Genomic DNA, 72,089 nt, shown 5'->3' on the forward strand with positions numbered 1-72,089 from the left:
TGAAGTAGTTTGCTGTCAGCAGTAGATAGTTAATGAAGTAGTTTGCTGTCAGCAGTAGATAGTTGATGAAGTAATTTTGTTGTTAGCAGAAGATAGTTGATGAAGTAGTTTGCTGTCAGCAGAAGATAGTTGATGAAGTAGTTTGCTGTCAGCAGTAGATAGTTGATGAAGTAGTTTGCTGTCAGCAGAGGATAGTTGATGAAGTAATTGCTGTCATCAGAAGATAGTTGATGAAGTAATTTGCTGTCAGCAGAAGATAGTTGATGAAGTAATTTGTTGTCAGCAGAAGATAGTTGAGGAAGTAGTTTGCTGTTAGCAGAAGATAGTTGATGAAGTAGTTTGCTGTCAGCAGTAGATAGTTGATGAAGTAGTTTGCTGTCAGCAGTAGATAGTTAATGAAGTAGTTTGCTGTCAGCAGTAGATAGTTGATGAAGTAATTTTGTTGTTAGCAGAAGATAGCTGATGAAGTATATTTTGCTGTCAGCAGAAGATAGTTGAAGTAGTTTGCTTGCTGTCAGCAGAAGATAGTTGATGAAGTAGTTTGCTGTCATCAGAAGATAGTTGATGAAGTAGTTTGCTGTCAGCAGAAGATAGTTGATGAAGTAATTTTGTTGTTAGCAGAAGATAGCTGATGAAGTATATTTTGCTGTCAGCAGAAGATAGTTGATGAAGTAGTTTGCTGTCAGCAGAAGATAGTTGATGAAGTAGTTTGCTGTCAGCAGAAGATAGTTAATGAAGTAGTTTGCTGTCAGCAGTAGATAGTTGATGAAGTAATTTGCTGTCAGCAGAAGATAGTTAATGAAGTAGTTTGCTGTCAGCAGAAGATAGTTAATGAAGTAATTTGCTGTCAGCAGAAGATAGTTGATGAAGTAGTTTGCTGTCAGCAGAAGATAGTTGATGAAGTAGTTTGCTGTCATCAGAAGATAGTTGATGAAGTAGTTTGCTGTCATCAGAAGATAGTTGATGAAGTAGTTTGCTGTCAGCAGAAGATAGTTATTGAAGTAGTTTGCTGTCAGCAGTAGATAGTTGATGAAGTAATTTGCTGACAGCAGAAGATAGTTGATGAAGTAGTTTGCTGTCAGCAGTAGATAGTTGATGAAGTAGTTTGCTGTCAACAGTAGATAGTTGAAGTAGTTTGCTGGCAACAGTAGATAATTGATGTAGTTTGCTGTCAGCAGAAGAGAGCTGATGAAGTACTTTGCTGTCAGCAGTAGATACTTAATAATGAAGTAATTTGCTGTCAGCAGAAGATAGTGGGATGAAGTAGTTTGCTGTTAGCAGTAGATAGTTGATGAAGTAGTTTGCTGTCAGCAGTAGATAGTTGATGAAGTAGTTTGCTGTCAGCAGTAGATAGTTGATGAAGTAATTTTGTTGTTAGCAGAAGATAGCTGATGAAGTATATTTTGCTGTCAGCAGAAGATAGTTGATGAAGTAGTTTGCTGTCAGCAGAAGATAGTTGATGAAGTAGTTTGCTGTCAGCAGTAGATAGTTGATGAAGTAGTTTGCTGTCAGCAGAAGATAGTTGATGAAGGAATTGCTGTCATCAGAAGATAGTTGATGAAGTAATTTGCTGTCAGCAGACGATAGTTGATGAAGTAGTTTGCTATTAGCAGAAGATAGTTGATGAAGTAGTTTGCTGTCAGCAGTAGATAGTTGATGAAGTAGTTTGCTGTCAGCAGTAGATAGTTAATGAAGTAGTTTGCTGTCAGCAGTAGATAGTTGATGAAGTAATTTTGTTGTTAGCAGAAGATAGTTGATGAAGTAGTTTGCTGTCAGCAGAAGATAGTTGATGAAGTAGTTTGCTGTCAGCAGTAGATAGTTGATGAAGTAGTTTGCTGTCAGCAGAAGATAGTTGATGAAGTAATTGCTGTCATCAGAAGATAGTTGATGAAGTAATTTGCTGTCAGCAGAAGATAGTTGATGAAGTAATTTGTTGTCAGCAGAAGATAGTTGAGGAAGTAGTTTGCTGTTAGCAGAATATAGTTGATGAAGTAGTTTGCTGTCAGCAGTAGATAGTTGATGAAGTAGTTTGCTGTCAGCAGTAGATAGTTAATGAAGTAGTTTGCTGTCAGCAGTAGATAGTTGATGAAGTAATTTTGTTGTTAGCAGAAGATAGCTGATGAAGTATATTTTGCTGTCAGCAGAAGATAGTTGAAGTAGTTTGCTGTCAGCAGAAGATAGTTGATGAAGTAGTTTGCTGTCATCAGAAGATAGTTGATGAAGTAGTTTGCTGTCAGCAGAAGATAGTTGATGAAGTAGTTTGCTGTCAGCAGAAGATAGTTAATGAAGTAGTTTGCTGTCAGCAGTAGATAGTTGATGAAGTAATTTGCTGACAGCAGAAGATAGTTAATGAAGTAGTTTCCCAGCAAACACAAAACGTTTTCGACATCATTCGCAAAAGGTTATAAAAGTTTGTCAGAAAACATTTAAATGTCGGGTTACATAAAGGGTATATAAAGAGTATAAAACGTTTTCATAACGTCTTCATAGTTGATGAAGTAGTTTGCTGTCAGCAGTAGATAGTTGATGAAGTAGTTTGCTGTCAGCAGTAGATAGTTAATGAAGTAGTTTGCTGTCAGCAGTAGATAGTTAATGAAGTAGTTTGCTGTCAGCAGAAGATAGTTAATGAAGTAATTTGCTGTCAGCAGAAGATAGTTGATGAAGTAGTTTGCTGTCAGCAGAAGATAGTTGATGAAGTAGTTTGCTGTCATCAGAAGATAGTTGATGAAGTAGTTTGCTGTCATCAGAAGATAGTTGATGAAGTAGTTTGCTGTCAGCAGAAGATAGTTAATGAAGTAGTTTGCTGTCAGCAGTAGATAGTTGATGAAGTAATTTGCTGACAGCAGAAGATAGTTGATGAAGTAGTTTGCTGTCAGCAGTAGATAGTTGATGAAGTAGTTTGCTGTCAACAGTAGATAGTTGAAGTAGTTTGCTGTCAACAGTAGATAGTTGATGTAGTTTGCTGTCAGCAGAAGATAGCTGATGAAGTACTTTGCTGTCAGCAGTAGATATAATAATGAAGTAATTTGCTGTCAGCAGAAGATAGTGGGATGAAGTAGTTTGCTGTTAGCAGTAGATAGTTGATGAAGTAGTTTGCTGTCAGCAGTAGATAGTTGGTGAAGTAGTTTGCTGTCAGCAGTAGATAGTTGATGAAGTAATTTTGTTGTTAGCAGAAGATAGCTGATGAAGTATATTTTGCTGTCAGCAGAAGATAGTTGATGAAGTAGTTTGCTGTCAGCAGAAGATAGTTGATGAAGTAGTTTGCTGTCAGCAGTAGATAGTTGATGAAGTAGTTTGCTGTCAGCAGAAGATAGTTGATGAAGTAATTGCTGTCATCAGAAGATAGTTGATGAAGTAATTTGCTGTCAGCAGACGATAGTTGATGAAGTAGTTTGCTATTAGCAGAAGATAGTTGATGAAGTAGTTTGCTGTCAGCAGTAGATAGTTGATGAAGTAGTGTGCTGTCAGCAGTAGATAGTTAATGAAGTAGTTTGCTGTCAGCAGTAGATAGTTGATGAAGTAATTTTGTTGTTAGCAGAAGATAGTTGATGAAGTAGTTTGCTGTCAGCAGAAGATAGTTGATGAAGTAGTTTGCTGTCATCAGAAGATAGTTGATGAAGTAGTTTGCTGTCATCAGAAGATAGTTGATGAAGTAGTTTGCTGTCAGCAGAAGATAGTTAATGAAGTAGTTTGCTGTCAGCAGTAGATAGTTGATGAAGTAATTTGCTGACAGCAGAAGATAGTTGATGAAGTAGTTTGCTGTCAGCAGTAGATAGTTGATGAAGTAGTTTGCTGTCAACAGTAGATAGTTGAAGTAGTTTGCTGTCAACAGTAGATAGTTGATGTAGTTTGCTGTCAGCAGAAGATAGCTGATGAAGTACTTTGCTGTCAGCAGTAGATACTTAATAATGAAGTAATTTGCTGTCAGCAGAAGATAGTGGGATGAAGTAGTTTGCTGTTAGCAGTAGATAGTTGATGAAGTAGTTTGCTGTCAGCAGTAGATAGTTGGTGAAGTAGTTTGCTGTCAGCAGTAGATAGTTGATGAAGTAATTTTGTTGTTAGCAGAAGATAGCTGATGAAGTATATTTTGCTGTCAGCAGAAGATAGTTGATGAAGTAGTTTGCTGTCAGCAGAAGATAGTTGATGAAGTAGTTTGCTGTCAGCAGTAGATAGTTGATGAAGTAGTTTGCTGTCAGCAGAAGATAGTTGATGAAGTAATTGCTGTCATCAGAAGATAGTTGATGAAGTAATTTGCTGTCAGCAGACGATAGTTGATGAAGTAGTTTGCTATTAGCAGAAGATAGTTGATGAAGTAGTTTGCTGTCAGCAGTAGATAGTTGATGAAGTAGTTTGCTGTCAGCAGTAGATAGTTAATGAAGTAGTTTGCTGTCAGCAGTAGATAGTTGATGAAGTAATTTTGTTGTTAGCAGAAGATAGTTGATGAAGTAGTTTGCTGTCAGCAGAAGATAGTTGATGAAGTAGTTTGCTGTCAGCAGTAGATAGTTGATGAAGTAGTTTGCTGTCAGCAGAAGATAGTTGATGAAGTAATTGCTGTCATCAGAAGATAGTTGATGAAGTAATTTGCTGTCAGCAGAAGATAGTTGATGAAGTAATTTGTTGTCAGCAGAAGATAGTTGAGGAAGTAGTTTGCTGTTAGCAGAAGATAGTTGATGAAGTAGTTTGCTGTCAGCAGTAGATAGTTGATGAAGTAGTTTGCTGTCAGCAGTAGATAGTTAATGAAGTAGTTTGCTGTCAGCAGTAGATAGTTGATGAAGTAATTTTGTTGTTAGCAGAAGATAGCTGATGAAGTATATTTTGCTGTCAGCAGAAGATAGTTGAAGTAGTTTGCTGTCAGCAGAAGATAGTTGATGAAGTAGTTTGCTGTCATCAGAAGATAGTTGATGAAGTAGTTTGCTGTCAGCAGAAGATAGTTGATGAAGTAGTTTGCTGTCAGCAGAAGATAGTTAATGAAGTAGTTTGCTGTCAGCAGTAGATAGTTGATGAAGTAATTTGCTGACAGCAGAAGATAGTTAATGAAGTAGTTTCCCAGGAAACACAAAACGTTTTCGACATCATTCGCAAAAGGTTATAAAAGTTTGTCAGAAAACATTTAAATGTCGGGTTACATAAAGGGTATATAAAGAGTATAAAACGTTTTCATAACCTTAAAAACATTTTTGATAATCTACTGCTCAGCAAACAAAAATGTTTTACAGAAAACGTTTAAATGTCGGGTTATATAAAGGGTATAAAAACGTTTTAATAACATTCCAAAAACATTCTTGAAAACTTGATACAAAACATTCTAAACAGAATGTTATATTGGGGAGTTGAAAAAATATTTTGCGAAAAATGTTTGCCCAAAATATTTTCAATAACGTTTTAAAAACGTTTTCATGACCTTTATATAACCCGACATTTAAATGTTATTAAAAGGTTTTGAAAAAACATTTTAAGAACATTTCTGTGTTTGCTGGGTTCAAATATTTTAACATAATGTTATTTAAGTATTGACACAATATTTGGCAAAAATGCTTGCAAAAATAGTTTACAATAACATTTTTGAAAACATTTAAAAATATTGTTGTAGTGTGTTTTCATACAAAACGTTTTAAAACGTTATCATGACCTTTATATAACCCGACATTTTAATGTTATTAAAACGTTTTTACCTAAACCAAAAGCCAAAATATAACTTATTTAAAATGTTTTTAAAACGTTTTTGTGTTTGCTGGGTTGCTGTCAGTAGTAGATAGTTAATGAAGTAGGTTGCTGTTAACAGTAGATAGTTGATGAAGTAGTTAACTACTATTTGCTGTCAGTAGAAGATAGTGGGATGAAGTAGTTTACTTTCAGCAGTAGATATAGATAGTCGGTGAAATCATTTTCACATCATTGCATTGGTGACGTTGTGCTAATTGCAAGTATAGGCCTATAGCACATTTCTTAATAAAGATTATTGAATGTATAAAATATCAGGTGCTGATTGTCAAGTACGTATATATTTTGGTCGTATCATTAATCTAAGGCTGGTCGGAGGGAAGCATGACCTAGAGCTGTGTTTGAACTCAAATATTGAGACAAATAAAGCGGACACACAAGAGGAATGGTATGGGTTTTATAAAGGAGATCCCAAGTCTTGATATAAAGGGCGGCATTTCTGCCATGTGCATATGGTTTTCCTGGGGAGATGAAAAGCAACAAAAGCTTTCGTTTTGGTATACTAATTATTGGTCTCAACTCAAGAACCGCAAGACCCATGGAAAATGTAAACTTATGATTATTTTCTTCCGTGACTCATTTCGGATAAGATGAATATATTAAAAGTCTATTCAGTGAAAGTGTAAAAAAAAACTTGTTTTTAAATTGCCTAAGAGTGAAGGATAAGTCATTAAAGTTGTCATAAGGTATTTTTGCTATGACAGTATTATTGACAAAGTTGAAGCCCCAACACACAGTACACGGTCATGTAAATATTCATTGACAACAAATATCTTGAAAATAACATTGAAAATCAGGGAATTAAGAACTTTTTTTATTTACATAATATTCTTTTTAGGCGTATTGATTGTTTGATTGAATGAATGAATGAATGAATGAATGAATGAATGAATGAATGAATGAATGAATGAATGAATGAATAGATCGATCAATGAATAGATCGATCAATGAATAGATCGATCAATCGACTACATCCCTTTAATATTGCTCCACCACCAAATTTGACACCAATGTACGCTTTCCGCTCTCCGGCTCACCATAAAAAACAAAATGTTTGTTACAGAAGTAGCGAAACTTGTTTTCTTTTCGTTTTGCTAGATATAACGATGATGATGATAATAATGATGACGATGATGATGATGATGATGATGATGATGATGATGATGATGATGATGATGATGATGATGATGATGATGATGATGATGATGATGATGATGATGATGACATCTTAATGTTAAGTGAATACAACCAAAGTTTACATGGAAAGGGTGTTATCTTGAACATGTCATATGTACAACGTCAAAAATAACATGGTCACGTAGATGGGTATTTTGGGAACACACTGTATCATATGTAGGCTCCTACTTTGATGTTTAAGTTAATAAACAGGAACCCTACAATATTCATTCACTACACTATTATAGTCCGTATACCTTCCTCGAGTCAGTAAATTAAAATTAAATTTTGAGATCTTCTCCAGAACTGTTATTTTTTGCAGGAATCTGTTATATTAGTTGGATTCCTTGCGTCATTTCCTTTCTGAAAATGTATACTTTTATATACTTCTCGTCATTACATATTGAGATACAAAAGAAGGATGTAATAGACCTATGTACGAGAAGAAGCATTTTGAAATTTCTTGACAATCTGTTGAAAGCAATAATAATAAGAAGAAAGATCCGATAGCATCTTAAGACCTAGACGGTGTCCCGTCTAGGTAACAATATCTAAATTACTGACTCGAGGAAGGTATACAGACTATAGGTATGCCATATTCCTAATTCTATCAATTTATAACACAGCAATGTTTGCGAGAATGTTTGAGGTTACCCGATGCCCCCTTTTCAAATAAATCTTCAAGTTCGACTGTGAATTGAAGACACGAACGGGCATCGAGGTTGAAATCAGTCCTCAATTTCTCTTCATTTTGGTAATTTTGTTGAAGTTGAGTATGCAACTTTTGTAGATGTCTCCCGTCACAGAAATCAAACGTTTGGCCCAGATTAACTAGTCCTACTTCCTGCAACCAATCACGGACATTTTCTGTGGACCATTCTTTGATGATACGCGGTCGGCTGATGTTAGTTGGTGATGAAATGCTACTGGTCATGCTGGTTGCTGCTGCTTTCTGCTGGGTTTGTTGAGGTGGTGGAGATGCGTGATCGACTTCTGTATGTTCTGCAATAATTGGGTCTGAAATTGATCAAAAATGGAGAAAAACGGTAAAACATAATAATGTTCTCATCAATATCTCATCAAGACGTTCTATATATACTCTCATAATTAAATCCTTTTCAGACACTATATCTCTGTATAATGGTCGTGAACTAATTATGTTTGATTGTAGTTTTACCCCCTCTTACACATGATGTGAGAGACAATCTCTCTCTCCTTTTCCTTTTTTAGGATCGCCAGGGGGTGTCGCACCCCCTGCACACACCCCAATGGCGACTGCCCTGCACATTGTTCACTATGCTCTAGTAGTTTTATAAGAGATACCATTTTCAACAAAATCCTGCGGACCATTGGTCTATAAAAATGACTTACCATGTTTATTATTGGACTCGTCACCACCACCACCACATAAGGTGGTCTCTCTTACAGCTTTGAGAAGTTTAGGCAAACTGTCATCCAGCTGACTATGTGAATGAAATTCATAGTACAGATCCATGCCTTGCATTAGACCAAGCCAGCCATCAGGTTTGTAACCTCTTTCCAGAAGCAATGGAATAACCTTCTTCTGTAGCTTGTAGGCGTAAGTTGCCTCTAGATGGGGAGAAAAGATACATTCAAAATTGAAGATAGCAGTCCATAAAACAGACATATCGTCAAAATTTTGCATACAGACGAAAACTATATTACGTATATAACCGTCCCTTTATAATAGGCATAGATCGGAGTGGGTGTGAATCCCCCAATATTTTGACAAAATCGCATAACCTCATATTTAAAAGGGCCAAATTTTGGGCTCTTCGAGCGAATTTGTTTCATTCTTGCACAATATTTCACTATTTTAGGTTAAATATGGCAAAACATTTCGCTCGCTTCGCGCGCATTTGTGCCATAAACTAATTCACCAAAAGGTGTTGTAACGAACACTCAGGCGATTCCCCAATGGGAACCGGCTGTATAAGATATTGTCATACACTGGGTTTGCTGACTCCTCCCACCATTCAAATGTAGTGATGAAGATAAGTTTTCAATGAAACATACGCGTACGTATGCTTACCTGACCTACAACTACGACTATCCTTGTATTTCTCTGTCATACAAAGAAGAAGTACATCTGACCTCTGTACAGCGTCTGCCATAGCCTCTAAGATATCTCCCTCTAAATTATGTCAAAAACAAAATGGACAATAATTAAAGTATACATTATTGTTGTTTAAAGGTATAGGTTCAAGTAAGTTCATGTCATTTCAATTTGCATTTCAAAATTAAGTTGTGGGTTATTTGTAATCTCCGCTGTCTTGATAATATTAGGGAGTTTTCGATATCCGCGACGAATGGTTCTGCGACGGTAAAACACCAAACGTTGTCGTCGTCGCTATGACGGTTGTTAGACTCTTCACGTGTTGTAGAATGAGGACGACGACGCATTAGAAAATCGACGACGACAACGTTTACTGTTTTACCGTCGCAGAACCATCCATCGTGGTAATCGAAAACTTCAATAATGAAGCAATGTTGCAGGAAATCTCAAGGCAATATCTCATATCATAGTGCAGTTACGTCCACGGCAAATTCACCGTGACCTTTCCGGCCATAAACCCACTTATTGAAGATTAAACCGATATATGCAGTACTAAACCATTATATAGTAATCTATTGTCCAATGCAAATTTATTACCACATGATAATATTAATCCAATGAGCGACCAAATTGTCCGCTACGGACGACTAATCCAATCGATAATGACGCTATTGACATGTACGAGCCAGAGTACGAGCGGAGCTCCACTGACCGAGTTTTTGGGCATTTTTCACTGGTTTGCAGCTGTTTGCTGTCATTTACTCATCAAGGCGGACCACCCTTATTATAAGGACTATGCTAATTATTTAAAGATTGACATGTAGAAAATAATCCATTCTTGATTGACAGAAAGTACTAAATTTGTACCTATTACGGTTTTATGACACCAATCTTCCAAATACGACCAAACCATGGTTGCCCGGTGAAGCAAAATGTGCATTGGAATAACACGGCGAGTTTGGATAGATGGTAGGATTTTGTATGTTCCCCCGGAATTAAAGCTTGTACCGGGTTGAAAATTCAGATATTTGGAAAAGAATAAGTAATTGAAACATAGAGCAAGTACTAAAATCATAGCTTTTACACTGTTTGATATATGACGCTAACTAGTTCATCCCCTATAGCTACAACACAGCGCTACCAGTAGGGTTCAATTGCCTATTGTGAGTGCCCCTGTGTTGTGTGCATACATGTTACATGTAGTTAACAATAACTGTATGATGTTCTTGTTACCATGTTGTAATTGCCAATAGAACGAACAACAACATTGCAGCAGTGGTGTCTTTATTCTATATCTGAAACTGTTTCTTCCATTTGCTAATGTGCTTTCGTAGATTTGAAACGTAACTTTATTTCGGGTGGAAGCGTATTTTAATACGCTTTAAAAAGCGTAAGCATGGGAGGAGTGTCACAAACGCAAAGATTAGCAAATCAACGCCTCTCGCAGCAGCAAACTCACCAGCTCTCATCCACGCTTCCACCAACAAGCAACTGTTACAACTAACAAATATATAAACAGACAAGATAAACTTACTCATATTGGTGATATCCATCCATACTCGGTACCCGTCAGCTACCAATCTATTCCTTATCTGAATAGCTCGTTCCTGTGAGTCCCATTGATAGCTTATCATAACTTGAGCAGAAGGTGACCTGTTGTTAGCTGGTGAAGTTATAGCCTCTTCATAAGTCGGCGGACAAATGTGGCTCTGAGTTCCTGGTGTGTTGGTGGAACTACCACCCTTAAGCTGCCAGATAGCTGATGCACAGGCACCTCGAAGGTCTTTATCTTGAGATAAAAGTAATTGCTCGAGAACTAAATGCAATGGAATGAAATGAGAACCGAGAATTACAGAATGTAGGATCTGCAGGTTTCTTATAATACATAGTTTTTGTGTATACCTTCCTAAGACCGAAAAAAGTTTCACCCGAATTACATCATGTACTGAATACTGTTTAAAGGGCATGTCTATTGCAAAACAAGTTTAACTCCATTCGAAGAGAATAATAATAACTACAATACAAGTTGACACTCGTTGCAATTTTTTTATTCGTATTTCTCCAGAAAAAGAGAAATTGTGTTGGTAAAATTCGGGCTCGTACGGGTCCTTCCCCCGTTCGAAGCAAAATTGATTTTCAAACCAGCGGGCTGAATGACGTAAGTAAATGAAGAGGGCACTATCGGGGAGAGTGGGGTAATCCCGAACACCTTTTCATTTAAGCCTATTACTATACACGTTAAAACAAAGTAAGATAGAATAAACCATACCAATATCAAGAGTGGGTAATACTTTAATTATAAGCACATTCTCATTAACCAAACCTTAATCAATTAGTTAGAAGATAATGATGACACAAAGAAAATGGCGTCGTTAGGGTTTACCCGCGATCTGGGGGTAATCCCGAACGGTACTGGAAAGCTCTCCTCGTTCCCCTATGTTCACGAGTAGTACATAACACATGAGCCTTGAGCTCTATTCATTTTCGCTCATGTATAAATGCGCGACCTTCAATTAACAACAAAAGGTTAGCTCCCGGCCCATTGAAATTGTTCATTTGCATAATAAATTCAATATTGATCACGCTCAAATTCTAAGGCTAGCTTCAGACTCCGTATTGTACGTACAATATTGTATGTACAATACTTTTCTTGACGTCAAAAATTATTGCACGTGCAATAAATATACGTGCCACGACTAGTTGAATCAGATTAAATAACGCGCTATAACCCTGACGGTTCATTGTTTGCTAAATCAAGCGAGGACACCAGAAAATCTATGCAAGATAAATTTCTACCGCTGCTGATGAAAAATCCTAGAGTGCGTTTGGAGGTTTTTTCTGCACTTTGCCAGTAGGCCTAATAAATTCATAAAAAAATAAAAATCAAATACAGATTTAGGGTGAATGTTTTTAATCACTGCTCATCTGATCCACTTTCCCAGGAAACTAAATACCGATACTCCTTAGTTTTTCCTGACTTTCCAGACATAATTATGAGTAAACATCAAATTTAATGTTTACAAAACAATAAAATATATATACGTACATTCGTTTGCATTTTGTACATAAATATTAATATTGATAATGTACAAACATTAAAAAAGGGGGCCTAAGAGCATGTCTATTTTTAATCATATACTAATTCCGCCATGCCCAAACATATTTTATATAATATGAAATCGTGTAATGGCACCCAAATTCCAATCAAAAATAAAAACAAATTTGTTATCAAATACACTAGGCCTATGTTGTATTACAGGAATTTAATAGATGGTGCATTTTAATAAATAAATAGATTAACACGGGTAATGGACGATAAATATTTGGCAATACCGGATTTACCACAGAGCCAGTGGATAAAGAAATTAATTACAATTAAAACAAATTAAATGAGAAAATGAAAGCAAGGACATTTTGGTGTTCATAGTTCCGGTTCAAAGTATTGTTTTAGAATGCGAAGGAGTCCTAAATGTTATCCTGGCCCTGGACACTGATTAATGTAAATTCGACCCATAGTTATTTTATCTACTTTTGCCACCATTCAACCTGTTCAATGTGATTTGTGCCTATTTTTAATACAATTCCGAAATCTGACGTATCAACGTTGTATCGGTCCACCCGTCCACAAACTATGATCCGAGACTATTTCATTTGACACGGTTGTATGGATTTCAAAAGATCGGTCCTATAATACGCCGTAGAAGTGACGTCATAATCGGATTAACTACCATAGCAATAGATGAATACAATTTTTGAATATACCGCGCTGCACTGCATCAGGTTGCACTCATCACCTGTCTTCAATCATATAATAGATTGAATACAATACCGCTCTTTTCAAATAGACTAATCTTACAGGTGCAATCTATGGTTCAATGCATCGGTACCGCATGAACGTTGTAGTGCGGGGCGATATAGCCAAAATTGTATTCATCTATTGCTATGGTAGTTAATCCGATTAACTGCGTCACTTCTACGGCGTATAGATATCGATTAGAGAATTGCAGCATGAGGCTTTGAGGATGCCGTAATCCTCTTGACAATCAACCAATCAGAGAGACATATTTCAGAAATATGTTCGTATAGATGAAACTCTTTCAACTCTGAAATATATATTTCAAGTAATCTCGTTTCACATTAACACGTTTATGGATGTATTGGGATGATCATAAGTAGGTCTATAACATACACCATCATAACATGCCTCAACGATATCAACATGTAAAAAGCTGTTGCAAATTCATAACACAACGTGTTATAATGTATAATGTTATATGCCAAAACACAATATATGCAAAAAACAATAAAAATATCGGTATCAATCAAATCAAAACCAGAATAAATACATAGGCCTACAAATAATACTTAAGAAACTGACTAATATGACTAAATGTCGGTATAAATGAATCGCTAAATCAATTAATCAATCAGTAATCAATCAATCAACCAATCAATCAACCAATAAATAAATAAATAAATAAATAAATAAATAAATAAATAAATAAATAAATAAATAAATAAATAAATAAATAAATAAATAAATAAACAAATAGGCCTAAATAAATCAATCTATAAATAAATAAATAAAAACTGAATGTGCCATTTATATTATTATTACAATTTTAATATTATTAATATCGTTAGTATTAATAGGCCTTTTAATATTAAGTACAGTTGAATACAAGAAGACATAAAAAGATGTTCATCATTCCGTGCACGAACACTCACTAAATTTACCACTCTTAGAAATTTGGCAACTCCGTATCAATTAAGCAACCAATGATTGTATCAAAATATATATTTTCCCGGTACATACTATTTATTGCACGTGTAATACTTTTTGACGTCACGAAAAGTATTGTACATACAATATTGTACGTACAATACGGAGTCTGAAGCGCGCTTTAGCTCAAAATATTTTTTTTATTTTTTAGTCCAAATATTTCTCATGATGTTGATATACATATGAATGGTATAATATCACAATTTACTATAGTCCTATAATAAAGAAGCGGCCTGATTTTATCCATTTTGTTTTAAAACTATAAAATATTTAATACTTGATTAAGAGTTTTTTCTGATAACAACAGCAGTATACGTGGTATACGTTCTGTGCATTGAGAGTATGTCCTCCTTTAAGAATCTAATTACTCCTTTTACAAACCTCCTTTAAATTCTACTTTATGCATAAATCCCAAACCTGCCAAAAGACCTACCTGAGATAGTATTTTGCACTATTTCCGATTTTCTGATAGATTCAATGAAAGATAGATTCCATAGAGCTTCCGCCGCAATCCGTTTCTCATTATCATCAAAATCATCTCGTAACATCCGAATTATGTACGGTATGACGTCATTCTTCTCGATCTCAACCTTATTGACGTCATTGATCGCCAACAGATTAATGGCGTCAATGAGTTCATAGACTGAAAAATCTGAATCTCCACAATGAACTCTATGACCGTCTGCGTCAACACCTTGCTTGAGTAAATGAAGTAGAAGTCTCAAGCCTTTCTCAGATGTTGCAAGAATCTCCCGCTCTTTTTCATCAACGATGTAAGCTAATATCATCAGACAATCTATTTGAACCAGACGGTTGTTGATTTTCAGACAGCTTTTCAGTACTTGTACGGCGTTGGTTTGGCGAAAAATGGAACGGTTTTGGCTTGATATTCGGATACAATTGTGTAACATCCCCAGCATCCTATCCAGGAATAGTAAATCAGACACATCTTCCTGTTGTTGGAGGTATTTCTCGATGCTCTCAAGACTTTCTACCAATAGGTGGATGCACCCGTTCTTTCCCATCTCGACGCAAAGATCGGGACTTTCATCAGTCATATTGATAAAGGTGACCATCATTGCTCTAGCATTACGGAGTCCTTGCGAGTCGATGTTTTGGGTGAGATATTTACTCAGGTCTTTCCACATTTTCACACACAGTTGACCAAATTTGTTATTTAACATGTATGCTCCTAAATCCAGTGGATCGGTGCAATATAATGCCGATTTGTTTAACACGTTAAGTGCATCAATGGCCTCATCTTCTGCAAAATTGTTGCAGGAATTGAGATACTGCAGTGCGTCGTCGATCTGTGGTTTCAGGTCTTCAAGTGAATTCGCCATCTTGTTTATTGTGCTTCAGAATCTGTAACAAAAATGATCAAGTATTATCGAGGGTTGAGAACCAGAAAGACGTGACTCACTTTTGGGTCATTGAAGTAAACCAGCTACCGCCAGAAATACGTAAGTCTGAGTTGAGTCTTGACAGGGTTGACAACTATAGAAAGACGTAGTTTTTGGTATAGGCCTACTGCCAAAAAGAGTCAACTCGCTGTACTGGCGGTAGCTGGATTACTTCAATGGGCAAAAAGTCAGGTATGTCTTCCTGTTTCTCAACAAAAGTAATTGTAAAATCTTTGTGGGGACAGCAAATAGATGGTAGGATGGGACATTTTATACGACGCGTGGGTGGGGTGTGTGGATGTATGTGCGGAGAGACGGCATTTTCTAAAACTTTAACCCTAACGCTACTAAGCCATGCAAAACCATACAGCACTCGACTGCAAGGCCATGCATCCCATGTGATCCGATGGCGTAATCATGCAGGCCTATATGGGGGGGCTACTATAGGCATGAAAACGTTGTTTCGGACTGATGCGAGCACCCCGAAACCGTTGGCCGGGCCACGGTCACACGTGTGATTGCTATACACGTTCTACTGCTTGCCCGAGCGGTCGGTTGGTCAATTCCCAGGCTGGGAAAACAACATTTCTCGTCATCTTCTTTCGTCCTCAGCTTCCTTCCAGTTAGGCAAAAAGGTAGGAAGTTGGGACAAGGAAGGAAACAGTAAAAACAAACAAAAAACAAACAAACAAACAAACAAACAAAAATAAACACGAACGGCTACAAAAAAACACTAACCACACTCACGCGCTCACTCTCGACTGGAAAATGAAAAAAAAATGCCAACAAATTCTTAAACATGTTAACATTTAGTATTTAGAAAAGTATTCCACTCTTTTTATATTGAAAATCGCGACCTATTCTATACGCCTATCTCGAACAAATGCTGATATTAAAATAAAATACTTGTATATGTTTTTGTTTTTAGCTTTCGCCACTTTAACTCCTCTATTATTAATTTTATAGGCCTAATATATAATTCTAGGTGTTGCCGGGTTAGACCCTCACCTACCTGACCTGTAACTCCGAAATCGCTGCGACTGTTTTCTTGATTCGGTAACTATAGGCCTATGAACCATCAGCTTTTGTAGTTTTTAATCACACATGGTCAAAAATTTTGATCGTGGAAAAATTACACGAACTGTAATGCAGTAGGCTAAGTAGACTACTCTCTCTGCAACTGTAGGCCCCTATTAATGTGTTAGTTTCCGTTTTCAGGATTAGCATATTGACATGATTGAGGTCATATCTATGACGACACATACGAGGGCTTAATTAAAAGTTCTCTATTAAAAGCGCTTCCGTGAAAATAAATTGGCATTTTATTAAACCATGCATTGTAAATCATGACATCAATCTTATTATGCAACAGACGAGAATATATTTTGGCAAGTCTTGGGGCAGGAGAGGGCAAGCGACAGGCACATATTTTGGGCACATATTTTATTGGGCTACACAGCATTGTAGGCTACACGCTTTCAGGGTGAATTCTTCCTTCTTTTTCAACCTTTATTATTACTATATTAGGGAACAACCCAAAAGTTCGATGAAGCCCTATAAACGAAAGTCCTTTCGTTAGGGAGGGAGGGGTCAAAAAGTCCGATTACGTTTGTAAAAAAGTAGTTAAAACATCGGTCAAAGTTGATCTTTTTTAGGATTTTTAAAATTTTACAATTATAATGTATATTAAAATATATAATTGTACAATTTTAGTATTTTCTGAAGTACGATATTGACATTTTACAGTGGTTGCTGTAAATAAAATAGAATTATTGTTTCTTAAACGTGATTAATATCCAAGACGCTATGACACCCCGATTAGTAATTTTCCTACCGGGGGTGACACTCTTCGTTAGACCTGGGTCAATATTCATATTGTGGGTCCTTTTCATATCTTGAAATTCCAAGAAGATATGACCCCAATGAAAAAGATAAAAAGTACAGAATATAATAAAAAAATAATTTCCCCACCGAATGCTACTCCTCATAAGACTCTGGTAAATATTCCTATTTTGGGTCTCTATCTCGAAATGCCAAGAGGTGTGACCCCCGGGTAACAGTGGTATACCACATGAGGTATCCGTGTTCTATAAGCTGCATATCCTATCAACGACTGCTATACCTTGTTTAGGACTTTCAAAAGAAGTACCTGCATGTGCAACCATGACTGTTTCAAACTAACCCACTTAGGGTCAAAGGTCATTAAGGGTAGACGAGGTATTGTTGGTCGAAGCAACCTAAAAATCGATTTTCATTAACTAGATCAATATATTATTGAAAAATAACACCTTGATGTTTTGCAAAAGTTCATTCTACAAATCGTATACTTTGCAAACTTGCTTAATTTATTGTTGTTAATGAGTTATGTACGTTTTACAAAAGTGTTGTTGTTTCAGCCCTCTTTACAACGTAACTCAAGAACCGCAGCACCTATAAAAGTATATCTGTGATATTTTAATTCTTCTACACACTCGCTATGAATTGAGCAACGCAGTTTTTGCCAAAGCTCACTACCTTGCCTTATCTCGACATCTGTAAGGGGTGTGGGGCTCAAACTCAGTGACAACATATCTCATGGCCAGGGGAACATTTTACAGGGGTCAGGTCAAAGGTCATGCAGAGGTCAAATTTTAGAAATGCATTTTCTGAACAGCTGAAGGGTAGGCCTACAGGGCTCAAACTCTGTGACAATAAACTTACTGAACATTTTGGAACGCTATTCACGGGTCAGGTCAAAGGTTATCTGGGTCAAATCATATAATTTAATTTTCTGGGCATCTATAAGGAGTATGGTACTCAAACTCGGTGTGGTGACAACAAACTTCATGACCCGGGGACATTTTGGAACATTTTGCAGGGGGCGGGTACCGCTTAAACACCAACATGCCCCAGCTAGGTTTGTGGTCTATGACCACCATTTGCCACTAGTGAAAATTTGATCGAAAAGCATAAAACCTGTGTTTTTTACCCGTAACACGCGCAAAGTGGATTTTATTTTTGAATGGAGGGCCTGGATGCGCGACCCCTGTGTACGATCATGGAAATAGACTATCTGTTATTTCCATGGTACGATGTGCCTTAATAAATAATCGGCGAAATTATATTAGTTTGAAAGCGAAAATATTTAATAGACACAATTCCCCCGGCACAATTCTAATTTTAACACCAGAATTATGTTTAAAAGATGTGGTTTTATCTGACATTACTGAAAAATGGAGTATCGAACGACTGCTTCCACCACGACTATGCATAACAATAAAAAGTGCAGCTGCAGGTCAGTAGCGTTTTGACAGAGAGTTGATATTCTTGAGAGGGCACTCTATTCACGTGGTTTCTTTTCCAACGCTAAAAGATCACGAATTTTGGTGGCTTGCAAATAAAAAGTGTCCGCACTATCGATTGATTACGTAACTGTTATGAATAATTTATTAGGTTTTTCAATGCAATCGCCTCGACCCATACATATTATCTGTATTTATCAAAGTACTTGGAATAGCAATCCGATGAGTTCACTGAACTACGCCCTAATACTGATGGCGTTTTAATGGCGCTAATCCTCTCCATACACAGATGAACAAATACAATAGATGAAGGTCAACACGTATGACCTCCTATGTGACATGTTATATGTGATGTACAAAAACCTGAATATCATAAAGATCAGTATTCGTTTGTGCATATGAACTGCACATTTACGTTGCTAGATATTACTCATTATATATAATGACAAATATTGGTATTATGACAATACGGTATATACATTGTATATAAAACGACTAATAGATCCTACTATCATGGCGTCAGGTCAATGTTCATCATACCCCGTATGTTTCTTAAAATTCATTCATATTTGAGACAAATTGCTGTGCCAATTTTATTGGTGCACAAGTAGATCCGTGTTTTTTTAATTTTCATTTCCTTTTAATGAAAGAATTAAGGTTTTCCACTGCACGGTGGCCACAAGGGTGATACTAATTTTAATGCTATATTTTCAAAACGAATACGTGCTCCCGGTTGGCTCTATAGCGATTTCACAGAAAAGGTATTTCTAGTGCAAATTATGCAGCGTCGGACTCTAGCTGAGAGCGTAGCCTAAGTCATTCCGGACTCCAAAAAGGGCTCTCCATACACAAATGAACAAACACAAAGGACGGTAGTCTCCTCCGTGACCGGCTTGATTTCGATGGAGCGGAACCAAATTGGCTGCGGAGGAGACGGGTCATTTTTCCATGCAAATTTTTCAGTGTCAGCCGCCTGGTTTTGAGTGAGTCCATGGTAATGCAAACTGGCCTTCAGATATTCTTTATTACCTAGCTGGGGGGTTTCCAACCCCCCAAGCTAGGTACTGTTTTGCTATCGGATCTTTCTGCTTCTTCTTCTTTCTGGCAATAACTTCAAAATGCTTCTCCTCCTACATATTAGGCCTACACCCTACAATTACGTAACTTGCACATATGTATCGGCTATATCCAGTGCCCATAGGTTGCAAACAGAATTGGGATCAAAGGTCATTAAAGGGGCATTTTTGGTATATAACCAAATACCTTCAAAATGGTTCTTCTGCCACATATTACATAGCACAATGACGTCACTTACACATGTGCATCGGCTTTACCCAGCGCCCATCACTTGCACACAGAATTGGGGTCAAAGGTCATTAAAGGGGGTAAAATCTTGCAATTGCATTATCTGGACATCTGTAAGGGGTATGGGGCTTAAACTCAGTGACAACAAATCTCATGACCAGGGTCCTGTTTCATAAAGCTCAACTTAGGATTCATCCTAAGTAACTCTTCCTAACTTATTTAGGAAGAGTTCCAATACAATTCATCCTAAGTCAGGACTTATGATTGATCCTAGGATAGGAAGAATCCTATTTTGATTCTTCCTAAATATAAAAACAGTATGCCATGTATTTGTGGAAGAAGCTAATTTGCATATTCATGAGTTTGCTCATCAGAGAAGAAACCAAGATGGCCGCTTTTTCAATGTGCACACAAAAGTGAAAATGGTGAGTAAATTGCTTCAAATCATGGCTTATATGTATGATTTGGGGATTTTTCTTCATTTTTCTGCTAGTAAATGACATTATTTTACCTATGTGCTTTTGTCTGGCCATAAAAATGTCAGAAAACGTGAAATTTTAAAGGAAGTAAATCGGCGTCTGTGAGCTTCTGTGGAGGCACACGAAACCCTATGCAAATGTATAGGGGTAAACTTGAGCTTTTAATGTCTTCACGGCAGACTCGTATTTATTGAATAGGCCTTTATTTTTGCCTAGACAGTTTACCATACACATCACGGTCAGGATTGTGAAGTTTTTAGTCAGTAAATTGCGATAGGGAATAGGGGGGAGTAATTTAAAATATTATTTATAGGCTAGGGCTAGGCATGCCAATGGCAATGCCATGCATAATTTTGTACTTGTATTTAAGTTGTAAGGGGTGGTGCAATAATTATGTGTACCCCCAGGGTGAATTATAGGGGGGCAAAGATTTTTGGCAGGCCAAAAGGGGGGGCAAGCATTTTTGGCAGGTCAAAGGGGGGGGGTCAAGCGATTTTTGGCAGATCGAAAGGGGGCAAGCAATTTTTGGCACAGATATTTTGGGCACCGTTTCTATATTACGCCCTAAAAGGCTTAGGAAAACGTTAGGAACACGTTCAAATATGCAAAATTTCCTGCTCGCTACGCTCGCACTATATGACAAGACAATTTAAGGTTTTAAATTCGGGTTCCCCAAAATCTTGCATGTGTAAGGGGGGGGGCAAAGATTTTTGGCACATCAAAGGGGGGGCAAAGGTTTTTGGCACGTCGAAAGGGGGGGGCAAAGATTTTTGGCACGGCCAGAGGGGGGGGGCAAGCGATTTTGGCAGACCATTTTGAGAATTCACCCCCTGGGGTACACATAATTATTGCACCACCCCTAAGTTGTAGGGAGTACCAAATTCCTTTTTCAATCATGCATGTACTGCCATGTCCCAACTATTGTTCCACCGATAGCGTTCACACGTACAATGAGAACTGTTATCAAGATTTTAGGGGGCTGGCATTTTCTTCAGAAGGGGGGGTCCCAAATATGTCGGTGACCGGAGTCAATTTTTTTATGACCCCCCTATCGCGGGCAAATTTTTTTACGACCCCCCCTATCGCGGGTCGAAAAATTTTATGACCCCCCCTTCCAACTACACAGACTCAAGAAAAATTATTCATTGCCGGAACTAAGGCGCGGAGCGCGTCAAAACTTAAAAGTGAAGAAAGTGTGTGGGCGCGGTAAAATTTTTATTGTAAGTGTAGAGAGGGCGCGTGGAGCGTGTAAAAATTTTGCATAGATTGTGCGCACATTTTGACTGCGAAGTTAAAGAATGCGCGCGCAGCGCGAGAAAATTTTTAAATCACCAGCCCTTAATAATTCTATAACCCCCCCTATTTTGGGTGTTAAAAAAATTATAACCTCCCTATTTTTGGTCTGAAAATTCTATGCCCCCCAGTATTTTTGGGACCCCCCCCCCCCCCCTTCCGAAGAAAATGCCAGCCCCCTTAGGCCTTGTAAAGTTTTGAGTAAAAGCAACAGAACATTGAAATCAATTAAAATTCTCACCTTCAATTTTATTGAGAGTTTTAGTTTAGGCTTTGTAAAGCCCCGGTGGGGTTACTCAACTTGCAATACTGACCGTACGATCATTACCAAAATTGAGGAAAAAGGGGTCATTTTTAGGGCTTGTCCATGGACAAAATTGTCTGTGAAATTGGAAAAATAGGGGTGTTTTAGCACACAAAGGTCAGCGAAATTGAAATAAAGGCCAAGGGGTTCTTATTATTTTCTCCCGATCCAGTGGATAGCTGGCCAGATAAATAAATCACAGGAATAAATTTGGTTTTTCTACTTCGAACTCAATCCCGTGATCAATTTTGTTCTCGGTTCTATTTCATGCGTAGCCTTAGCATAGATTTGGAGAAATTTTGCAATAATAATTGTTTGGTTTATTTCATGCTGTCAAAAACACCCAATGCCAACGGGTGTAAAGCTTTAAGTTTAAGAGGCCTAAAAATCTTGATAAAATTTTATATTTCAATGTTCCATAAATTAAAAGCTATGGCACATTGAAATCAAGGATTTTATCAAGATTTATAGGCCTCTTAAACTTGAATTTTTTTCAACAGTAGAATTTTAAACCCGTAAAGGTTTACAAGGGCTCAAGGCCTAAAATTTTGATAAAATTGAAATTGATAATCTTAATTGATTCCAATGTTCCGTAGCTTTTACGCAAAGCTTTACGAGCCCTAAAATTATCAGTAAAATCAAGAATTTTATTGAGATTTTAGGCCTCGTAAACCTTTATGAGGCCTAAAATCTTGATAAAATCGAAATTAAGAATTTTAATTGATTTCAATGTTCCGTAGCTTTTGCACAAAGCTTTACGAGGCCTAAAATCTTGCTAAATTCCTTGATTTCAATGTGCCGTAGCTTTTATGGAACAGTAAAATCAAGAATTTTATCGAGATTTTAGGCCTCGTAAAGCTTTACTAGGCCTAAAATCTTGAAAAATCCTCTTGGGCAACTGGCAGTCGAGTTTTGAAGCTGCCCCTAATAAAGTTTGATTTCTTTTTTAAAATTAACTGATCATAATGCTTAATTGTGTGTTTGATTTGCAGTTGATGCTGGTTATCAATGTGTTAAGTGGATTGGTTTGATTTCTATGAAGAGTCTGTGAAGACGCAGTGGTCAGTGGATCTGTCAATGGTAAGTAGAATAATGAATGCCAACAGCAAACCCATGCAGATAAAAGATAACAGAGAATTTAGAACTCTTTATTTACATGTAATGATGAAATCAACAATATGAAGAATGTTGGAGAATTGGGGTAAAATCACTTGTAAAAATTTACCTTGTATTTTTTTTCAGTATCAGGTCCATGATTTAAATCAAAATTATTTTTAAAATTTAAAGAAATTCAAAATTTAATTCCATTTAATTCACACTTTTTAATATGTTCTTACTATTTTTGTCTTATTTTACAGGGGCATGATTTAAAAATCAACCTTGCGGCTGCCATGGTTGCAGGAGAAACAACACAATTTGTGACTCAAGAGACTGATCATATTCTTGATGATTATTCAATCTACATGTCCCGGCTACATGACTGGTACAAAGTAAATTCTTTAAATGACACTATAAATATCAGTATAAAGATTGGATAAATTTATCTCTAAAATTGGAAGTAAATGGCAATACATATTACCTGACTATCTTTAAGATGGACTAGAACTTAAAGTTACAAATGTTATATAATTTACAATTGCAAAATGCACCTACAGGTAAGTGCAATAACACGGTTCATGTCCATGGTTACATGAAAAAATTGTTGTGGTATTCTCTCAAGTTTTTTTTTTTTTTTTTTTTTGGGGGAGATATTTTTGGCGAGCCAGGGGGGTAGAAATTTCTGGCAAGCCGAGGGGGGGGGGGGTTTGACATTCATGGGGGCTGTGCATGTGCAATAAAATTTCCGAACGGCTCTACAAAAATCACTTGCCCCCTCACGGCCTGCCAAAATCGCTTGCCCCTCTCAGCCTGCCCTTACGAAAATGCAGGCAAAAAAAAATGTGTGCCGAAGCGTGCTGCACGCTTAAATAAGTGTGCAAAAGTGTGCAGAAGTGTGCAGAAGCGAGCAAGAGCGTGTTCATGTGTGCGAACTAGCCATGTGCGTGCAGGCAATGCACGCAAGTATCAATTGCACACATAATAAACTGTGCGCTGCACGCAACTTGCACATTTTTCCCTGCACGCATTTTTTAAGTGTGCAGTGCACGCATTTGCACACCTAATATTCTCTGCACGCAAACTTGAAGCGTGCAGCGCACGCATTGACCACTTGCACGCATAATTGCAGGAAGCAGCAGTGCAGTATGGGATATCAGAGGTCACCAACTGCCAAGGATCAGAGAAGTGTTAGCTCCTCAGAAGCTCCCAATAACTTTGAAAATTTATAAGTTTGAAGTGTATTTTAGGGGTTTTCATCATTGTCTTGTTGATGTTGAGCATATCAAGAATAGTCTCTGCAAGAAAAATCGAATTGCGTAAGTTTCAAAAGTGTTTTTTGCGATTCTTTCCCCCAGGAAACCATAGTCTATGAGGTTAGTGTTGAATTCAGCAGACATGCATGAAGTGTATAAATACCTGTATATTATCATCAGATCCTGCACGCGTGCAGCTCCTGCAAGCGGCAAGCTCCTGCATGCGTGCAGCTCCTGCACGCGTGTAGCTCCTGCATGCTATATAAGCGTGCAGACTGTGCATGCATGCGCATGCGTGTTTTTGGAAAAAAACATGCATGCAGCTCCTGCAAGCGTGCAGCTTCTGCACACGTGCATGCAGCTCCTGCAAGCGTGCAGCTTCTGCACGTGTGCATGCAGCTCCTGCAAGCGTGCAGCTCCTGCATGCATGCAGCCCTGCATGCGTGCAGAGATGCACGGTGCATGCATGTGCATGCGTGTTTTTTCAAAAACACGCATGCGCACACTCATATGCACATGTGCGACATGTGTGCGCATTCATGCTGCACGCTTGCAAAAAAAGCGTGCCATTTTCGTAAGGGTGCCAAAAAATCTTTGCCCCCTCCCCCCTTGTTCAAACCTTCATTGGTCTAGATACATGTTGCAAGCGCAGCGAGCAGGAAAATTAGCATATTTAAGCATTTCCTTTTTTGGTGCCCCATGAATATGCCAAAAATCGCTTACTACCCCCCACTCGGCTTGTCAAAAAATTGCACGCACCCTCCCTTTCAGCTGGCCAAAAATGTGTTGCCCCTCCCATTTTACCCTCCCACCAAGGCTCATAATTATTGCACAGCCCTAAAAACAGTACGGAAACACTTAAATATGCAAATTTGTCCATTTTATACAGCAACACCATGATTTCTTAAGGATCTCATTTGGCAGGAAATTTTCACTCCTATCTTTTCTTTGAGTAAAAGAATGGCACTCAGTATTATTTTGAAAATTGAATAGCTTTTTGATGGAGGAATTGTTGTTTTTACTAGCCGTGTGAACGGTAAGGCAGGTTCAATATTTTGAGTTGTGGATGCTGAATCATGCTGGCGCATTTGCGGTAGGCCTATCCATTAAGGCAAAATATTGGACATTACAGTTGATGATAGTAAAAACAGAAATTTATATAGTTTATTCTCATTCTTAGTCAATTGAGAGGGGGTCCATTGGTCTTTGACACTGGTGTAGGAGGTCCCCGATCCAACACTAAGGCCACTAAGATTAGAATATGTGTATGTCTTCCTCCAATCCTCGTACAGAATTACTACATGAAGGTCCATGACTCCATGTCTATTAAACGGGGTCTGCGGCAATCATAACATTATGCCTTATATGTTAGAAAAATAATTATCAAGCATGAATCACATGGTTTTATTTGAAACAAACTCATAATTGACCATAAAACAAATAAAAACAGTCGGCTCTCAATACGCGATATTCAAAATTCCCGCACCAAAATTATCTAAGTGCAATGACGTAATGGTTACTAATTGTGCTCCATTGTCGTCCGCCTTCATTGTATTACTGAGACGTCATTGCACTCGACGTTTTTATGGTCACTATGAGTTTGTTTTAAATAAAACCATGTGATTCATGCTTGATAATTATTTTTCTTATATATAAGGCATAATGTTGTGATTGCCGGAGACCTCTTTTAAAGAGGAACCCCCGCCAGAGCAGTTATTCTGGGTTGAACCAAACCTGCCTGGTTATCAAATTAATCAGTGACAAGGTCATCTCTGAATTTGATAGGTGCTAATTGATGCAATTGCCAATAACATTAAAACATCAATTATCCCTTGTCAAATTCAGAGATAACCTTGTCACTGATTAATTTGATAACATGGCAGATTTGGTTCACCCCAGAACTGCTCTGGTGGGGCTTCTCTTAAAGGTTATCATAACAATCAAAATGTGAAGCAAGTTTGTAGTGAACGTTTATGCAATAAACAAAATGATTTCCAAAATGTACTTATGATTTAAAGTTGCATTATGTTTTGTGTGTTTTAGTGTTTTTGATAATTGGTATAAAAAACTACCGTAGTTAAGGTTATAGGCCAAATCACCCACCACTAATTGCAACAGAATCCATTTTGCATGCATTGCATCCATCTCCCAAAAGCTAACACAAAAGCATATCAAAAGTCCCCAAAAATTCAAGTAGTGGAACAGTGCCTAATTTGCATAAATCCAAAATGGCCGTTTATGCAGGGGGGGGGGGGGTGAAATTTCTAATTTGGTCAATTTTTGCTAAAAACCACAATGTAATCCTCTCGTCATAAGGATTCAGAAATAGTATAGTTTGACCTATCTCAGATCTACATTTCTTGAGTTACAGGGGAAAAGCTTAATATATGAGGTATTGTTGGTCGAAGCAGCCAAAAAAATTGATTTTCATTATCTGAATCAATATATTATTGAAAAAAACCACTTTGGTGTTTTGCAAAAGTTCATTCTACAAATCATATGCTTTGAAAACTTGCTTAATTTATTGTTGTTTAAATGAGTTATGTACGTTTTACAAAAGTGTTGTTGTTTCAGCTCTCCCAGCAAACGTTTTAAATAAGTTATATTTTGGCTTTTGGTTTAGGTAAAAACGTTTTAATAACATTTTGGATTTATGCAAATTAGGCACTGTTCCACTACTTGGACTTTTGATATTTTTCTTTAATAGGCCTATACTTTTCTGAAATGAATGGTGATTAAATGGTTTCTGTTGCAGTTAGTAGTGGGTTAAACCCTGAATTTCCTTAATTTGATTGGCCTATTAAAGAAGCCATCCCACTTTTGGGTTCAAGTTCCTCTATGTGAATTTTGTTCTGTCTCATCATCAAAGTGAAGTATGTCAGTTCCTCTGTTATGTGGAGTACTGACCAAGTACTAGATGCAGTAGATGAAGTTTTGAATGAGAAAACGGACATTTTGATGGTTAGCTATTATCAACCTTGACATACCTGTAAAGTTTCAGATTTGAATTCCTGAAAATAACGGAGTTAGACTAATTTTTTTACCAAATCTGTGGATTTTAAACACGTTACCATGGCAACAGAAGATAACGAAAACATATGTTTCAATTTACTCTACTGTTTATGGTTAGCTATTATCAACCTTGACATACCTGTAAAGTTTCAGATTTGAATTCCTAAAAATAACGGAGTTAGACTAATTTTTTACCAAATCTGTGGATTTGTAACATGTTACCATGGCAACAGAAGATAGCGAAAATTTTTGTTTCACTTTATTTTACTATATATGGTTATCCTTTATCAACCTTGACACACCTGCAAATTTTCAGGTTCGAATTCATAAAAATAACGGAGTTAGACTAATTTTTACCAAATCTGTGGATTTTAAACATGTTACCATGGCAACAGAAGATAGCGAAAATATATGTTTCCCTTTTTTGACAATATATGTATAGCTTTATGTTCCACTTTACTCTACTGTTTATGGTTAGCTAGTATCAACCTTGACATACCTGTAAAGTTTCAGATTTGAATTCCTGAAAATAACGGAGTTAGACTAATTTTTTAACAAATCTGTGGATTTGTAACATGTTACCATGGCAACAGAAGATAGCGAAAATATATGTTTCACTTTTTTTTGACTATATATGTATAGCTTTGATCAATCTTGACACCCCTGCAAAATTTGAGGCTTGAGTTCCTAAAAATAACGGAGTTAGACTCATTTTTTACCAAATCTGTGGATTTTAAACACGTTACCATGGCAACAGAAGATAACGAAAACATATGTTTCAATTTACTCTACTGTTTATGGTTAGCTATTATCAACCTTGACATACCTGTAAAGTTTCAGATTTGAATTCCTAAAAATAACGGAGTTAGACTAATTTTTTACCAAATCTGTGGATTTGTAACATGTTACCATGGCAACAGAAGATAGCGAAAATTTTTGTTCCACTTTATTTTACTATATATGGTTATCCTTTATCAACCTTGACACACCTGCAAAATTTCAGGTTCGAGTTCCTAAAAATAACGGAGTTAGACTCATTTTTTACCAAATCTGTGGATTTTAAACATGTTACCATGACAACAGAAGATAGTGAAAAATATAAGATTCACTTTATTTTACTATAGATGGTAAGTTTATATCAACCTTGACATATCTGCAAAGTTTCAGATCCAAGTTTCAAAAAATACCGGAGTTAGACTCATTTAAACCCTTTTCCCCCTTGATTTTCATCAAAATCACAAAAATCATGGTTTTTTGACGTTTTAGCTAAGATAGGGACTCTAGGAAGAATCCCTAAAGTTAGGACACCTCCTGACCCCTTCCTAAGTTAGGAAGAAACTTAGGAAGGATATTCTTCCTAAGTTGCTTTATAATATAGAAGATAGGATCAATCCTAAAGTTAGGAAGAGTTCAAGACTAGGAAGAATCAATTCATCCTAAGTCCCACTTAGGATGAATCCTAGTTTTATGAAATAGGACCACACAGGTCCTATTTCATAAAACTTAGGATTCATCCTAAGTGGGACTTAGGATGAATTGATTCTTCCTAAGGCCGGTATTCACAAAAGGAGACTAACTTTAGTCCTGGATTATCGCTAGTCCGGGACTAGTTAGTCCTGGTCTAAGGATGATCCACGGACCAGGACTAATTGGTATTCACAAAAGCTGGACTAACAAGTCCAGGCCTAACTCGCGATCTGAAAGTTAATCCGCGGACTAACTTTTCAGATTGCGCGTTAGGCCTGCACTAACGCGAGCTCTAAAGGTCAATCCACGGACTAATTGAACTGCACATGCGCAACAGCGTCGTCAGAGGCCGCACATCATCGATCGCGGTTTTTTTTAATGGTAGCTCGATAAGGATGTAACAAGAAATCAATCTTGAAACACCCTGTTTACTGTTATACATTAATACATATTTATTTATGTGTTTATATTTATTTATGTGTTTTCTTTCTTTATAGGCTATTTTCTTTTTAATTTAAAGTAGGCCAACGGGATTTTGAAAGAACGGCTGGCAAAACAAATAGTTACATTAAACAAGTAAAGGTAGGCCCTGCGTTTATACAGTAGGCCTAGTGCCTATTTAGTAGATGGATAGTAATAGTAGGCTTTATATAGCGTATATAAAAGTGAAGGGCGGAGGGGCAGTAACAGGGGAGTTATTGCCAGAAAGAGCGGATCCAGGTTTGACAAATTTTACCTGCTCGTGCTTCGCTCGTCCCAATTTTCACGGCAAATTCGACTATATTGGCAATTCTGAGATGAGCTCGAGGGATATGATCGATCGGAGTTGTACAATTTTGCAACAGTTTTATCAAAATCGCCTGGTCAAAGTGAAAACATTCACCTTTTTGAATATTTTGTGAACATTTCAGAGCAAAAACACCTTTTTAAATCGAATTCGCGAAACCCTCGCATGCTTTTTTGGACAGGAACACGTAGCTACAACTAGTCCCGAAACCCGGGCCCGAAACCGAGTTAAAATAAGCATTTCGAGCAATATTGCGTGCATGATAAATAATTGGATACATTATGCACATTTATTTTACTTGGATTTAGACGAAGAACACCTTTTTGCACCATTCTGCGAATTTGTTTTGAAAAATGAAACTTTTTTGTGCGTCCCAGAAATCATCCCATATTTTAACAAATTTCCGACGAGCATTAATATCGGCAGATAATCATACACGGGAGTACAGGGACCGTGGGAACTGGATTCCTGGTTATTGCCCGTAATATATAATACCATTGCATATATACATGATAAACAACGGCTTAGAACCAGAACTGCGTATGTCCAAAATAAATGTTTTGTTTTGCAATGATGAGTTCAAAAACTTTCTGATAAATAGAATTTCAGCAAAAAAAAGTTGTTTTGAAATATAGGGACAGAACACTTCTGTCAATTTTGTCATACGTCAAATAACGACTTCTGGTTAGTCCCCTCGATAATATTCATAAACGTGAAATATATTAAATTAATATTATGTTACCCAACTTACCAAAATTCAAATGACCATAAACACACACCCACACATAAGTTAATATGGTTTTCATTTTTTATTATTATTTTTCTCTCTGTTTTTAACATGTTTACCAGGAACATCAATATCTTAAATTTTACAGGAATGTCTCTAAGTATCGATTTTGCTGATGATAATATTAAATGTATCAATATAAGGTCACTGTGGGGCCAAAACTTAAAAAATAGCCCCATCATGTTGTTATGTATCTCAAATTGTTCCACTCATCACAGGGAATAAAAAAGTCAATGGTCATATTCTTCTTAGTTCGGGAGTTATAAGGTTAGATAGGTCAAATTACTCCCTTAGGGACCGTTCACAAACACTTGTAAGGGGGGGCTGATGCAAAAGGGGGCACATAAAAGTTTTGACCCTCCTAAGGGGGCCCTGAAAAAATGACCACACATTTTCCTGTAAAAATTGAGTTATATGCTTTTCTATGGGATTGACCCATAATTTTCATGTCAAAAAAGGAGGGCCCTGAAATTTTCGAGGTCTGTAAAGGGGAGGCCCCGAAAAATGTTCGCGATAAATTTTTTTTGCATCAGCCCCCCCCTTACAAGTGTTTGTGAACGGACCCTTACTATAGGAAATCTCAAACATTAATTCACAATTTTTGTACAAATTTTCATAGTCATGTCCCCGTTCAGAGTTTATGCAGTTATACATTTCTCAAACGAATTGTTTTCCTATACTATTTTGTTTGCCCAGAGGAGTATTTTGAGACAAGTTGTGATTAAATCGGTGCACTTTGAAAATTTGGCGACTGTGCATGTGATATTTGACCTTTGACCTATTTTACTCTAAAACTCCTGAACTAACCATTAGTTCAGAATGACAGTTGACTTTTTTTATTCCAAGCAATGAGAGGAACAAACAATTTGAGGGATGGATTGCAACATGATATAACAAATTTGAAATTTTGGCCCCATGACCCTTTGACCCCTCATGGGAAGCACAGGGCGCATAAAAATGGAGAACCAATTCTAGTCTTATCAGTTGAGGCATAAGGATGCAAAAAAACATTGGTTCAACAATCATAATGTAGCAAAACTAGATCCCAAATATTACCCAATAGCGCCCTGTACTACCATGGCGAAAACAGACAAAATGTTCACTGAGTAACTACACTGCATTTTGGGCAGCTAAAGAATAATAAACAAATGTCAACAAGAAAAGAGGTTACGGTTATCCGCTTTGGCTTAATAAATAACAAGATCAATAATAACAACTTCAAACTTTAATCTGCCACCATAGAAAGTTGCATTAAAATATACAAATTCAAATTGTATTAATAATTCAAACATTTTTCACGCACTTGAAATGAAGAGGCATGATTATGCGGATTTACTGGAATGGTCCAGAAAAATGTTCACTGCAACTTTGCAATTTATATCAAATTTAGTGGTTCTTTAACATTTTATGTATCATTTGTACATTGATTTCCTTTAAAAACATTCACAGAAGAGATCTTGCACAAACATCTTTAGTCATCCAACTGGTGGTGTCAAATGTTACTACTCATCATGCTTGAAGATACCTGTAACAGGAAAGAAAGAAATAGAGTAGTTAAAAACTCATAATATTGGGGCTCTTTCTTTTTCTCCTGTGGGTGGTCAGATTTTTTGGTTTTCATTTCGCATACCAAAATAATCTGATTACCATGTTTTATAATTATTATACTCAGTGACGGCACCAGGTATTTTTTTAGGGGGGTGGGGGCAAAGTGAATTTCAGGGGGAGCAAAATCAACAAATTTGCACAAAATTACATAAAAAGTGGAAATTTTTTTTTTTTTTTTGGGGCAAGAGTTCTGACTGAGATGGCAATTCCCACCATGCCCCTGTGGCGCCGTCACTGATTATACTAGTGGTTTTGATATAAACAGCTGTTTCACAATGGTGAAAATAATGTTAACAGTGCAGGATGGTTAACCATGGGGATGAGGCTATTACTATTTTGTTCAAACATCTAAACAGGACAAATTTCAGGCCCAACATTTCACTGACATTATGATAAATATATGAGTTTTCTTCTGGTACCAAATCTCTATTTTGATAGGATTAAGTGGGAGAGGAAATGAGGCTGTCAATCTGGCTATGTACACCCCTTTAAATAAAGTGAGTCATCACTTGGGATTTTGAGAATAAACCTGAAGTTGGAGTCATTTGGGATTTAAAACTTGAGTAAGTGACAAATCCCAAAATGATGAGTCGAGTCCGAGTTGAGTCGTTACAAGTCTCGGGGAATTACAATATGTTACAATGTGATTGTAGGTTTCAATTCATGTAAATTTCCAGTGTTCTCAAAAACTTACTATGAAATTGAAAGAATTCACATCTCATTAAAATATCAAAATGTTATGGATTTTATGGTTCTTACAAGTAACATTGATATTAAACATGTTAAAAGAAACTCACCATTTATAGATTTAGGCTAAGGCTGTCATTTCTTGCTTTCTGTTCAACCAATGTCTCACGGCACATCTGAAACAACTGAAAACAAAATAGCAACATTTTAGAAATAGATATCATCTAACATTTTGAACACAAAATTAACATTTTTCCTGTGATGAAAACCAAGTTTCAAACAGTTTGTCATGAAATTTAACTTGGAATCCAGACGTATGTTATTATAAATGTTAACCAAATAACCAGTATATCATCATGGTATTACCAAGCCCAATTTTAAATATTGGGCTAAGCCATTAGGGCAAAGTCCACACACCACCTGTTGAAGATTTAGAAATATCTTCCACAGGGGAGTATAATTTCAAATGGAATTAGCACATTAACCAACACTATTTGAAACTCACTCTCCTTTTGTGTGTTCATTCCATTTGAAAATTTGTAACATCTTCCACAGGGGCAATGTGGATTTTAAATGGAATAGCCCAATATTACTGTGGGTGGGGTGTGTATGTGTGCATGCTCACAGGTGATGTTGAAAAGGTGGCTATGCTGGTACCGGGGGTACTCAGTACAAATGACCATACTGGGACGTGCATAAACATGGGTAGCATTTTTTCGGCCTTCTGGTATATCAATGACCCCTTTTTCAAAGCCTATTTTGGTGTATGAATGGGTCCTTTTTCAACATTTTCTCAATTTTTTCGGAAAACAGCCCAATTTTTCTATAATCTAGCCAAGATTTTCGCAAAATTTTAAAAAACTAAGACAATTTTGGTTAAATTTGGCCGAAAATTTTGACTTTTGGTATATCAATGGGTCCAAATTTCTTGAAAAATTGGTATATTTATGGGTCCACTTCCAAAATCTCAGCGGCACATCCCTACCAAAACCAAACTTGAGTACCCCCCCCCCCCCGGTGCTGGTACAGGGGTGGAATTTCGTAAAGTGCCACAGGAGTCCAAGTGGATTCTCGCAAGAGAGTTTTATGAGAGTCCATGGATTCCGTAAATGGATTCTTGTTGTACAATCTTGCGGGAGTCCAAAAGGTATTATATGTAGGCCTACATAAATGCATTCAAACAAACAAACTAACAAATAAACTAACAAAGTTAAGTTTTTAATATATGTGTCATCATACTCTCACTTCCATATATGTCATTGCATCTTTGGCGACTTTTCCTTTATATTTTGCAGGCTTTGAGTTTTAAGGCGTGTTGAACTTAAACATAAGTTCGCTGATCCGATCATTTCCAGCGAGAGTCCACATGGACTCTCGCAATAGGATTTTACGGGAGTCTCTGCGAGAGTCGACTCTCAGACTCCCGCGAAATTCCACCCCTGTGGTATGGGGTGGGCATTTGGAGTGGGGTGTGTCTTAGTGTGCAGTGGACTGTGCATGAGTCTATGTTGGTTTCAAATCATGCAAATTTCCAGATTTCTCAAAATTTAAAGAATTGACATCCTTTTATCATGTTTCCATTGTTCTTACATTGTATTAAACATTTTAAAAAAACTCACCATTTGTAGATTTAGGTTACGGCTCAGGCCGTAATTTCCAGTTTTCAGTGCAACCAAACGAATGTAGCTTTCAGTACAACCAATGTCTCACACCTCTGAAACAACAGAAAACAAAATGGCAACATTTCAGAAATAGATACCATCTTCAAATATTTGAACATTTGTCCTATCATGAAAACCTACTTAGTAGCACTAGCAAGTTTTATACTGTTTTTTCATGAAATTGAACTTGTAATTAGACATTTTGTTATTGTAAAAGTTGAAATAAACCAAATTATTAGTAATTGGGCTAAGCCATTTAAATTCCACACTCCCCCTGTAAAAAAGATTTTGAAAAATTGAAACTCACACTCCCTCAGATGCTGAATCTTTATCAGATGGTGTATGGAATTCAATGAAGCTGCCTAATGCTTTCATTCTATTTAAAATTCATACTCTCCTTGTCAGTGGCGGTGCTACAGGGAGGGAGGTGGCAAGGGGGAATTCCCCCCAATATTTTTCTTGCCCCCCACTTTTGAGGCAAAACCACCAAAATCACGTAAATTCCCACTTTTTGCAGCAATTTTATGCAAAAATTTGCCAATTTTTTCCCCTGAAATTCACTTTGCCCCCCCATGCTCCCCTGAAAAAAAAATTCCTGGCGCTGCCACTGCTCCTTGTGGAAAATATTTGTAACATCCACAGGGGTCATGTGGATCTTAAATGAAAACACATTAAATTCACGAATTTTTAACCATGTCCCTGCTAAATGTATTTAGTATTTTAGTACACCCACTTTTATATACACCCCATCCCCTGCATACCAATGCCATGGGCATTATGTTACAAGTCCCCTGCATGAGGTATGCCCCCGGCCCAGCATGCCAGCCACTAGGTTACATATCATTCTTGTTGTGCTATCCCCGGGTGAAAGTGTTTGTGAACTCACATGTGTGTGCAAGTTATTTTGGGGGTACCACCAGTATGCATTTCTTGTGGGTATGCACTCGAAGTTATTGTGGGCATACACTTGCGTCGCAAAGTTATTGTGGGTGCACTTTCAGTGTCATACGCCTGGAGTGCTTGAGTATGTACAAGCGTGTGTGAGCGTAATTACACACGAACCTCATATTTGGCCATTTTAACCTCAAAAGTGCAAATTTGTGCGCGCTTCGTGCGAATTTATTCCACCAAATATGCTAGATTCACTATACTTAAAGAACTTTGAATATGCCACTACGAAATCCAGCGGAATCTTCAGTGGATAATGCTTTAAAGCCTGTGTGATCACTACTGTACCAGCACTGCTTTAATATGGCTTTATACCAGTTAAGCCCCGTCCTGACTCCACGTCGCAGCGCGATGCGATGCTGCGATGCTATAAAAACTGTAATCTGAGTCAGGTGTTTACGAGCGCAGCGGTGAAAATTCTTATCGCGCTGTGGAAATTTTGGTCCGCGATGGAGTTGAATAATGTTCAACTTTTTTGCATCGCGCTGCGATATCGCAGCCATGCACGCTTCTGATTGGCTGCTGGAAAATCAAGGTTGGTAGAATGACCTTAAAAGAAGATGCAGATCCCACATGCTTTTAAAACATCGCAACATCGCGCAATGAAAATAAAATGTACATTTTAATTTCATCGGGCGATGCTGCAATGTTTGAAAAGCATCGCATCGCGATGCGAAGTGAAGTCAGGATAGGGCTTTAAGTGTTGGATCGCGGCGATCAGAAGGACATCCCTAAAGACCGATTCAGACTCCACAACACATCGCAGCATGATGCTATGCTTTTAAAACATTGCGGCATCACACGATGAGATAAAATGTTCATTTTAATTGCATCGCACGATGCTGCGATGTTTTCATGTCATGCATGTGGGGTCTGCATCTCCTTTTATAGTCATTCTGCAGACCTTGATTTTCAAGCAGCCAATCACAAGCATGCATGCATGCAGCATGGCCACGATATCGCAGCGCAATGCGAAGAAAGTTCAACTTTCATTGCCGACAAAATTTCCACCGCACGAGGAGAATTTTCACCGTCGAGCATGCAAGCTTGTAAAGCCCTGGATGCTCAGATTTCATAGAAGTATCGCAGCATCACTCAGCGATGTCATCGCATCGCGCTGCGACACAGTCACAGAGTCTAAATCAGACTGTACCCTAGTTAACCTAACCATGTCCATGATGTCCTTCTGATCGCCATGATCCAGTGTTTACCTTTACACCATGACTTGTTTATACATGTATTATGTATGCTAGCATTTCATGATGTATGGCAAATACATCAGGACATACAGTGACATAGGCATACGTACATGCGTAAGCTTACGTGGCATGAAAATTCAAGGTTGAAAATAGCTCTGGTTACGGCATACCTGGCTACTAATTCACGTCTATGCTTCATTACTTTGCAGACCACAGTCTCCGTTACATCTTACACGAACGAAAATATACAAAATGCATTTTTAGATGGAAAAATTGGGCATTTTTACCCGAGTAATGTGGCGGTAGGTATGGCTACATGTCAAAATTCCAATTAATTACGGGCATTAATAAAGCACTTCCGGGAACTGTTGATGGGCGGGGCGTTACTAATTTACATGTTAATGATGTTTCGTCACAGATGATGTCCTTTAATGTTTTAATTCGTTTTTAAAATAAAAAAATGAACAAATAATCACAATACTCACCGGAAATTTCAGCCTTTCTTGTAGTTTCGCGGCTCGATTCCCGGTTTGGTGAACGAAACTCGGCCTATAAACTTATTTACGTAGGTTCCAAGGTGACCTTTCATAACATTTACAAAGCCGCAGTAAGTTTGAAAGTTCTGATCACTTTGTTTGCCCCTGACAGTATTTTTATTCAACAAAATGCTTAAAAAAGTGCCCAAAACTGCTATTTCACAGCCACCGGTCACCGCTTAGTCCACAAGTTAAACCTGCCCTCTCAGTGGACTAAATTTGGTGCCGTTTTTGCATCATTTTAGTCCAGGACTAAGCCTAGTCCACTTTTGTGAATACCAAATAACTTTAGTCCTGGACTAAACCTCCGATTTAGTCCAGGACTAAAGTTAGTCTCCTTTTGTGAATACCGGCCTTAGGAAGAATCAATTCATCCTAAGTCCCACTTAGGATGAATCCTAAGTTTTATGAAATAGGACCTGTGTGGTCCTATTTCATAAAACTAGATTCATCTAAGTGGGACTTAGGATGAATTGATTCTTCCTAAGTCTTGAACTCTTCTAACTTTAGGATTGATCCTATCTTCTATATTATAAAGCAACTTAGGAAGAATATCCTTCCTAAGTTTCTTCCTAACTTAGGAAGGGGTCAGGAGGTGTCCTAACTTTGGGGATTCTTCCTAGAGTCCCTATCTTAGCTAAAACGTCAAAAAACCATGATTTTTGTGATTTTGATGAAAATCAAGGGGGAAAAGGGTTTAAATGAGTTTAACTCCGGTATTTTTTTAAACTTGGATCTGAAACTTTGCAGATATGTCAAGGTTGATATAAACTTACCATCTATAGTAAAATAAAGTGAATCTTATATTTTCACTATCTTCTGTTGTCATGGTAACATGTTTAAAATCCACAGATTTGGTAAAAAATGAGTCTAACTCCGTTATTTTTAGGAACTCGAACCTGAAATTTTGCAGGTGTGTCAAGGTTGATAAAGGATAACCATATATAGTAAAATAAAGTGGAACAAAAATTTTCGCTATCTTCTGTTGCCATGGTAACATGTTACAAATCCACAGATTTGGTAAAAAAATTAGTCTAACTCCGTTATTTTTAGGAATTAAAATCTGAAACTTTACAGGTATGTCAAGGTTGATAATAGCTAACCATAAAAAGTAGAGTAAATTGAAACATATGTTTTTGTTATCTTCTGTTGCCATGGTAACATGTTTAAAATCCACAGATTTGGTAAAAAATGAGTCTAACTCCGTTATTTTTAGGAACTTGAACCTGAAATTTTGCAGGGGTGTCAAGATTGATCAAAGCTATACATATATAGTCAAAAAAAGTGAAACATATATTTTCGCTATCTTCTGTTGCCATGGTAACATGTTACAAATCCACAGATTTGGTAAAAAATTAGTCTAACTCCGTTATTTTTAGGAATTCAAATCTGAAACTTTACAGGTATGTCAAGGTTGATAATAGCTAACCATAAACAGTAGAGTAAATTGAAACATATGTTTTCGTTATCTTCTGTTGCCATGGTAACGTGTTTAAAATCCACAGATTTGGTAAAAATGAGTCTAACTCCGTTATTTTTAGGAACTCGAACCTGAAATTTTGCAGGGGTGTCAAGATTGATCAAAGCTATACATATATAGTCAAAAAAAAGTGAAACATATATTTTCGCTATCTTCTGTTGCCATGGTAACATGTTACAAATCCACAGATTTGGTAAAAATTAGTCTAACTCCGTTATTTTCAGGAATTCAAATCTGAAACTTTACAGGTATGTCAAGGTTGATACTAGCTAACCATCAAAATGTCCGTTTTCTCATTCAAAACTTCATCTACTGCATCAAGTACTTGGTCAGTACTCCACATAACAGAAGAACTGACATACTTCACTTTGATGATGAGACAGAACATAATTCACATAGAGGAACTTGAACCCAAAAGTGGGATGGCTTCTTTAATAGGCCAATCAAATTAAGGAAATTCAGGGTTTAACCCACTACTAACTGCAACAGAAACCATTTAATCACCATTCATTTCAGAAAAGTATAGGCCTATTAAAGAAAATATCAAAAGTCCAAGTAGTGGAACAGTGCCTAATTTGCATAAATCCAAAATGTTATTAAAACGTTTTTACCTAAACCAAAAGCCAAAATATAACTTATTTAAAACGTTTTAAAAACGTTTTTGCGTTTGCTGGGAGGGCTGAAACAACAACACTTTTGTAAAACGTACATAACTCATTTAAACAACAATACATTAAGCAAGTTTTCAAAGCATATGATTTGTAGAATGAACTTTTGCAAAACACCAAAGTTTTATTTTTCAATAATATATTGATTCAGATAATGAAAATCAATTTTTTTGGCTGCTTCGACCAACAATACCTCATATATTAAGCTTTTCCCCTGTAACTCAAGAAATGTAGATCTGAGATAGATCAAACTATACTATTTCTGAATCCTTATGACGAGAGGAATACATTGTGGTTTTTAGCAAAAATTGACCAAATTTGAAATTTCACCCCCCCCCTGCATAAACGGCCATTTTGGATTTATGCAAATTAGGCACTGTTCCACTACTTGAATTTTTTGGGACTTTTGATATGCTTTTGTGTTAGCTTTTGGGAGATGGATGCAATGCATGCAAAATGGATTCTGTTGCAATTAGTGGTGGGTGATTTGGCCTATAACCTTAAATTAACTACCGGTAGTTTTTATACCAATTATCAAAAACACTAAAACACACAAAACATAATGCAACTTTAAATCATAAGTACATTTTGGAAATCATTTTGTTTATTGCATAAACGTTCACTACAAACTTGCTTCACATTTTGATTGTTATGATAACCTTTAAGAGGAAGCCCCACCAGAGCAGTTCTGGGGTGAACCAAATCTGCCATGTTATCAAATTAATCAGTGACAAGGTTATCTCTGAATTTGACAAGGGATAATTGATGTTTTAATGTTATTGGCAATTGCATCAATTAGCACCTATCAAATTCAGAGATGACCTTGTCACTGATTAATTTGATAACCAGGCAGGTTTGGTTCACGCCGGACCTGCTCTGGTGGGGGTTCCCCTTTAAAAGAGGTCTCCGGCAATCACAACATTATGCCTTATATTTAAGAAAAATAATTATCAAGCATGAATCACATGGTTTTATTTAAAACAAACTCATAGTGACCATAAAAACGTCGAGTGCAATGACGTCTCAGTAATACAATGAAGGCGGACGACAATGGAGCACAATTAGTAACCATTACGTCATTGCACTTAGATAATTTTGGTGCGGGCATTTTGAATATCGCGTATTGAGAGCCGACTGTTTTTATTTGTTTTTATGGTCAATTATGAGTTTGTTTCAAATAAAACCATGTGATTCATGCTTGATAATTATTTTTCTAACATATTTATAAGGCATAATGTCATGATTTCCGCAGACCCCGTTTAATAGACATAGACCTTCATGTAGCAATTCTGTACGAGGATTGGAGGAAGACATACACATATTCTAATCTTAGTCGCCTTAGTGTTGGATCGGCGACCTCCTACACCAGTGTCAAAGACCAATGGACCCCCTCTCAATTGACTAAGAATGAGAATAAACTATATAAATTTCTGTTTTTACTAGCATCAACTGTAATGTCCAATATTTTGCCTTAATGGATAGGCCTACCGCAAATGCGCCAGCATGATTCAGCATCCACAACTCAAAATATTGAACCTGCCTTACCGTTCACACGGCTAGTAAAAACAACAATTCCTCCATCAAAAAGCTATTCAATTTTCAAAATAATACTGAGTGCCATTCTTTTACTCAAAGAAAAGATAGAAGTGAAAATTTCCTGCCAAATGAGATCCTTAAGAAATCATGGTGTTGCTGTATAAAATGGACAAATTTGCATATTTAAGTGTTTCCGTACTGTTTTTAGGGGCTGTGCAATAATTATGAGCCTTGGTGGGAGGGTAAAATGGGAGGGGGAAACACATTTTTGGCCAGCTGAAAGGGAGGGTGCGTGCAATTTTTGACAAGCCGAGTGGGGGGTAGTAAGCGATTTTTGGCATATTCATGGGGCACCAAAAAAGGAAATGCTTAAATATGCTAATTTTCCTGCTCGCTGCGCTCGCAACATGTATCTAGACCAATGAAGGTTTGAACAAGGGGGGAGGGGGCAAAGATTTTTTGGCAGGCTGAGAGGGGCAAGCGATTTTGGCAGGCCGTGAGGGGCAAGTGATTTTGTAGAGCCGTTCGGAAATTTTATTGCCCATGCACAGCCCCCATGAATGTTAAAATCCCCCCCCCCCCTCGGCTTGCCAGAAATTTCTACCCCCTGGCTCGCCAAAAATATCTCCCCCCCCCCCCAACAAAAAAATTACCCTCCCACCAGTGCTCATAATTATTGCACAGCCCCTAATTGCTCTGCCACTTGAGAGAATACCACAACAATTTTTCATGTAACCATGGACATGAACCGTGTTATTGCACTTACCTGTAGGTGCATTTTGCAATTGTAAATTATATAACATTTGTAACTTTAAGTTCTGATCCATCTTAAAGATAGTCAGGTAATATGTATTGCCATTTACTTCCAATTTTAGAGATAAATTTATCCAATCTTTATACTGATATTTATAGTGTCATTTAAAGAATTTACTTTGTACCAGTCATGTAGCCGGGACATGTAGATTGAATAATCATCAAGAATATGATAAGTCTCTTGAGTCACAAATTGTGTTGTTTCTCCTGCAACCATGGCAGCCGCAAGGTTGATTTTTAAATCATGCCCCTGTAAAATAAGACAAAAATAGTAAGAACATATTAAAAAGTGTGAATTAAATGGAATTGAATTTTGAATTTCTTTAAATTTTAAAAATAATTTTGATTTAAATCATGGACCTGATACTGAAAAAAAATACAAGGTAAATTTTTACAAGCGATTTTACCCCAATTCTCCAACATTCTTCATATTGTTGATTTCATCATTACATGTAAATAAAGAGTTCTAAATTCTCTGTTATCTTTTATCTGCATGGGTTTGCTGTTGGCATTCATTATTCTACTTACCATTGACAGATCCACTGACCACTGCGTCTTCACAGACTCTTCATAGAAATCAAACCAATCCACTTAACACATTGATAACCAGCATCAACTGCAAATCAAACACACAATTAAGCATTATGATCAGTTAATTTAAAAAAAGAAATCAAACTTTATTAGGGGCAGCTTCAAAACTCGACTGCCAGTTGCCCACTGGGTCATTGGGCTCAGCTTCTAATCGCCAGTGTTCACTCATGTGCTGATGTCCACACAAGCACATTTAAAATCAACGGCACATTGAAATCAAGGATTTTTCAAGATTTTAGGCCTAGTAAAGCTTTACGAGGCCTAAAATCTCGATAAAATTCTTGATTTTATCGAGATTTTAGGCCTCCTAAAGCTTTGCGTAAAAGCTACGGAACATTGGAATCAATTAAAATTCTCAATTTCAATTTTATTGATATTTTATGCCTAATAAAGCTTTACGGGGCCTAAAATCTCAATAAAATTCTTGATTTTACTGATTTTATCAAGATTTTAGGCCTCGTAAACCTTTGCGTAAAAGCTACGGAACATTGGAATCAATTAAAATTCTCAATTTCAATTTTATCAAGATTTTAGGCCTAATAAAGATTTACGAGGCCTAAAATCTCGATACAATTCTTGATTTTACTGTTCCGGAAAAGCTACGGCACATTGAAAATTTGAAATCAAGGATTTTATCGAGCTTTAAAACCTCCTAAAGCTTTGCATAAAAGCTACGCAACATTGGAATCAATTAAAACTCTCAATTTCAATTTTATCAAGATTTTAGACCTAATAAAGCTTTACGAGGCCTTAAATCTCGATAAAATTCTTGATTTTACTGTTCCATAAAAGCTACGGCACATTGAAATCAAGGAATTTAGCAAGATTTTAGGCCTCGTAAAGCTTTGTGCAAAAGCTACGGAACATTGAAATCAATTAAAATTCTTAATTTCAATTTTATCAAGATTTTAGGCCTCATAAAGGTTTACGAGGCCTAAAATCTCAATAAAATTCTTGATTTTACTGATGATTTTAGGGCTCGTAAAGCTTTGCGTAAAAGCTACGGAACATTGGAATCAATTAAGATTATCAATTTCAATTTTATCAAAATTTTAGGCCTTGAGCCCTTGTAAACCTTTACGGGTTTAAAATTCTACTGTTGAAAAAAATTTAAGTTTAAGAGGCCTAAAAATCTTGATAAAATCCTTGATTTCAATGTGCCATAGCTTTTAATTTATGGAACATTGAAATATAAAATTTTATCAAGATTTTAGGCCTCTTAAAGCTTTACACCCGTTGGCGTTGGGTGTTTTTGACAGCATGAAATAAACCAAACAATTATTATTGCAAAATTTCTCCAAATCTATGCTAAGGCTACGCATGAAATAGAACCGAGAACAATATTGATCACGGGATTGAGTACGAAGTAGGAAACCAAACTTATTCCTGTGATTTATTTATCTGGCCAGCTATCCACTGGATCGGGAGAAAATAATAAGAACCCCTTGGCCTTTATTTCAATTTCGCTGACCTTTGTGTGCTAAAACACCCCTATTTTTCCAATTTCACAGACAATTTTGTCCATGGACAAGCCCTAAAAATGACCCCTTTTTCCTCAATTTTGGTAATTAAATGATCGTACGGTCAGTATTGCGTTGAGTTGAGTAGCCTAAAGCCACGATTTCTCCGTGTTACGAAATTAAAATTCCGTGTTACAAATTGGACGATTTCCGTGATTTTCCGTTTTCCAATAATTATAAAGCACTGAAAATTGAAAACAAACATGTTTTATAAGTGTATTTTGTATTACCCTTTACTGTAGTAGGCCTAGAATTAATGCTAAAATGGGTTGTTTAATGGTTGATTACTGCCAAATAATCACTTTTCTTTGTTTTATTTTGCAAATCAACACAACAGTTAGACATTTTACACAGTTTTTACAATTTTGTGGCATTTTCAAATTTCCGTGGGCAAACCCCGATTTCCGTGAATTTTTCCGTTTTTCCGTATCACGGAGAAATCGTGGCTTTAGAGTAGCCCCACCGGGCACCGGGGCTTTACAAAGCCTAAACTAAAACTCTCAATAAAATTGAAGGTGAGAATTTTAATTGATTTCAATGTTCTGTTGCTTTTACTCAAAACTTTACAAGGCCTAAGGGGGCTGGCATTTTCTTCGGAAGGGGGGTCCCAAAAATACTGGGGGGTCATAGAATTTTCAGACCAAAAATAGGGGGTTATAATTTTTTAACACCCAAAATAGGGGGGGGGGGTTATAGAATTATTAAGGGCTGGTGATTTAAAATTTTCGCGCACTGCGCGCGCATTCTTTAACTTTGCAGTCGAAATGTGCGTACAATCTATGCAAAATTTGTACACGCTCCGCGCGCCTTCTTTACACTTACAATTAAAATTTTACCGCGCTCCACACACTTTCTTCACTTTTAAGTTTTGACGCGCTCCGCGCCTTAGTTCCGGCAATGAATAATTTTTCTTGAGTCTGTGTAGTTGGAAGGGGGGGGGGGGGGTCATAAAATTTTTCGACCCGCGATGGGGGGGGGCGTAAAAAAATTTGCCCGCGATAGGGGGTCATAAAAATTGACTCCGGTCACCGACATATTTAGGACCCCCCTTCCGAAGAAAATGCCAGCCCCCTAAAATCTCGATAACAGTTCTCATTGTACGTGTGAACGCTATCGGTGGAACAATAGTCGGGACATGGCAGTACATGCATGATTGAAAAAGGAATTTGGTACTCCCTACAACTTAGGGGTGGTGCAATAATTTATGTGTACCCCCAGGGGGGTGAATTGTCAAAATGGTCTTCCAAAAATTGCTTGCCCCCCCTCTGGCCGTGCCAAAAAATCTTTGCCCCCCCCTTTCGACGTGCCAAAAACCTTTGCCCCCCCTTTGATGTGCCAAAAATCTTTAGCCCCCCTGTACACATGCATGATTTGGGGGAACCCGAATTTAAAACCTTAAATTGTCTTATCATATAGTGCGAGCGTAGCGAGCAGGAAATTTTGCATATTTGAACGTGTTCCTAACGTTTTCCTAAGCCTTTTAGGGCGTAATATAGAAACAGTGCCCAAAATATCTGTGCCAAAAATTGCTTGCCCCCCCTTTCGACCTGCCAAAATCGCTTGACCCCCCTTTTGACCTGCCAAAAATGCTTGCCCCCCCCTTTTGGCCTGCCAAAAATCTTTGCCCCCTATAATTCACCCCCTGAAATACACATAATTATTGCACCACCCTTACAAGTACAAAATTATGCATGGCATTGGCATGCCTAGCCCTAGCCTATAAATAATAATTTAAATTACTCCCCCTATTCCCTATCGCAATTTACTGACTAAAAACTTCACAATTCCTGACCGTGATGTGTATGGTAAACTGTCTAGGCAAAAATAAAGGCCTATTCAATAAATACGAGTCTGCCGTGAAGACATTAAAAAGCTCAAGTTTACCCCTATACATTTGCATAGGGTTTCGTGTGCCTCCACAGAAGCTCACAGACGCCGATTTACTTCCTTTAAAATTTCACGTTTTCTGACATTTTTATGGCCAGACAAAAGCACATAGGTAAAATAATGTCATTTACTAGCAGAACAATGAAGAAAAATCCCCAAATCATACATATAAGCCATGATTTGAGGCAATTTACTCACCATTTTCACTTTTGTGTGCACATTGAAAAAGCGGCCATCTTGGTTTCTTCTCTGATGAGCAAACTCATGAATATGCAAATTAGCTTCTTCCACAAATACATGGCATACTGTTTTTATATTTAGGAAGAATCAAAATAGGATTCTTCCTATCCTAGGATCAATCATAAGTCCTGACTTAGGATGAATTGTATTGGAACTCTTCCTAAATAAGTTAGGAAGAGTTACTTAGGATGAATCCTAAGTATAGCTTTATGAAATAGGACCCAGGGGAACATTTTGCAGGCATCAAGTCAAAGGTCATGCAGAGGTCAAATTTTAGAAATGCATTTTCTGGACATCTGTAAGGGGTATGAGGTTCAAACTCGCTTACAACAAACTTAATGACCAAGGGAACATTTTGGAAAATTTTGCCGGGGTCAGGTCATAGGTTATCTGGGGTCAAACCTTTAATTTTATTTTCTGGACATCTGTAAGAAGTATGGAGCTCAAACTCATTGACAACAAATCTCATGACCAGGGAACATTTTGCAGGGTCAGGTCAAAGGTCATGCAGAGGTCAAATTTTAGAAATGCATTTTCTGGACATCTGTAAGGGGTACGGGGCTTAATGCCAAGGGGAACATTTTGGAACACTTTGCAGGGGTCAGGTCAAAGGTCACCTGGGCCAAATCTTAGAATTTCATTATCTGGACATCTGTAAGGAGTACGGGACTCAAACTCGGTGACAACAAACCTCATAACCAGGGGAACATTTTAGGAACATTTTGCAGGGGTCAGACACCTCCACAACACCAACACGCCCAGCTAGGTTTGTGGTCTATGACCACCATTTGCCACTAGTTACCAACTTCTATTATTATGCGGCATTAAATGTCGGCTCAGCTCTTTTTAAATTTCAATCCTTCTGATCCGATTTCCATTCAATGTGCTCTGTCAAGACTCTCAAACTGCATTAGCGAGATAAAACTGTGGATGACTAACAACATGTTGATGCTGAACGATAACAAAACGGAGTTTTTTATCGCTGTTTCACCACACAATAGGCGCAAGTTACCATCAAATATTCATCTTCAAATTGATAACAATGTTATCATTCCCTCTGACACTGTTCGTAATCTGGGTGTCCTCTTTGATGGTCAGCTTTCCATGTCAACCCACATTACAAGCTTGTGTAGTAATGTCACTTACCATCTTCGTAACATAACACGTATACGCCGGTTCTTAGACAGAGACACATGCCACCACATCGTTAGGTCGTTAATTCTTTCTCGTCTCGACTATGCAAATGCAGTTCTACTTGGAGCAAATGCAACTGACATCGCGAGACTTCAGAGACTGCAAAATTGGGCGGCAAAACTAATTTTCTGTGCAAAGAAGCGTGATCATGCAACACCGTTCATCAAAGAGCTCCACTGGCTTACCATCAAGAACAGAATAACATTCAAAATCCTTGTCATTGTTTTCAAGTGCCTAAATGGCTTTGCTCCATCATACCTTGCCTGCAACTTGTCTCTGTACTCACCTGCACGAACTGGCTTACGATCTTCAACTGACACTACCAGACTCACTGAACAAACTTACACACCTCGCACTCTTCAATCTGCTGCCGACAGATCATTCGCATATGTTGCTCCTCGGTTGTGGAACACTTTACCACCTGCTCTGCGCTCTGTGGCATCACTTCAAATGTTTAAGAAAGGACTTAAAACACACCTTTTCACACAATGATTTTCTTTTGTTCCATATTATTTGCTTGCTTTTATTTTTGTTTTGTTATTTATTTTATAGTGTATCATCACACACGCTGTGATATCTATGAAACAGCGTGTCATAAATAATTTGTATGATAAAGTGTAACTTCATAATGTAATGTAACACAATTTAACTCAATTTTAGTAACGGTTGGGCAAGAGGAAATCAATAATACGTAAAAATGATATAGGCTATATGTAGGCCTATATATAATTATTATAAAACTAGGTCTAGATTTTTTTTCTTATGCATACTGTCCATTTAAACAGGCACAGTAGGCCTACGAAAAAATATATAAAAGGGGTGATATCAAACGGCCATTTATTTGTCTTATTAACTAGTATTATATAACTTATTTATTATAAAGTAGTTTCTTATTTTACTGATTATTAATATAATGAAATTATTTCAATAGTATTTTAAGGTAAAATTCTGTAATTTGAAATATATATCACATGAAGTCAATTTAATTTTTTTAATAAAATGTCTATTTTCACATCTGACTTACTTCGCGTGCAACTGACTTTATAACTTAATCATGTAATGATAAAACGAGAATGATAAGTAGATCGAACCAAGTTGTCCCAGCAAACATAAAAACGTTTTAAACACTTGGGTTTTGATTTAAGTAAATTAAATGTCGGGATATATAAAGGTTATGAAAACGTTTTAATACGTTTTGTAAAAACACACTACAATAATATTTCTAAATTGTTTTCAAAGTGTTTTTGTAAAAAATTTGTTTTGCAAATAGTTTTTTGCAAAATATTTTGTCAACACTAAAATAACATTATGTTAGAATGTTTGCAGTATAACGTTTTTGAGTGTTTTGAAAACGTTTTATACCCTTTATAACCCTTTAAATAACCCGGCATTTAAATGTCGAAAATGTTTTGTGTTTGCTGGGTACATGCCCAAAATGAGATGGTATTTGAGTAATATTAATATCATTCTAAACATGATAAATAACGGGATCCGCTAATATTTAAGTTAATACTTAAAGGCATATTCAGTGATAGCCTGCAAAAAATTAACATTGTTTATAAATTGCATAGGAGTGATACGTCAAGGTTATTAATTATTTTAAACTGTTGTGATTTGGTAGTTCACATGATCTTACGAATGGTAGTGAGCTTTGGCAAAAACTGCATTGCTCAATTCATAGCGAGCGTGTAGAAGAATTAAAATATCACAGATATACTTTTATAGGTGCTGCGGTTCTTGAGTTACGTTGTAAAGAGGGCTGAAACAACACTTTTGTAAAACGTACATAACTCATTAACCACAATAAATTAAGCAAGTTTGCAAAGTATACGATTTGTAGAACTACTTTTTGCAAAACATCAAGGTGTTAATTTGCAATAATATATTGATCTAGATAATAAAAAAAATTCGATTTTTGGGTTGCTTCGACCAACAATACCTCGTCTACCCTTAAGTTGTCATAGGTAGGCCTACAAGTATTTTTGCTATGCAAAACAACGAGAAAAAACGGCAGCATTGACAAAGTTCAAATTCAATTCAATTTGAAATTACAGATTTATGTAAAATATCTCATTTTGTTTCTTGGCGCATGGCTTAACCACTTTTGGTTTTCGATTTATAAAGAACTTTTGAATCAAGAGGGTTAATAAAACCGAAGAAAATCACCCCACTGTCATGTTGCAGGTGTTTGCGATATCACCTGCATACGCGGACAATATAGCGCGTATGAGCTGCGACAAGTTTTTTGCGAGTGACGCGCTATGATATCGGACTCATAGACATATACCACATGTGGTTCTTCAGCAGATGCTGGCTTTGATCCAACCACACCACAGAATTAAAACCAGAGAACCAGGACTCGACCGCCATCTTGATACAGGCATGGAGCAAAAATTGGGGGTATTCGGTTTCCCTCGGAATGCGCTTGAGGCATTCGTTGTCTCGGCAAGCGCGACATGGATGATAGGCGCATTTGAGAGACGCACTTGATGCGACCTGCACGCGAGTACCAAGACGCTTCAGATGAGACGCAGAGTTGTTTTCGTTCGTCTCCGCGCACCGTCGGCAAGGACCCGAATACCCCCAATTTTCTCCCCATAGCTGACGGCGCGACTGTACGTGGCGGTATAGGGAGTCCCGCTTCTCCTTCTCTAATTCTGTGAACCACACCCACATGTGGTTCTCCAGTAGATGATGGCTTTGATCCAACCACACCCACATGTGGTTCTTCAGATGCTGGCTTTGATCCAACCACACCCACATGTGGTTCTTCAGCAGATGCTGGCTTTGATCCAACACCCACATGTGGTTCTTCAGCAGATGATGGCTTTGATCCAACCACACCCACATGTGGTTCTTCAGCAGATGATGGCTTTGATCCAACCACACCCACATGTGGTTCTCGTTTGTCTGTGATCGGACTGGTATTTTGAACCAAAAAATATGCCATTTCTGCTCAAATTGCGAAAAAAGTAACTCCGTGACCCCTATTTTTTATTAGCTTTAATGAAATATCCCATCAGTGCGCATATTATATCAAAAAATAAGCAAAATTGTTCGGGTAGATTTTTTGTTATAATCGAAAACATGTCTAAAATTGCCATTTTCCCATAGACACCTGTACTAATTTTTCCCAAAAACAGCATTTTTAAAATGGTTATTTCTCGAAAACTAACTCCGTGACCCCTCTTTTTTATTTTAGATATTCGAAGTATATCGATGAAATTTAATTGGTACGAAGTTTAAGAAAAATCGTTCGGCGGGATCTTGTATGGATTATACCCCTTAAGCTGATTATCCCAATTATTGACTCCCACGTCAGCATTTGAAGTAAACATCACCGGGAAACATAAACCTTCATGGCTGAAAAGTTTCATCCTTAAGGGAACAACCCAAAAGTTCGATGAAGCCCTATAATAAACGAAAGTCCTTTCGTAGGAGGCATAGGAGGGAAGGGGTCAAAAAGTCCGATTACGTTTGTAAAAAAGTAGTTATAACATCGGTCAAAGTTGATCTTTTTTAAGGATTTAATATATAAATTTTAGTATTTTCTGAAGTACGATATTGACATTTTACAGTGGTTGCTTCGAAATAATTTCAAATCAATATACTAGAGTGCAGTACTCGCAACCTGCAATTTGTAAGTTCATTTTTAATCAGCTGTACCGCACCTTGATTCTTTTTTATTTGAAAATCCAGCAAGTCGTAATTTTTTTCGTGCCCAGAAAGGTATGAAGAAAAATATTTTAAAATAAAATAGAATATTGGTTTCTTCCATAAACGTGATCAATATCATTGCATTATTGCACTCCTCCACATGCCCATCCACCATAGCGACGGTCCTATATCCTATGAATCCGGGTTGGAATGTTCGATATTTGAAAACTTACGTTAGAAGGGAGGGGGGAGGGGGTTAGCCTTCTAACGAAAGGACTTTCGTTTATAGGGCTTCATCGAACTTTTGGGTTGTTCCCTTAGAGAGTATAATTTACGATATTACGCGCTTAAAGGCGGCGATAAAAATAGCCTGAAAACGTTTAAATAATTATGTATTTCATCCAGTCACTGCATTCGCACAATTTTAAGGTTTTACTTTTGATTGGGGGGGGGGGGCAGGAGATGTTTTGACACATCGAAGGGGGTGGTGTATTTTTGACACGTTTAAAAAGGGAGGACGAGTGATATGTTTTGTTTTTTTTTAGAAATCCGGTGTCACATGATTTTTTGAGAAATCCGGTGTCACATGATTATTATACAGTCCCTTATCATGTTTAAATGGACATTTATGTATACAAGTGGGCAAGTATCGTGGTTTGATTTGACCCAGGATATTTAATTAAACGGTTAAATACATATAATTATATTGCTCGTAGATATACAAAATTATTAATTATTATATAAAAATATATGCACCAAAATACAGGGATGCAAGTTTTCCTGCTTTTACATGAATTCCTGCTTTCATGAAGTCCAAATTCCCACACTTTTCTTTATTACCATCCCGTTTTGGAGGATTTTGACCCAGATTCACGCACTTTTCAGGCTTTTTCCTTTAGGTCAGCTTGTATCCCTGAAAATATAAAACACATTAATAGTAAAACAGAGCAACACTGTTAGAACATTGTGTAAAAACCAGTTGGGTAAGGTTTTTTACCCAACATTAGGTAAACTTTACCCAACATCGGGTTATTTTCAGTAAAATTTAACCTAATATTGAGTAAAAACCTTACTCAACCAGCGTTCTAACAGTGTAAAGAGGGGTTTGTGGCATCGGTATAAGCCTCCAAAGATGCGCGAAACGATGATGGGGTGGGCGCAGCTCCTCGTGAAGCGCGGGCTTTTGAAATGCATGAGTGAGTCCGAGTTGCGTCTCGGGAGTCCGAGATAGTAGAGAGATTGCGGAGAGCCGTTCACTGGAAACGCCATACGGGTTACGGATTTCTGCATTTTACGGTAGAACGTCATAGTCCCGTTCACATCCAAACTAGCCTCCTACACAGCCAGTTTGTGTCGGTCCTAACGCTCGTCGTTCCTGGTATGTTCGTGATAGCCGCATAGAGTCTGAACCAAGACTACGTGTAAACGCAATTGCAATCATGATGGCGCTATGCTGAGACAAAAATAATCTCAAGGTAATAGGAAGCACCCATTGATTCACCTTGGGTGCATCGAACCAGAGAAGATTATCTTATTTCATCGAACTACTTTCCTCGGTATTGATATGCAAATACGACTGGCTGTATCTATAATCATGCTATAATGCTCTAAGCATTCAGTCCAGATTAGCGATATTTGAGTTTTGCGGGCTATTGGAAAATGAGTATAGGCCTATATTCACACGTGTATGCTATTTGTCTAAATAATCTAAACAGAGTTTGGTGTTGGAAGTCTTGGTGTATATTATTCGAATAACAAGAAACAAACTCCATTATCATATAAATAATACCCTGTTTACTTTCTAAAGCAAAATGAAAATAGATAATCTAATATGCCTAGTTCGATTACTACCCAGCAAACACAAATATATTACAGAAAACGTTAAATGTCGGGTTAAAGGTTATGTGAGGGTCAAGGGCATTAAAAGTTTTAATAACATTCAAAAACCCTTTGTTCTAAACTTGCTGATAAACGTTCTAACACAATAGACACTTAAATATGTTTGCCAAATGATATTTTACTATAGCATTTCGAATTTTGGCTTAAAATGTTGTTGAATTATTTTTTCAGTACGTATAACACGAGTTTTCATGATTTTTATATAAACATACATCGATATGTTATCAAAACGTTTTAACTAAAACCAAAAACACATGCATTATCATGTTTTAAAAACATTTTGGAGTTTGTTGAATAGTATCCATAAGAAAAAAATTTGACAGCTGTTTAATGCACAACGAAAAAGCAAGGCGAAAAATAGCGTTGCACGAACTTCTGTTCCCCGTCCCAAATAGACAATTATACCGCATTTATGCCGTAACACGACACAATCTTGCCTAAAACGTCTCTTCGCAAGCTGATTTTTGGACGGCATTTTCCACACACAAATGAATAGGCAATCTGCCCGTTCGAATTCGCGTCGAAAAAAAATCGAAATTTGTTCACTTCTTCTTGTCTATACGAGATCAAATTTTAACCCCAAAATGGATTTTATTACATGTCGGACTCTACTTGTTCTATTAGGATACTTTGATTCGTTTCATAACATAATAAACATAACATTTTTCTGCATTTTATAATGCGTTTTTTTTCATTTTGGAACGTCATTTTTTGCTACCAACCGCAACGTAATCGCCTTACGGTAATTCCACGATTGACCAATTCACAATAGATTTCACCCTCTAGAGGGCATAATAACCGATTTTCGACTAATGTAGCTTGCTGTTCGCGTTCCCGTGTCACGTTTCACGTAAATTTCGCAATCTCGGGGCCCCGACATGACATAGGCGTAGATCGGGGGTCCATACAATCATCCCCCAATGTTGACGCCTGTATGTGGGTTTCTGACCAAATTAACCTCATATTTGGCTATTAGCCACAAAATTGCAATTTTTTCGCGCTACACGCGAATTTATTCCACTTTTGCACCATATTTCACGCGCATTTGTAACATAAACTTATTATGTCGCAAAAAGGTCCTGGATTGACTATACTTCAAGAAATTTTTTTCAAACCCATACCCCCCAATGTCAAAAAGAAATCTACGCCACTGGACTCCCGACTTAGTAACTCGGGGCCCCGAGTTAATCTCGAGGCCCCCAGTTACTAAGTCGGGAGTTATTATCTCGGACTCCCGACTTTGTAACTCGCCGGAGGCCTATACCGATGCCACCCCCCTCATGATTTAAAATCTTCCGAGTTACTATCTCGGACTCCCCGACTCAGGGCCTCGAGTTAGTAACTCGGGAGAGATAGTAACTCGGTAATAGTAACTCAGGAGTCCGATATAGTAACTTGCGGCCCCTGTGATAGTAACTCGGGGCAGACTTATATATACTAAGTCGCGAATCCGAGATAGGAACTCGGGGCCGGAGTCTGACTAAGTCTGGGTCCAGAGTTACTATTACGGGCCCCGACTTACTAAGTCCTCAATTATACTAGTATCATGATTTGATTTAATCAAATATATTGAATTCTTTGTACATGTACATCGCTCGTAAAAATATTATTATAAAAAAATATACATAAATATGATACATCAAAAACACCAACAAAGAGTTAAATATAAATGGTTACTCTATAAAAATGGACACCAAAACGAAAGACATGCAGTCATGCGTGGAACAAAACGAAAGCAATCATGGAAAAGGTTTGGAATATACTTTTGTTTTGTTTAGGGCCCTATTAAGGGATGTGGCTATAGGAACAAAGACCAAACAAACATATTCTTGTTTACGCCGTAATATTGTAGTATTTCAACCATTTTACAACTTCAGCTGTGTAACTTGCAAAAATTCCCGCTAAAAAGTGGTTCTTTGAATTGTTTTAAATACATTAAAAATCGCATTGGACTTTTCGTACTGATTATACTATAATGATTACCTGCCTATAATGTTCTGATCACACTATAGACTGGGATTATATGTGACCCCATTGCCAGGCAATTTGTTCCTATTGTTCCTTGTCTGGAAAAATTCAGGGACCGTGCTTTTAAATAACCCGCCAGAACACAATAAGGCCATTGACCTGTGTAGTGGTCATACGTTGTTCATTCGACCATAAAAGATTTCTAGTCCCTCAGCAACTCATTAAAAATGCGTTGCATCAGGTCAGGGATTCTATTATAATAATTCTAATCCTTTCTTTGAGGTGAATAGATAAAGAGAGTTCTTGAAAAACAGGTGTGATGTTGTAGATAATATATTATCATCAAAGTTGCTGGCATATAGGACATTTCGTGGAAGTGGCGCTTATTATATATTTCTTGTAAACACAATCTAATGTGGTACTCGCTACATGGAGAAGGTCGGTCTGCAAATGTCCAGTGCATGAAACTATATAGTAGAGATATTATAGCTTCATGTTCAGTGTAAATCAATTAAAATACTATAGCTGGATATCAAAAATCGTGATGCATTCCTTCTTGTTATGGACGATATTAATTTTGATATTATTGTGACAAAATCCATTCCTTCTCAATTGATTAGGCTCCAGTCTTAGGCTTTCTTTTCTAAAAATAAATCATAGGGCCTAAAGGCAATTAAATATGGGCTAAACCCATATTCGGTATGCGGAAAGTTTTCATAGTCATCTATTACCTATACCAGGGGTCCGCTAATAGCGTGGCTTCCCGAGTGGCGCGAGGCGCCGTTTAGATTTAAAATAAATAAATAAATAAATAAATAAATAAATAAATAAATAAATAAATAAATTCCCATGTTCTCCGTGTAAAGACAGGCTAAAATAGTGCAAACTATTGCACCAAATGGCGTCATTTGCACCTCAACGATAACTTCACAGGGGGGCACCCTTCTGACTCCCCCGGCCGTGCTAAAGCACCGCGAAAGCTGCTTCGCAGCCATTGAGTGGCGCTTTTATCTTTATTTCATGTGGCGCTTCGGGGGCGCTTCAACAAACCTATTTGAGGAAGCCTGACCTATACCAGTTTTCACCCCGATGTGGCAGTGACGTCAACGCGTTGAAGCAGCTGTTTCGCTCGCGCATCTATGCGGCGTCTTTAAGCGCGTGCGAGTGTACACCAGCGCTTTGATCGAACGCTAGGGAGTGTAATGAAATTCATACAGTGCTGATGTCACTGCCATATCAGTAGCCTGAATCCTTCTGGCCTCTAATGACGGCGTCTTTTATTTACCCACAATCCGTCACGTTGCCTTATTCACCAACAGCACAACCCGATGACCGTGCGTAGTTGTTGAAAAACTGAAGGATCCAGTCTACCACATCAGGGTGAAAATGGTATAGCTTATCGCAAACCAGCCAAATTTGTATATGTTTGAATAGCTATAGAATACCCGTGAATATAGTGTCAGAAACTCTCACACATCTTGGGATAACCTTGTCATTAATGTGAGACCGAAAGCAACGCCATTTTGGGGATATATTTGAACATTGCGAGGGAAAACATTGCGGTAAAAGTAAGTTAATCATGAAAATCGTTTAATTCTAATAATATCAACCAGTAACGGATACTTAGCCAAGACTATGTGAGAAGTTTGGGGTATGTAAAGCATTTTCTTGTTATAAAAAACAAGGAAAAAGCAGTCCAAAATTAAACAACTCGATATTTTAAAAAGTACATTTGGAGAAGGCCTACGCTGGTTCTTTTAATTCTAGTTCAAAATCTGTTCATCACCTGCAGTCCGATTTGGTATCTATGGTTTCATAAAAGTATTGGGAACTCTTTTGGATGGTATTTTGGTTTAAAAAAACGATACTGTTAAAAATATCGGTATTTATGCCAGCCACATTTCTATTATGTAAAATGCATTGAAAATTGTCGGCTAAAAAGTGCATAAATTAAAATCGCGAACAGTAATAGCAACAACAACTATCTACATTCCAAGCGGAAACGCTTTTCAAAAACATACCACCTTTTTCGGGCAATCGCTGAAACCGAAATATGAAATTCTAGGCCATCTGTAAAAAAGTGCGTGAGCAGAAATGACCATGAACTTGGGTCACCGAAATAAGTGTTTATATTGGTGTCAGGCCTTTCATAGTGATACAACAATTAGCCCCCAATAATGGCTTTCATTTGAACCGTTATTTGTTAAACTGCGATTTTTACTTTTTGAGAAATCAATGAATGTATCAAAAAACTTTTCGAAAGTCGATTTAAAATGGCCTAACCCGTTAAGTATTATGTTGCTTTTTTCTTGGGAAGACACTCCGCTATAATAGTGACCTATTTGTCCTGAGTATACTGGTATACGAGGATAATTTTAAGGCTATATTGAAGAATAAAGGAGTATTAGGTAATTACCGCTAAGAGGGATCTTAATAATAATAGTGACATGCATGTCGTGATAAAATAGATATCTTTATTAGACAAAATGGGATATGATGACAGAATAACTTTCTGGCATATATATCTCATCACACATGCGAATATCCCTTCGGAAAGTAAATGCACAAGTGTTTACTTTGTAAACATTTGGTGTGTTTACTGTTTAATCAATTTTGGTAAGTAAACATGTTGAATGTTTATAATCTAAATACTCTCATATGTTTATTCTCTGTGTTTATGTGTTTACTTTGTGTTTACTTTTGTGTTTAGGTGTCCTATACCTTTACTGTATATATGAAAAATTAAAAACCTGGCAGTGTTTAAGAAGTGTTACAAAAACCCTAAACACTTGGATTTACAGTGTGGTCATTTTTATCTGTCTTTCACGCATCTGTTTCAGTGCATCAGCGGACATTCGTCTCAGCTTCATCGTCTTCTTCAGAATACTAAGACAATGCTGTATAAAATTCAAATAAGGAATGAGTTTACGATGTGAGTGCGATCGGGATTGGATCCGAGGGATTGGATGACCTGAAACGATCGAAATCAATGACGTGCCTGACGGAGGGGTGGTGTTTGTGGGACAAGGGAGGCGATTGCCTCCCCCTTCCTGACAACTTAAAGTGTAATGTGCCCCCAAAATATTCCAAATTCATTGAAAGTTATATATTTTGTCATCAGACATTAGTTTTCACTTCTTTTGATATTTTTCTCCGTTTGTTTGTACATAGAATATTCTAGAAAGTCACATTTTTAAATGGTGGTCGGCTTTTCATCGCAGCTACATATACACTTTAAATACGTAGCATTAAGTCTACCTAGTTTACTTCGGTGGTTGTCCGAGCCCAAGTATAAAGGGTTAGACTTCAGGAGGTGATAATATAGTTGAAAAAATGAAGTGTTGGATCCTGTGAATAATAAGCAGCGTACATCATGGTCATATTAGGAGGGGAGGGGTGGGAGGGGTCTAATAATATTAACAGTCACTGTCGCTAATATTTGGGGTACCGGGTGTGTGGTACAAGTGAGTAATGGTTTGTTTCAGAGGATGTTTAAAGACATTCCCACAACCCAATGGGGTTTCTGACCTTGTATGCCTGGCTTTTGTACACATGTGGTACAGTTGATCATGCCTTGCATTGGAATTGTGTGCAAATATCTGGTGTTTTCATCCTATTATTTAACATTCATAACATCGAGACTTAGGAATAAAATTAATGCAGTGGGACAATATGAATGTTTCCTGTAAGAAAATCAAATATCAGTCCTAAGTCTCAACTATTAGCTTGTTGGCTGCAGTTTTAAAATTACCATTTTGTGTGTGTGGCAATGGGGACTTTGCCTTTAAAATTAGGTTATATTGATCAAATTTCCCAATCATAGTGCATTGTAGGAATGCCTTTAAGCCTCCTCTGGGTTTGTTTTTAAATAAAAAACATTTTGATAGCATGTTACCTCAAGATACTATTGCCAAATATGCAGTATCCTTACAATTTCGGTATGTCAGTTAAACAATTTTGGTCATCATTTTATTGACTATATCATTGCATTGTACTTTCATTCGTATACATTTTACTTCTGTTTTAGTTTGTACTGAAAATGTCCACCTATAAGTTGATCAGCTCGTAATCGGTGGGAATTGTTAGGCTTTTATCACTACGCTGAAAAGTAGACCCACATTAAAAGTATTATAGTTGACACGTCTGGTATCTATTGTGCTTGTTAAAAAATAAACAACGTATTGGACTTAAATGAATTATTTGAGACGTTTCTGGCAAAATGTCATAAGACAATTCTCGAAATAAAATATATAGATATTAATTTGCGATGGTAGCCTCCCCCCCCCCCCAGTGGCGTAGATTTCTTTTTGACATTGGGGGATGGGGTTGGAAAAATTTCTTGAATTAGGCCTATAGTAAATCCAGCACTTTTTGGCATTTTGCTAAATTTGCAATTTTAGGGCTAAAATGTCCAAATATAAGGTTAATTTGGTCAGAAACCCACATACAGATCTCAACATTGGGGGGGTGATTGTATAGACAACCCCTGGCAAAAAATTGGGGGATTTTACCCTCCCCCATCCCCCGGATCTACGACTATGCCCCCCCGCCCCGATTACGAGCTGATCAAAGTGTAAAATAACACAATTTGAATATTTCAGTGAATTACCTGCCACTTTTGCTTTGCATCTCGCTTGGTCTTAGGCCGAGTCTTAGCAAGCCGTTTGGTAACTAGTAAGGCACGGGTAACAAATTCTTTACCACTGGCGCTTTCCCTTTTCATTGATGATGATGATGATGATGATGATGATGATGATGATGATAACAATTAAATAATAATAATAATAATAATAATAATAATAATAATAATAATAATAATAATAATAATAATAATAATAATAATAACAGTAATAATAATAAAAATAATACTACTGCGAATAATAATAAAGATAATGATTGTGGTGATTTATATGTTGATGACAATTAATGATGATGATGAAAAATAAATTGTAGATAATTGTTATAGCGCCTTATGCCGTAAACAGCCTCAAAGCGCTTTACATTTATTCTGCCGTCATTAGAATATGTCGGAACTACGTTTGCAGCCTACAAATGGCGCAGGGTTATACCCTAACAGCTTCCCATTGCTCCTGGGTGGAGTGATGAGACAAGCGAGGCAAAGCGCCCTGCCCAAGGGTGCAACACGGTGGTGCGACGGGGACTCGAACCAACTTACGTCGAGCAAGCTCTCAGATTATGAGTCCAAGACCGTAACCACTGAGCCATCGTGTCCTCATGTTTGACTGACATGGTATAAAGTATACTATAGTACATTTATGACGAAACAATATACTTTTTTGTTATTTATATTTTTAATTACGATATTTCAAAATTAACAAGAATGAAAAGATAGAAGAGTCAAGATGTAATATCAGATAAAAATGCAGCATAAAAACGACAAAAACTCGTTCGTTATACAGTGCCATTAACAAAAGACAATATTATAAACTATATAAATACACAAATGGTTCCAGATTTATGCGAGTCAAAATAATAATTACTCACCTCGGTATCAGACCTTTGATGACGGCTTCTGACTGTTTCATCGTGATTTCTGTTGAATATGCTTTGTACTGTTTTTCAGCTCCTTTTTACTGATATATTTCTCCATGTTTAATACAAGCAGTGCCCACTAAAGATTAAAATAATAATAGCAAAGAAGCATATGGTTAACTGTGTACGAATACTTTCTCCAAGTGTACGCTTGGGAAAAATGCCAAATGCGTTAAGTTAATTAATGGAAAAAAAATATTGATTACCAGTGCATTAATGAAATGTTCTAATGAATATGCTAATTATATAGAGACCACCAGGCAATAATAACCATTTAGATTGCTTAGAACATAATATTGTCAACTGTTAAAGGAGTATTTTGTGATTCTAGCATCCTCTTTTTTATGACATTTTTCAGTAGATATCAAGCTTATTCCCAAAATTTCAGTTGATTCCGATTTTGCAAACAAAAATTGTGCAAAATCCCCGGGAAAAATCGGTACAATATTGAAAATTTTAGTGTTGGATATCGTTACTAGAAATTGTGAATATGATATCTACAAATTTGAAAATAAAACGCGAAAATTTGAGGGACGTTTACAATTCTGTGCGTATGAACACACGAGGTCAAAACGCGGTTAGCAGTTGGATGCAAACAGGCGAAAAACTGGCATTTTTATTCAGCGCTAATTTTCTCAAAAGTAGACCTAAAATGTTGAGTCATTTTCAGATATGTTATGCAAGATTCTGTTCTGATTAAGTTGATATCAAATATATATTTCAAAGTTGGAGGTAACTGGACTTATGACTAGAAACGTGAGCCCTATTTTGTACGCAAGGTCTATGCAAAGCTATTTTGTGGTCTGAACCCTTCAGTGACGAAGAAGGAGCTCAACCCGGTTGGGATAGAGACTACGCATGTCAATGCCGGGAAGTAACAGTAACGATGTTTTTGTTTTCTAAGATGCTAGAGTGACTAAAGTCAAGAACTTTTAGAGGCACCGAGGCACTATAAAAGACAACCACATGAGCCACTCAGTTTTTCACATCAATTAGGAACAGCAAGAGTGAAGGGGGTACAGTAACTAAAAGCATCAGACACATGAAATGAGATGCTTATACACTCTGCTCTTGAAAGACGGTGCGCCGTTATCAGTTACGTCTCCGACTACTCCATCTGGTAGGCTATTCCAAACGTTAACTGCAGTGTGGATGAAGGTCCTACCAGTAGAAATGGTTCCAGAAACTGGTACTGTGAGAGCTAGAGCATGACAAGGCATGGACAAGCTTGAGCGGGTAGCTCTTCTGACTACAAATGGTTTTGGTAGCAGTTCTTTCAGATCTGGTGGGCACAAGCATCATGCAGTTATTGTTAACTACATGTATGCACACAACACAGGGGCACTCACAATAGGCAATTGAACCCCATTGGTAGCGCTGTATCGTAGCTATTGGGGACGAACTAGTTAGTATCATATATCAAAAAGTATAAAAGCTATGATTTTAGTACTTTCTCTCTGTTTCAATTACTTATTCTTTTCCAAATATCTGAATCTTCAACCCGGTACAAGCTTTAATAACGGGGGAACATACATTTTTATTAAAAAGAAATCCTATCAAGATTGGCGTCATAAAACCGTCATAGGTACAAATTTAGTACTTTCTGTCAATCAATTATGGCTTATTCTCTACATGTCAATCTTTAAATAATTGGCATAGTCCTTATAATAACGGTACTCCGCCTTGATGAGTAAATGACAGCAAACAGCTGCAAACCAGTGAAAAATATCCCAAAACTCGATCAGTGGGGCTGTGTTCGTACATGTCAATAGAGTCATTATCGATTGGATTACTCGTCCGTAGCGGACAATTCGGGCGCTCATTGGATCAATATTATCAGGTGGTAATAAATTTGCATTGGACAATAGATTACTATATAATGGTTTAGTACTGCATATATCGGTTTAATCTTCAATAAGCGGGTTTATGGCTGGAAGGGTCACGGTGAATTCGCCGTGGACGTAAGTGCACTATGGCTGGTGTGCATTTTGCAGAGGACTGTTGCTGCAGCAACAGAGCAACTTGACGTCTTTGATGGAGACAAAATGCTCTGGATGAGACGTTGGAGATGTGCTTTGTCCAGGTCAGCTTGCTGTCAACTGTGACTCTCAGGATCTTCAGCTGCTCCTTCTCAGCCAGTTTGGTGGTACCAAACAGAAGATTTAGCTTGGTTGGATTCCTCTATCTTGATATCGTCATTGCCTTAAATATTGGCTCGAAGGTCACCTTCCATCTGTCTGCCCAGATCCTCATTTTCTCCAGGTCTCTGTTTAGGCTAACAGTAACGGCCTCAGGGTTGTCTCTAGATTTACTCTCGCAAAACAAGGTAGAATCATCTGCGTAGAGGTATAGCTGGTTTTCACACTCATCACCCAGGTCATCAATGAAGACAGAGAATTAAAAGTGGGCCCAATATTGACACCTGGGGAACTGATGCATTGATGGAGGAAATACTTGATGACTGGCCAGAGAGGACAACTTTGATGGAACGATCTGTCAGGTATTCGTCTGGGTCTATAGATCACAAAAATGTATTATATTTGCCAAGTTATGAGGTTCAACAGATCAAAGGTCAATTTGCATGCTATACTTGGCTTGACTTGCTGACTTAAATGCATAGGACGTGTCCCTTTGCCCTCTGCCGAGTAAGCCTCCTCCATTCAGTTATGTCTGTTGCTTTTGTCTTTGCTTCTTGTGGTGCCATTCCCAGGTCCCTCTGAATTTGGTTACTCCATCTGGTTGGTGAACGACCTGTTGGTCCTTTCTTGCTGAAGTCGTTATGTAGGCTTGGTGGGGAAGCCGATGTTGAGGCATCCTGAGGATATGCCCAACCCATTTCAAACGTCTCTGGCAAATAACATCGTTGATGGGTTTAGTGATGTTGAGACTCTGTCTGATGGAATTGTTGCGGATTTTGTCAAGTAGGGAAACTCCAAGCATTGCCCCAAGGCATCACATTTCAAAAACATCCAGTCTGTGTCGATCTGATTCACGTAACGCCCAGGATTCTGAACCATAGGTGGCAATAGGGAGGATGAGCGACTGGTAGATCCTTACTTTCAGCGATCTGGTGATGTCATGGTTAGACCAGATGGTATTTTTCAATCTACCAAATACCCAGGCTGCCAACTTCGTGCGACGTTTAATATCCTCTTCTACTGAGGGCATGCTATACATGGGTGAAACATTTAAGTTGCTCCGATTTTCGTAAAAATGAGTGCAAACTGTTCCTCAAATTCAAGGGATTCAGGAAAAGAATAGTTTTTACTATCGGCGATGTCAAGTTCAGAAGATGATAAATAAATACAAATTCTATTGAATCCTATGGAATCCTACATATCTTTTGACTCTTTGCTGTATAACTAGCTACCTAGACATCGCAGATAGTGTAAACTATTCTTTTTCTGAAACCTCTAAGCTAGGCAAATAATTTGTCTCAACTTTTACACCACAAGTAAATCGACCTGTGACCTTTTGTGCCCCCATAACTTCTTAACGATAGGTTGTACACGCAGAAACATTACATTTCTGGGATCCGTGGGGTCAAACGCATAATTTGAGAGGTTTGAAAGTGTTATTGGAATAAAACAAATTTTTGCCCCCTATACGATCCTATGAGGTCATTCGGGGGTCTTTTTGAGGGTCACGGCCTCAAAATATTGCTTGACAGACTACAGATTCGAGTTCAGCATGCCCAAATAAATAAAAAATAATCTGGTTGCCAACTTCGTCGGACAAGTAGAAACCTGTCAAGCTTTCGTCGGACAAGTATAAAACTGTCAAGCTCTGACCTGCTATAACCCACGGTAATTTGATGTGATCATTTATTATTTTTTCTAACAAAACATATAATGTTAAATTCTAGACTTGGACGATACCTATTTTTTCCTTTAACTTGGATATTTGTGTGCAAATTGAGGGCGCTATTTAAGTATAATTTCGCACAATAATATGAGTTATTCCTTTCATTTCATAATAATTTTTAAAGAAAATTTCCTTGCTATCTGTTACTCATTTTTCTGATGTTTTAATGCCATTATACAAGTGTTCACCCGTTGTAAAGATGCAAACAAGATTTAAGATGAATAGCGCCATCAGCATGATCAGTGTTCAAGTTTGGTTAAAATTGAATACAGTTGTACATGCCATCAAACAACCGTGAACCGGCTCTTTTAACATTTGTTACATGGAAGAAGAACAAACTCAAAATTATATTACTATACCTGTCGTTTCCATTGCATCCGTGACTTCTGCTCGATGGTTTCATACGTTCTTGCCATCATTGCAATAAGCATGTTCAGTAACAGCACAGGTATCAGTACTATGAATATCACATACGCGATGTAACCGAGGAATGGAATGCGAGAGTACTTGAAAGGGACAACCTGTCAATGTAAAGTAATATGCCTACTACTAATATTTAGTTATTCGTGATTGAATTTACAGGTAGAGAGCAAGTGAATTCCTCGTCATATAATTACTGTACGTTTCACCTGCCAAAAGGATTATTACAAACGTTCATAGTTTCACGATTGGAACTATTTACAATAATACTCAATAATACAAGCAAATATTCCTACAACCTTCAAATCCGCAACTCTTCAAAACAGCAAACAACAGAAATCCGACTAAGTCCCCCAAAGCGCACATCACTTCAACCTGGTCGCTTGGCTCCATTTGGGAGCAATGTCCAGTATCTATTCAGATCAATTTATCACTATCTACGTATGTTCAGAGTCAGATTACATGATCGCAGCTAGGGGCGTATACTCTGATCAGCTCTTAATAGGCGGGACTCATAACATCGTGGATTGATACAGAATTGTGTACACACTGCTAGGCGCAGCACGTACGCGAAGTGCGTTTTGCGTGAATGACGCGTGCTTTTGTGAATTTACGCGTGCGTAATTTGGAACGTTATTGACTCGCGCAGTAACAAAAACCGAATAATTCCCGCCTTTCTTGGTCAGGGGGAGCAAAATTTAAAAAAAAATCGGTGGTAAAGACGAGAAAAAATTCCCATTTGCATCCTGTTGACCCGGTATTATCGGCGGGATATATACCAGGCATGAGAATCTTCAGTTTTTAAACTGAATTCAGTTTTTTTTGTAGTCAAAATTTCCGCAACTTTATTTAAATTCAGCCTGTTTTTGGTACTTTTTGCCCAATTTCACGCGCATTTTCAGTTTTTTCAGTTTTTTTTAGGAAAGTGTAGTCTCATGCCTGATATACACATACCGTTTTTAGAGAGACTGAACATAGAAAGATAGTTCATGATGCAGTCATGTCTACAGTAGAATTCATCTCGACCTTTGCAGGACTTAAACCCCATTAAAAGCTATTAAACCAAGATAACACTCATTGAAACAGCTCAACTGATTAAATCGGATCTTTTCTGGTTGTGCACATGTGTCTGTTTTCATGTGCGATATCGCAATAAAGCTGGTATTATAGCTTCAGTTGGGTAACCGATTATAAAGGAAACGAAAGGAAACAATGGTATGTGTACCTTTGTTCACGAAATGAGACAATGGCCTGCCTTTTGTAAACCAGCATTCTTGAAAATGAGCAACATAATGATTGTTGACTTAACACGGTTTGGAAATTATTTCTTCATATTTTTGGTGTTATCTGTCGTTTACATATCCTTCCTAAAACACAAAAGTGCGACCCTCTCCAAACACCTAAATTAGCTAAAAATTTAGGACATGTTACAAAACTATATTGTCTAGAATTTTAGAAGAGTACTTTTAATATTGGCCGGTTATTTTTCACACAGCGACGTTAACTAGGCAATGTACTATTACCTATAACATGAACTAAAACACCAAAGTACGAATATTTCCAAACATCTAAATTAGCTAAAAATTTAGGACATGTTAAAAAACTATATTTTCTAGAACTTTAGAAGAGTACTTTTAATATTGGCCGGTTATTTTTCACACAGCGACGTTAACTAGTCATATCCCCATACTTTTAACGTAGGGCTATTTGTAGAGGTCACGCGTCAATGGGAAAGAGCACTGTGTATTGTGTATAGGAAAACGGACAGTAACTGCAGTATGTCCTGAAGTCCTTGCCTTACGACTCTGGCAGTGTGAGGTGAAGCCCTATCTTGAATGAACATAACACCTGGGATGGATACACTCTGAAACTGCGCATAGCAAATTTTGAAACATTGCAAGTTATAGCATGTTTGCATGGGATACTCCTTGCTCATGGAAACTGTCTTCTAAATCTCCCTGCACTTCTCCATAGCTTCGTTTCAACCAGTAATTCTTTACTATGTATGCACGCTGAAGTGTGGAGTACTTTGGACCCATTCCAATAACTTTTACCAGGTCTAACTTAACCTACATTGTCTACAGTCTATAGCAATTCTGCCACACCATCTACTTAGTAATCTCAATGATTCTTATAGTACAATTTATATTACCGCACTGGAATGTGTTGATACACAAACTGCTTTCACCCAACCTAAATTATTCAAGTTAATAATATTACTCTCAACCAATAAATATTGATTAGAACATTTATATAATATATTGTGAATGTAGAAATAGGCATTTCCATGGTTTTCAACATATCATTCTCAGGTATTTGTAGTAAAATAGAGCTTTGGAAATGGTGCGCTACTGATCCAGCGTTATGATGAAAAGTGTAAAAACACCTACTTTCCTTTAGAATCGTGTAACTTCTGAACAGAATGTGCTATCTTTATGATCTAAAATTCTTAGAGAAGATAAAACTACTATAATTACAAGTATTTAAACAATTAACCCCAAACTGGTACAAAAAATAGTAAAAAAATCATTTTGATACACCCTGTACTGATAAATTTCGCAAGGGAGGGGCAGGGAGAGAGGGAGATACTTGAGACTGAACAAGTGAGAGTGGGAGGGGTGAGGAAGAAAGAGAGGAAGGGGAGCGACGGAAAGACTAGAAAGAGAAGAACTCGAGAGGAGAGAGTAGGGACCGGGGAGGGAGTGGGTAGACTGATCAGGGGGGGGGGGGCAGGAGGAAGCAAAATAGGGAGATATACATTGATACGAGGGAAGGGCGACACTGTGGCCATGCACAAGTGCATTGGGGTGCGACAGACTCATAAGCGGACCTTTTGTGATTTAAGGGCTTATTTTCAACGTTTTTACAGACAAAAGTGGACTTTGTCATTCGGATTAGGATGCATTTTGTCAAATTAATGTAGATCAATTTACCACTGTCAAAGACGAGAGGGCGCTAGACCATTAAAAACACCGGTGTTAACATAATCTTGTCTCTCCCGCTTTTATTGACATAGGCATCTGCCTCTATTAAAATAAACTGATTGGTACTTCAGAGTTAACAATGAAGTCGGATTACAGTAAACTTACTGAATCCCTTGCGTTTTCGTATCTGAATAATAGACTTACGGAAACTGAAAAGATAAAAAGACCCTTATGGTATCATTAGTTGTGGGACACAATTTCAGGTGTTATAGCCATATTGTAACATTTGCTGAGGAGGACACCCTCAATGTCTTTCAAAGTTCTGATTTTTACACAATTGTAATGTAATTTAGTAAACTAATATAATATTTTGTGAATGTTCCCAATCATCCAGGTAGATAAACAGAATAGAATTAATTTTAAATCTGTCCATCTAGACTTACTAATTTTGATACTACAGTATCACGTCTCATCCAAGACGCACCACCATGCTAACTCATCAGGCACTGAACCATGACTGAACTAGCACTATTGACCTGTGACACGGATGTGATGACATACCCTGCAAACAACAAGTCTTCAGGTGCTGTAGTTGTGACAAAATTGTATTCTATTGAACTGGCTCCGCATCACGCAGTATGCTTCGACGATATAAATACGCTCGTGTATGGCAAGCTAAAAGGCCCATTACGTATTGCGACAACGCGTTGCTTTCGAAAGCAACGCGTTGCTAAGCCAGCCAATAGATATAGAGCTTTTAACAACACGTTGCTTTCCCCAAAGCAACGCGTTGCTTTCGCCTTCTGAAAGCAACGCGTTGCTTTCGCAAACAACACGTTGTTGTCATTCTTTACGTCTTGTGGCGACAACCAATCACAGCGACTCTTACAGGATACACACAAGCATGCAAGAAACTCTTGATAAGCTTATTTATTGTTCTCATAATATCTGTGAAATTTTACGCCTGAAATTGATTTCGTTTTATGATATAAACAAATTAATATTGTTGCTGAGTATTTAGGTCTACAATTGAGTGTACAATTATAGTGTGATACACGCAAAACACAAAACATGTAACAACTAGTACCACTAAGGCGGGATGGACATAACCAACAGCTCTTCAAAGCGCCGATATGATTGGCTAATCAAAAACTCGGCTTGGGCGCCCCTGAATTGAGTATGTAAGCAACGCGTTGCTTTGGGAAAGCAACGCGTTGCTTGTGAAAGCAACGCGTTGCTAAAAGCTCTATTTCTATTGGCTGGCTTAGCAACGCGTTGCTTTCGAAAGCAACGCGTTGTCGCAATACGTAATGGGGCTTTTGGCTTGCCATACTCGTGACCACCTCCGCGCTGCCATAACATAGACTAAATCCTCCAGTCCTTCAACATCATACGCACGGTCATCGGGTTGTGCTGATGGTGAGGCAACGTGAAGGATTGTGGGTAATAAAAGACGCGGCAATTCTGGGCCTGGAAGGATTCAGGCTAGCCATAACAGGTTGTAGACAGTAATTCTCGAAGTGACCTTTTACGCAGTAGTACAGCAGTGGACGCCGTTCACCAGTATTTTTAAAAGGCTGCTAGAATAAGAACAATTTTAATGCTATTTTCTTGTACATGCTGAGGAAGCCTGATTACCTTTTTAAAATAGCCGAGTGGGAGGGTTTTCAATGAAATATTTTTGTGTAAGAACTGAAGCATCATAATGTATAAAAATATTTGAATATTAACTGTACATATATGACGATTCGTGATACCCAATGGTGTGAAAGTTTATGTGGTTTAGAAAGCAGAGAATTTTATTTCAATTTTATATACGCCAAAATATTTTCTGAATTTAGTGTAAATTAACACTAACTTGATGGTGAAAATTTTATGTAATTTTACGTAGGTCCCCACTAAAATTACTGTTTCGTCTTTATGGGAATCTAATCTCCAATATCTGGAAGAAACTTTTGGGGACCTACGTGGACTTCTCCTATAAATTGCAAAAATCCAGACCGTGTATACACGAAAAATGGTATGCTCCATTATACTGACACATGTATATAGGAGTAGCCACGAGCATCCGCGCGGCGAGTCAAAATCGATATAATGTTTTTAAGCAAATAAAATTCCAAAATATGTTACTTTTTCGATCTTTGCTTGTCACGTGGTAAGCCTATGTTGAAGTTGCAATTATACCGGGTGTCCCAAAAAAAGGTTACATGTAGATTTGTGAAACTAATCTAAGTTAATGTTAACAAATATAAATATCCTTTTCATGACATAATCTTTGTACACTCTACTAGTACCCCGGTGAATGTCAAGTTCACAACCTACGTACTTAGCCCGCATTCCACGCATTCCTGAGCAAGCTATTTACAGAACATAATCAAGGATTCTCGAGTAATATTGCAACACGCGGTTCATTGTCCCTCACAGCCCACGTGCATTTGGCGGGGCACTTGAGTAGGCGCAGCCATAACATGGCAGATGCAGTATTTTATTCTGATAAACAAAGAATAAAACTTGTTACAAGCCGACGTCAAACGTCGGCTTGTGCTGTCTTCTTCTAATTCTTACCTAGCCGGGACACCGGCTAGGTCTTGTGATGCTATCGGATCTTTACCTAGCCGGGACACCGGCTAGGTCTTGTGATGCTATCGGATCTTTCTTCTTTCTTCTTCTGCTTCTTTCTTCTGGCAACAAATTTCAAAATGCTTCTTCTCTTACATGTTACATCCTACAATGACGTCACTTGCACATATGCATCGGCTATATCCAGTGTCTATAGGATATTCACAAATTTGGGGTCAAAGGTCATTAAGGGGTCATTTCCGGTATAAAACCAAATATCTTCAAAATGCTTCTTCTCCTACATGTTACATCATATAATGACGTCACTTGCACATATGCATCGGCTATATCCAGTGCCTATAAATTATTCACAGAATTTGGGTCAAAGGTCATTAAGGGGGTCATTTCCGGTCTGAAAGCTAAAAATATTCAATAAATCACTGTCTTTACAAATTACACAGCAGAGTGTTGTCATTAGCACACATGCATTGCTACCAACCAGGGTCTTTGGGGTGTCTACAGTTTTGGGGTCAAAGGTCATTAAGGGGTCGCTTCCGGTCAAAAACCAAAAATCATCAAATATGTTCATTTTTTTATATCTCAAAACATAACCAGACCAGAGTGACATTAATTTCATATATGTATTAGTGATACCCGATGTATGCACGGTATTTTTATTTTTTTGGTCAAAGGTCATTTAGACGTCATTTCCGGTTTTAAGCTAAATAACTTCAAGAATTTTTATCTCCATAACTAAGCATTAGTAGATTTTTTTAATTTAAACTGTAACAATGCATTTTCTCGGTGTATATGAGGTTTTTTTATATTGGGGTCAAAGGTCATTAAGGAGGTCAAAACGTCAAATTTGCAAAAAAATGTTTAAAATTACGGAAAAGTAGGTGTATCTCAGCCTATGGAAGACGGATAAAGCCCCTACATGCTACAGTGATGCACCATTAATGGTGTGAGATGTCCATAATAGCCGGTCAAATGTCAAGCTTTAAGTTAAGACTGGCATTTCCGGCCCTGGTTAGGTCCAGATCTGTAACCAGATCTAGTTCTTCTTCTTCTTCTTCTTTCTTCTGGCAACAAATTTCAAAATGCTTCTTCTCCTACATGTTACATCCTACAATGACGTCACTTGCACATATGCATCGGCTATATCCAGTGTCTATAGGATATTCACAAATTTGGGGTCAAAGGTCATTAAGGGGTCATTTCGGTATAAAACCAAATATCTTCAAAATGCTTCTTCTCCTACATGTTACATCCTACAATGACGTCACTTGCACATATGCATCGGCTATGTCCAGTGCCTATAAATTATTCACAGAATTTGGGTCAAAGGTCATTAAGGGGTCATTTCCGGTCAGAAAGCTAAAAATATTCAAAAAATCACTGTCTTTACAAATTACATAGCAGAGTGTTGTCATTAGCACACATGCATTGCTACCAACCAGGGTCTTTGGGGTGTCTACAGTTTTGGGGTCAAAGGTCATTAAGGAGTCGCTACCGGTCAAAAACCAAAAATTATCAAATATGTTCATATTTTTATATCTCAAAACGTAACCAGACCAGAGTGACATAAATTTCATATATGCATTAGTGTTACCCGATGTATGCACGGTATTTTTATTTTTTGGTCAAAGGTCATTTAGACGTCATTTCCGGTTTTAAGCTAAATAACTTTAAGAATTTTTATCTCCATAACTAAGCATAGTAGATTTTTTTTTTTAAACTGTAACAATGCATTTTCTCGGTGTATATGAGGTTTTTTTTATATTGGGGTCAAAGGTCACTAAAGAGGTCAAAACGTCAAATTTGCAAAAAAATGTTTAAAATTACGGAAAAGTAGCTGTATCTCAGCCTATGAAAGACGGATAAAGCCCCTACATGCTACAGTGATGCACCAATAATGGTGTGAGATGTCCATAATAGCCAGTCAAAGGTCAAACTTTAAGTTAAGACTGGCATTTCCGGCCCCGGCTAGGTCCAGATCTGTAACCAGATCTAGTTCTTACAAGCCGACGTCAAACGTCGGCTTGTGCTGTCTCTTCTCAATTCTTTCTTTCTTTCTTTCTTCTGGCAACTCGTGACATTTTGCGTGACTTGCCACGTTTCGCCCTAGCTCTCTTATGCTTCGACAGATTTCAACCATACTTGAGTCAAATGACCACTGGACTAGGCCAAACCTTACATTTGACTTTGACCTGACTGTGACCTTTGACCTTGACCTTATGGCCAAAAATGTTGATTTCACAAAAATGCTACTCCTTCCACAAATTACATGCAATGATCATGTGACTCATGCATATGAATCAACATGTGGCAGTGCTTAAAACTTCCTAAAAAGAATTGAGGTCAAAGGTCATTAAGGGGTCATTTCCGGTCAAAATCTGAAAAATTTGTAAAAATATTCAAAAAATCACTGTCTTTACAAATTACATAGCA

General features: G+C 37.5%; 1 protein-coding gene and 3 long non-coding RNA genes across 5 annotated transcripts; 1 reads left to right on the plus strand and 3 right to left on the minus strand.

Moving 5' to 3' along the window:
• Positions 1-6,427: 6,427 nt before the first annotated feature.
• LOC140171587 (uncharacterized) lies at positions 6,428-47,330 on the minus strand. Of its 2 annotated transcripts, none has more exons than XM_072194865.1 (6): positions 47,081-47,330; positions 14,191-15,122; positions 10,509-10,790; positions 8,951-9,052; positions 8,269-8,487; positions 6,428-7,914 (listed from the first exon to the last, which is right to left on the minus strand). In XM_072194865.1, the coding sequence occupies exons 2-6, from the start codon at positions 15,098-15,100 to the stop codon at positions 7,508-7,510; spliced, it is 1,920 nt and encodes a 639-aa protein (XP_072050966.1). In that variant the 5' UTR covers positions 15,101-15,122; positions 47,081-47,330; the 3' UTR covers positions 6,428-7,507. The 2 variants fall into 2 exon arrangements, with proteins under 2 accessions (XP_072050966.1, XP_072050967.1); XM_072194866.1 differs by lacking the exon at positions 47,081-47,330 and adding an exon at positions 16,178-16,333.
• Positions 19,941-23,500, plus strand: LOC140172214 (uncharacterized). The gene is made up of 3 exons (XR_011861705.1): positions 19,941-20,171; positions 22,815-22,902; positions 23,181-23,500. It is a non-coding gene; the product is annotated as an uncharacterized lncRNA (long non-coding RNA).
• Positions 30,589-36,766, minus strand: LOC140171584 (uncharacterized). The gene is made up of 4 exons (XR_011861619.1): positions 36,500-36,766; positions 34,141-34,235; positions 32,632-32,706; positions 30,589-31,751 (listed from the first exon to the last, which is right to left on the minus strand). It is a non-coding gene; the product is annotated as an uncharacterized lncRNA (long non-coding RNA).
• LOC140172215 (uncharacterized) lies at positions 41,291-45,766 on the minus strand. Its single transcript, XR_011861706.1, has 3 exons — positions 45,559-45,766; positions 41,891-41,978; positions 41,291-41,612 (listed from the first exon to the last, which is right to left on the minus strand). It is a non-coding gene; the product is annotated as an uncharacterized lncRNA (long non-coding RNA).
• Positions 47,331-72,089: the final 24,759 nt, after the last annotated feature.

This window comes from Amphiura filiformis, chromosome 15 (genome assembly GCF_039555335.1).
Source record: "Amphiura filiformis chromosome 15, Afil_fr2py, whole genome shotgun sequence".
NCBI lineage: Eukaryota > Metazoa > Echinodermata > Ophiuroidea > Amphilepidida > Amphiuridae > Amphiura > Amphiura filiformis.

Bases quoted from the DNA above. Each gene is read 5' to 3' on its own strand.
- LOC140171587 (XM_072194865.1), bottom strand. From the start codon at position 15,100: ATGGCGAATTCACTTGAAGACCTGAAACCACAGATCGACGACGCACTG. The intron at 9,053-10,508 runs GTAAGTTTATCT...GACATAATTTAG, and splicing joins GATGGATATCACCAATATGA to AGGGAGATATCTTAGAGGCT. The intron at 7,915-8,268 runs GTAAGTCATTTT...GATCAATTTCAG, and splicing joins CGAGTCCAATAATAAACATG to ACCCAATTATTGCAGAACAT.